This window comes from Rhea pennata, chromosome 21 (assembly GCF_028389875.1).
Source record: "Rhea pennata isolate bPtePen1 chromosome 21, bPtePen1.pri, whole genome shotgun sequence".
Lineage (NCBI taxonomy): Eukaryota > Metazoa > Chordata > Aves > Rheiformes > Rheidae > Rhea > Rhea pennata.
The window spans coordinates 1,125,163-1,195,956 of record NC_084683.1 but is presented as its reverse complement, the minus strand read 5'-3'; the positions used below and the strand labels follow the sequence as shown (position 1 = coordinate 1,195,956).

The following is a 70,794-nucleotide window of genomic DNA, read 5'->3' as shown; positions in this document are numbered from 1 at the left end:
GGGAGCTGCCTGAACCCCCTTCCTGCTGCCCTGGAAGGGCAAGGAAGGAAAAAAGCAAAAAGAAAGGAAAAGCAAAAGAGAAGTAAGGGAAAGAAGGAAAAGGAGGAAGGAAAGGAAGAAAGGAGGGTGAAAGGGAGAGATGAAGAAAGGCAAGGGGAGAGAGAGATGGCAGGGGGATTTCAGGCAGAGCTGCCATGGGAGTCTCCAAACAGTGCCCAAGTCTGAGAAACACCTCCAGGCGTCCTTGGGGGAATTCCTCCCTTTTCCGTCATTCCTGGAAGATTTTGGCACTGGGAAACACTTATGGGCATGCTGGCTTGGCCTCGCTGGGGGGATTATTTTCTAAAATGATTCACTGAAACCCACCTGGGCACTCTTGCAGTGGATTCCTGGGAGCCGCCTTCCCTCAAGCACCCTCCTTTTTCCACAGAAGATGCCAGCACATGGGTTCCCTGGGCCCTGGGAGGATAACCAGACTCCCTCCACCCCCACAGAGGTCTGGGGTCACTAGGGACCTCCAGGACCACCCCCCCTCCCACACACACATGCACTCTGGGTTCCCTGTTGCAGCAGAGAGCCCAGGGTGTCTGTGCAGGGAGGAAAAGGGCTGGTGTCTCCTGGCTCGGGAAGGAAGCCAGATGTACCAGCTTGGCCCCTCAGCACCTATCTGGCCGCAGCTGGAGACCCAGCAGCATCCCTGGTGGCATCGGTGCCCGTTCCCAGTTTTGGTGGGAGATAGGCAGTTAGAGGCTGCCTGGGAGTGTCCCTGTGAGGTTGTAGGAGTATTGAAGGTTTCTGGGGGTTCTTGAGGAATTTCCGTTGGTCCCTGGGCCTCTGTGGAGGTGCCTGGGCTTAGTCCTATACTCCTTGGGGCTCCCGGGGGTGTTTGGGGGCAGTTTGGGCTTCCTAGGCAGTCAACCAAGGCACCTCGAGGCAGGCTTTGGAGACTTTGGGATTGTCTGGGTGGCCCATGGATGTGTGGAGGGCCTTGGAGGGTGCTGCGGGAATGCCTGGCAGTTTTGCATGGTGCAGTGGGGAACCATGGGGAGCACTGAGCGCGTTCACAAAACCACACAGCTCCTCACCACAGAGGCCCCGCCCCCAGAGCTGGAAGTGACACCTCCGGCACCATGGCCCCTCCCATCCCACGCTCCTCCAATTGGCTCCTGTGGGGCATGGCCTCCTGAGGCAGGACACCAGGGAGGAGCGGGAGGGAGGCAGCAGTGCATGTGCGCTGTGCAGGGGCCGGGTGGGGAGGGGCGGGCAGGGGAGCCAAGGAGAAGGGCCCTGAGGGGAGAGGAGAGGCGTGGCAAAGAGGGAAGGGTGGGTTTGGGCAGGTCAGAGCATGCGCAGTGGCCCAGAGGAGGGCAGTGAGGGGCGGTGTGGGGGTGGGGCTGCCCGGGCCCTACAGGCGGGGAGGGGGCAAGAGGCGGTTGCTGCCCCGGGGCAGCGTCTCCCGGCCCAGGGCCGCCTGGAGCCTTTAGCTGCAGCACCGGGAGCTGCCGCGCTGGGGCCGAGGGCCACGGGCTGGGCAGAGCGAACGGCCATGCACGCGTGGGCAACTGGAGCTGCCGCGGCCCAGCTGTGTGGCAGCAGCGGCTGGGGAAGGCCCGGCGTGGGCTGGGCTGCTTCCAGCCCCACGGGAGCTCTCCACTTTTGCACCCCTTCCTCTGGCAGCCCTGCAGCTCGGTGCCAGCTGTGGAGGCCATTCCTCTGCTCAGTCCCAGCTGTGAGGAGAGGGTGCAGGTACAGTGGTGCTGGTGGTGGCTCCATATGCCCCACAGACGCCTCCTGGCAGCGGGGCAGTGTCAAGGGGCATCTGCCTGTTGGCAGGTGCTCGGGGCCATGGGGACAGATGCTGCTGGGGACAGCAAAGGTGCTGGTGCTGTGCATGGGCAGAGAGTGGGAGAGGGCACTTTCTGAGCTTTTTCACAGACCTGCTGGTCTCTCCGTTGGCCTCAGGGTCTCAGGCCCAAGGGTCCAGGAAGATCTGCAAGGAGAGCAATGGATTTGCTACGGGTGGGATGGATTTCCCTTGGCATCCCCAAGTCTGTATCATGTGCTTTATTTTATTTTATTTTATTTTTGCTTGCAATTAACAAAAATCTGTGTCTATTTTCAGCTAGTTCTCTAAGGAAAGAAGGTGGGAATCAGGGCATATGTGTTGTAACATTCAGTTGCAGAGTTCAGTGGAATAAGGGCAGCTTGTCGGAGTCATGTGAGTGCCAGGTGACTGATGAGAGAAATGGCAGGGTTGGGGAGATGAGGAGGAAGATTGTCTATACAGTGTCTGATGTCCAGGATGCTGTTTTTCATGCATGTCCAGACTTCATTAGGAGACTGTCTGGATCGATGTTAGCTGGGGAATGTTGACTTCACTTCTTCTGACAGCTGAAAAATAATAATCATAGAATAAAAACCCTTTTAGAAATACTTGTAGATTGTTGCCATCTCCATCTTTCATAAATGACAGAGACCTCTTCAATTAGCCATACAGGTCTTGAAGAAATTAAAAGGAAAGATGGCTCTGCCATCTCCACAGCAGTGACCTACTGAGCCCTGTATCTGTACTACCTGATACTTGGTGGGAATAATCTACTGTTGTAACTTTTTAGTGCCTAGAACAATACCGCTGTGTTAAGCGGCATACAAATACATAACTAACAAGGTCTTGGAAATCTGTGAGAAAGAACAGCGATTGGTCACATATAGATTCTTCCAGCCACAGAATAACCGTGAGAAGCAGCCAACATGAAGGTCAGAAGTTGAGGAGTAATGAAATAGTGACCCCCAAAGTCAAATGTGGCCCCCGAAATAAGTCTGCATGCGTGCGCAGTGTCATAGCCCGGTGATGCGACCGGGGCAGAGTTGGGCTAGACTCCCTGCACTTGTTGGCCCCATGTACCAGGACTCCCACCTACCGCAAATAAATACCAGAATTTTTCCAAAGGAGAGGGAGGCTGCTACACAACAGAGGACCACGTTGCCTCCTTGGGGACACCGGAAAGGATTATACCTGCCGACTCTCTCTCACACCATGCAGATGATTGGGACAAGCATTGGAGTGGTCCTTCTTGAGATTACCGTCGGATCGGTCTGTTTGTAAGTATCTGCTAATAAACTGCTTGCTTCTGAGGAGCGTTTGTGTGTGTGTGTGTGTGTGTGTGTGTGTGTGTGTGTGTGTGTGTGTGTGTGCTGGCTTACCAAACCGGATGTTTGGCCCCCGGGAATCTAACTACAACAAGCCCCCAGATGACACGAGCTGAGGTCACAGCGGAATGTGCTGCCGCACAGGGAGATCTCCCTGCTGCTGCGGTGATGCCCTCCGTGCCCACAGCTGCCCTGTGGAGGTGCTCCACAGCAAGCAGTGGGGACAGGAGGCAGCAGGGCCATGCTGGGGCCCCTTGCCAACATGCAGAGGAGCAGGAGCATGTCAGAGAACAGCTTTGGGCGATCAGACAGGAAGAGCATGCTTTTTCCACAGCTGGAGAGGCAAGCCAAGAGTAAAGGGGCAAGCGAGATGAAGGACTGCTGGAGCGGTACCATCAGGCTGAGCTGCAGTTCCTTGTTTCCAGCGCTCCTGCTGCTCTCCACCAAGGGTAAGGCCTTGGGGAGCTCCTTCCAGAAGTGTTGCATAGAGATGCAAAACCTGTTGTGGATCCCAGTCTGTGGGGGTGACTGGACAGGGCCGAGAGCCTTCTTGAGAGCCTTCTCTGGCTTGGGAGACAATGTAGCAACCAGGACTCGTGGGTCCTGGGACTGCCCGAAGCCCCAAGGCTCCTCAGTGGATGGGGGAAATCCAGGGCCAGGTTTCCCTGGGAGTGGGACATGCTTTGGGGTCTGGCTCTGGCAGGAGAGGGGTCCTGTATTCTAGAAGCTGGGGTCTTGCAGCTCCTGGGGGGTTCTCCAGACCTGCTGGAAATGCCTTTGCTGGAAATGGATCCTTCACTTTGAAGTCATCTTCAAAGTCATTTGAACTTTGAGTCATCTGTTTGTCATCGGTTTGTTTGGGAGAACCTTTGATCCTTTGCCCCAGATGCTCTTCTGCTTCTAGCTTGGCAGAGCATGTTTGGCAGAGCATGGATCTGAGGTGCCATCTTAAGATGGCCACCACCCCTGTCCTCCTGGAAATTGGGCTCAAACATCTACACCCAAAAGACAGCAAGTTTGGGAGAGCAGCCTGTAAACAGATAGAGTCCCATTCCCACTGCACCAGTCCTGGCTGTCCTCAAGGATTTTTCTCTGAGCTGTGGTGGGTGGTGCTGGGGTGAGTCCAGCAGAGCCATCTATCCCAGCCCCCCTCACAACCCTACATCACCTCCCCCCAGACACCGGCAGGCTGAGAGGGGTCTCCCTGTCACTGCTGCATACCCCGTGGGGCTTCTCAGCCCTCTGGAGCAATCGTCTAGGGCACAGCCAGTGGTCACACTTTATGTTTTTCGATCCAGCGTGACTTTGATCCTGTAAAAATGCCAAACCCCAAACCAACTCCAACATCTAGATCCTTCCACAGGTCTGCCCAGTGCAACAAGCTGCCAGTGCATGATCCCAGAGGTGACTTTTCCAGTGCCCCCTTTGAGGTATTTCACTGGTTTTGGTACTATCTGGAGATGTTTCTGAAGGATTCATCAGAAAATTATGGAAAATAATTGTGGTAAAGGGAGGCGACAGCTTCCAGGATGCGAGGAGAAATCTCTCTGCCTCCTCTCTGGTGGTGCTATCTCCATGGCAATGACATAGTGAGCCCCCAGATGACACAAGCTGAGGTCACAGGGGGATGTGCCCCATCACAGGGAGGTCTCCCTGGTGCTGTGGCAGCTGGCCCTCACTGTCCCGTGAGGCCCAGGCACTGCCGGCGCTGCTCACACGCTCTCCTCTGCTGCCCTTCGCAGTGGCTCCACAGCAAGGATGGGGGACTGGAGGCAGTGGAGCTGCACTAGGGCCCATCATAAGCAGGCAGAGGAGCAGGGGCACATTGGAAAGGAGTTTGGGGTGACGAGATGGGAAGAGCGTCCCCCGACTAGAGAGGTGAGCTGATGGCAATGAGGCAAGCAAGATGGAAGGCTGCTGGATGAACAGCACTAGCCCGGACAACAGCTCCTTCTTCCCAGTGTTCCTGTGGCCCTCCATGGAGCTATAAGAGCTTCGGGAGCTTCTTCCCGAGGTGCCACACAGAGACTGTTAACTGCAAAAACTGCTGTGGATCCTGGGCTCTGGGGGTGGCAGGGGGCTGTCGCAAGAACCCTGCCTAAGGGTCTCACATGGCTATAGGACAATGTGGCAGCCAGAACTGGGTCCTGGGCTAGGGTTGCCTGAAGCCCAAAGGCTTGTGTGGGGCTAGCTCCATCGCTGCCCCGAGGTCCCGCCGCGCCTGGCGCTGCCACCCACAAGATGGCGCCCTCCCACGGGGGAGGGGGTAGAGCTGTCTGCCAGGGCAGGAGGGTGCAGCATTGCCATGGCATTACTCCAGTGCAGCCCTCCTATTGGCTGTCATGAGGAGGAGCGAGCTGATAGATTGGACTGATAATGTGTCAGCCAATCAGAGTCCAAGATGTGAAAAGGAAAAGGAAGGGTACAAGAGGGGAAGGCGCAAAGGTGCGAGAAGCGAGTGGAGAGAACGGGCGTGAGTGGGACAGGTGGGGGCTGCAGGTGCGTTCAAATGCCGGCGGATGCCCTCTCGCTGCAGCAGGGGCAGCGGTGCTGGCGAGGGGGCTGCTTCCCTGCAGGGGCTCCCAAAGGGGCTGTTGGGGCTGTGACCAGGGGACGCAGCGCCCTGTCACCGAGGGGAACTGACCTGCAAGCCAGGTGTGCCGGCCTGCCCCGAGCATCTAGGCCTGGGCGGCTTGGTGGGGTTTGGGTGCAGAAAGCTTTGCCCATATTGTGGGTCTGAGATGCATTTTCAAGCCCCCAGGTGCTGCTCAGAGCTGTGTTTGGGATCTGCTGGGCAAAGTGAGAGCAGGTTGCTGCTGTCCTCGTGAGGTGTCGTGCCCAAGTCATTGTGCTTGCTCCATATGTCCTGGTTTGCTCCAGGACCTGTGACCCTGGGAGCAGCCTGAAGGGTGTTTGCAGAAGAGCTCTGTTAAGTGTGAGGTGTTCTGCTTTTCAGGGGCCTTGGAAGTTGACGAATGTCCATTTTCACACTCGCCGTTGTTATTCCCATAATCCTAGATGAGGAGGAAGAGTTGCTGAATTCTGTCTCTGCTGGTTTCAGCAATTGATATGTCCTGGACGGAGTCCGTTGCCATGTCTCAAATTGTCAGTGCGTAAAATAGGAGAGCGCTTGTTGTGCTTGATGTGTAGAGGATTTGCTGTTCTTGTTCAGCACTGGGGAAGGAAGGAGACTTCTGAGCTGTGGGAAGGCTTCTCCCTCTGACTGGGACATGAGGCCCTGCTCTCTTGCTACATACAGAGACTGCCTAGGCTAAAGCTAATGTATTTTCTGGGGGGGTGCAACTGCTACGTAATGGGTGCTTTGCTGCACTGTGAGCATTGTGAAGCCAGGAAGTGAATCAGGGAGGCCATTTGGGAGGTGGCTCAGCCATGGGAAAGGGCAGGGGGAGCTGCAGGCAGCAACAGGGTGGGCAGTGAGGTCCCTAGTGTTTAAAAGGGCTGTATCAGAAAATGCCCTGTGTCCAATCAAGTGTTTGTAGGTAGCTGGTAGGGCTGGAGGACGCCCACGGCTCAGCTGTTGATGGTGAGGTCAGTTCTGCCCGAGTCCCTGATAGACTGTCTGGAGAGAGAAGGCGTGGCTGTTGCTTGTGATGTCACTTCCAGCAGAGCAGTGGATAGGGCAGCAGCAGGTCTGCACTAGGATGTGTTTTTGGGATCGTTTCTGCCTGAGCAGCGGATCAGCCAGGATTTGTCTGCTGGCTGAGGAAGCTATAGTGAGGTAATTCCTGCCTTAGGGGCTTCTTGGCCAGTGACAGAGACCTGGTTGTGTTAGAGAAATACTGTGAGAAAAAACCTTGCAAATAGTTAACAGGACTCAAGGACAAGGGGGAGAGAAAAACAGTACTGCAAAGGATAACCAGCTCCGGCTAAATAACCTTGATGAAACCACAGCGCTTTGAAGATTGCGAGGGGTAGGTAAGACAAAAACAGCAGAATAACCCAGAAGTGACCTTAGGTTCATTAAGGCTTGTTGACATATTAAACTTCACACCCCTAAATGAATAATGAGAGGGAAATGACATGATAATGATGTTACCGCCTCTTCTTCACTTCCTATGCTAATTAACAAGAATGTGAAAGCGCAAGCGCAGAGCGATTACCTGAGATAATGAAACTGTAACCAATAGAAAGATTTGTATAAAATACTCCCTGAAAAGTGTGTATAAATCAAGAATGAGAGGGGGAGGTGTGCTAGCTTTGTGGATTTGCCACCTAGCACCCATCTCTGCGCAGAAATGAAATAAATATCTCGACCCTGTGTGTCTATTGGTTGCTTGCACACCGGGTAACAGAACCCAGATTTTGGGACAACAATTATGCAGGTGACTCTGAGGTCCCATCTTTCTGAGTCCCAGATAGACCAGCAGCAGGCAGTTAGGCATGGGCGTTGAGTGTGAGGTCTCTTTTTTCCGAGTCCCTGCTCGGGCAGCAGTGGCTTGTGGCTGGGGAAGTTATTTTGAGGCAACTGGTGTCTCTGAAGCCCGTAAGCCATCAGCAGGCATGTGTTGGGGGTTTGCACTTGTGAGCAGCTGACAGGTCAGGAGAAGCCACATGGCCTGGATGGTGGTTGTGAGGTGACTCCTGGGTTTGTTGAGTGTGCCCAGAGGAGGGATTGACCGCTGCAGAGCTCTACAGCAGTAGGGAAAAGCAAGTAATTAATCAAGCAGAAGTAGATGTCTCCCATCAACTGGCCAAATTCTAGTCTTCTCTGTCATCCTGCGTTAGTACTGCTACGTTTAAAACGTGGATGATGTTCTCTGGTCAATATGGACATGGAGTTTGACTTTGCATTTGCTAAGTTGCTAAGTAGAAGCTTGCAGACTACTCCTGGTCATCATGGGAGTCCAACTAGACTTTTTAAGCTACTGAATAAATCTAGTGCTGCTGTACGCAGTGGTGCTAGTAATCTCTTCTTCCCAGAGTGTGTGTTAGGCAGGGGCATTGAGCGTGAGGTCTCTTTTGTCCGAGTACCTGCTCGAGCAGCAGTGGTTAATGGCTGGGGAAGTTATTTTGAGGAAACGTGTATCTCTGAAGCCCATAGTAGCTGTAGGCATGTGTTGGGGGTTTGTACTTGTGAGGTCACCTCTCTGAGTAGGTGTTAGATCAGGAGAAGAGACATGGCCTGGATGGTGGTGGTGAGGTGACTCCTGGGTTTGTTGCGTGTGCCCAGAGGAGGGAGTGACCACAGCAGAGGTCGACAGCAATATGTAAATGTACCTACTCAGTCGAGCAGATGTTCCACATCGTCTGACACAAATTCTGTTCTGATCCATCATCCTGAGTCAGTACTACTACATGAAAACTGTGGGTGTTGTTCTCTGGTGAATATGGACATGGAGTTTGACTTTGCACTTGTTGCTAAGTAGAAGCTTGCAGGCTGCTCCCGGTCAGCTAGGGATGTCCAGATAGAGTTTTGAGGCTGCTAAATCAATCTGATGCTGGTGTAAGCAGTGGTGTTAGTAATCTCTTCTTCCCATTCTCTGTCTGTGCTTTAGAAATCCCCCCCTGTGGAAACAGGAGGGAGTTTGTGAGATGTTCCTGTAAGGTCTAAATGCTGTGCCTGTCTTTCAGGTGTCCACGTGCTTTTATGACACATTTGGATCTGCAGCACCTTAGAAGTTGATGATTTTTTGTCTCAGTATGCAGCCAGTGGAGAATGGGTGCAGTCTTTTGGAGGAGACAGAAGGAATGTCACCGCCAAACAGGTAGCGGCCACATTTTGAAAGAGATTTCTTGTTCAGGGAAGTTGAGGCACAAACGAATGTCAAGAGGTGGCCTTGTGAGAGCACTGCTCTGCTTCCTGGAGAAGGGAAGTAACCATGTATAGGACTGTGAGTGGATGCTGAGAGGCAGTGCATGTTGCAAAGCCTTGGAGGACTAGAAGGGAAGTGAAGAGTTGGAGAGCTGGGCTTTCTGTGTTGTGGGGCACTTGGGGTGCCCTGTGCATTGCCGATGCAGAGGTGCACATTTGCTGCAACCCTCTGTGAGGCGAGCAGTGGTGTGTGCAGGATGTTGCACTGCAGGGGTGCCCTGTGGGGGAGCCAGGTGGTGGTCCCAGTGTTTTGTTGTTCAGCATGGGAGGAGATAGCTGGAGAGGGCGGTGCTGTGTGTGGGCAGTGCTGCCAGAGTGGGGAGCTGGGGAGCACTGCAAGGTGAGGGTGTGAATATGCTGGCTGGGCCTAGGCTTCCCTGGTGTCATGGGCCAGAGTTGCTGGCAGCCTGCTGCCTTTGATGCACTGAGGTTCAGGCCTCGGGGTTGCCAAGTGCTTGCCAGCATCTGCTGCAGCATGGTTTTTTCCTGAAGGCCAGGGAGTGTTTCTCCTTGCTCTGTGATGTGAACCAAGCCCGTGTTATTTCCTTTGGTTCATAAGAGCTTTGGTCTGCAGCAGTGTTTGCTGAGAGGGAAAGACATTGTGGGAGATGCACTTTGCCAGCTGGGCCTTAGCCCGCTGGAATCCCTTTGAAGGAGTGAAGGCCTTGTGGTGTGGTGGTCTTTGGAGAAAGGCAGGTGAGTTCTTGGGAGCTGACTGTCAAGGGGCTGAGTCCTTCCTGTAGGGGATCTGTTTGGAGGAGTGCATTTGAATGGGAGCAGCAAGGCAAAAGTGCCCTGCAAGGGATGCGCAGCCCAGGTCTCTCTTCCTTCCAGGTGCAGTCTCTGCACATTACCCCACCAGCGTGCTGTAGTGTGACCTTTCTGTGCAGCAGTGGGGAAGTAAGAAAGCAGCCACGTGTAGACATCAGTGTGCTAGGTGTGGTGTGGTTAGGTGCTGACCCTGCTGACCCTGGCAAGGGACTGGATTTTGCCTGTGCTTTGGGTGGTGGTGAGGAGCCCCACTTAGCTCTAGCTGCATTGCTCAGAGTAGCTGGAGTCAAGGCAGTGCTATTTAGCACATACATCCCACCGCTGGCCTCCCAGCTGTTTAGAGTGCATTATGTCCCCTCTGTTCTTGAAGCCTTTTCCTGCTGGCTCCATTGTGGGAAGGCCTAAGTTCAGGAGCTGTGTCATGGTGGGTACTGCTCAGGGATGGCTCAGCACCACGTTTTTTCCTCTGGCATCACTCCCTGGATTATCTGAGGATGATCGATGGCAAATGGCAGGTCATCAAGGCCAGGGCCCAGGTCTGTGTGCTCCCTGACTAAGTTTCAGTGCCAGCCTCAGCTGTCGAGTGTTGTGGAGTAGCTTGTGAATTGGACAGTCAAGTCATTCTGTTCCTGTCATTCAAGGTGGGTCCTAAGAGTCCTTGGAGTTTTGTGGTGAGAAGGAGGGACTTCTGGTGGGAAAAGCGCCCTGTGAGTAAGAAGAGGCTCAGAGGAGAGCGGAGCAGGTGCTGGCATGGCAGGCCTGGGCTTGCAGCAGCTGGAGGAGGTGCTGAAGGCCAGCTCGGGGAGAGGGTGTCAGGCTGTCTTTGGCAGGAGACTGTTGCCAAGTGCTGAGCTGATGGTGAGTCAGCTTGGCAAGCTGGTGAGGAGAGACTTGTAGCAGGAGCAACCTAGAGGAGACGGTGACTGCAAGGAGAGTGAGGAAGTGATGGCCTGGGATGGCAAGCAAAGGTGCCAGGTGGTGTAGGGAAAGGCAAAGCCATTAAGAGAGCAGCAGGAATGGAGGGAGCTGTGGCGTGGGCTGCACAACGAGCCACTGGAGAGGGCTGAGGATTAGCAGGCAGAGCCAGGGGTGGCCTTGGAGTGGCTGTGTGCTCTGGAGTGCCTGGAGTAGGGCAGCCTGTGCAAGGGGCATGGAGTGCAGGGGTGGAGAGAGGAACCTTGGTGGTGCTGCCCAGCTCTCAGCTGCCAGGCAGGCTCCAAAGCTGAAAGCAGAGGCTTGGAGGCAAGGCCATGGGGATGGGTGTGCCCATGGGGACTGCCAAGGCTTTGTGCTGAGGGTGCCCCCAGCAATCCCTGGGGCTTGGTGAGGGGTGTTGCCACGGTGAGCAGCAGGACTTTGTGATGGTGGTGGCATGGTGCCTCCAAGGCAAAACACTAACAGCAGCCACGTGCCTGCCACTGCCCACTAAGACATGCAGGCACAACGCACCTCAGCACAAAACCTGCTTACACCTCTGGCCTCTCAGCCACTGTGCCACAAGCGAGCAAAGAACCAGCCACAGCACCAACGGCCAGAGCACTGCCAAGGAGGGCCCCACACCAAAGTCGCCTCACAAGCCCAAAGAGCAGCTGCGGGCCTAGCATGGCCCTAGCACGCACTGCTGCACAAGTCACCTGACAACAACTGACAACAGCACCTGACAAGCACTGCCCACAAAGGCAATGCACCACAAGCCAGCTCTCAAGCACTAGCAGCACCCAGGGCCTGACACCCAAGTGTCAGCCCAAGTGGCTACAGCTTAGTGGCACAGACAGGGAAGCTAAGGTTGCTCTTTAGACCCTCCAGCAGACATTCAGCTGTTCCAGGGACCCCAAGCTCCAGCACTGCTCCCTCTGTGGGCAGGTGCAGCTGCTCCTGCTGCCTGCAGCGACATCCTTGACCCTAGGGGGACCTTGTCTTCAACTGCCCTTCTAGCACATAGCTGGAGAAGGCTTCCCACTCCCAGCAGAGCAATGATGCTCCAAGCAGAGCTTTGTCTCACCTTGTGCTAGGTTTAATCTAACACTCACCAACTCTGCAAGAGCTGAAATGGCAAAATGAGCTTCAGCATCTTTCTTCCCCCAATCCCCTCCTGGTTCACAGAGCGTGATTTATTACAACCATGTCAGCTGCCTGCATTGGAGGTGATTTGCTGACAGATCACTTCTTAATTTGGAGCTGAGTGAGCAGACAGCAAGGGACTGTGAAATTTAACATCAGAGAGCGCTGAATGCAGATTTCCAGATAGCAAGGCCTGCTCCAGCTGGTGCTGCACAGGGGGATCTTTCCATTGCGGGCACCCAAATACCCTGCTTGGCTCTGGGGGCAGACTGCTGCCAGCACAGAGCCACCTTCCCAGTGCTGTCCTGCATGGAAGCCTACTTGTTACCCTCTAAGATGCCTCCTGCTCCCCAGGCAGAGGAGGAGGTTGTGCAGGATGAGTGGATGTCCCTATCCTGCTGTGCCCACGTGTCCTGCTGTCTCACAGCAGTGCTGTGCCATGCTGTGGCATGTCAGTGGTCACTGCAGTGTGAGTGACTCTCTCTTCTTACCTCCTGCAGCAGTAATTGTGATCTGGACTACAATCTCTACAGGGATGACTTCTCATACCAGTGAGTGTGGCCTCCCAGGCCTGGGATGTGCTGATTGCGTGTGGGTTGGCAAATGATCGCAGCTCTGTTGACTGATAGCAGTGAGCTTGGTGTCCCAGGCTGGCAGCCCCAGGCATCTGTTCCCCACTTCTAGGAGAAGTTTAGCAGCACTGCCCTCTTCAAGGAACACCTGTACCCAGACTCCCAGGGCTGCATACCTTGAGGGTGGAGCAGCTGGGACAGGGACAGCATGTTGGCCTGCTCCAGCAAGGGGCAAGGCCAGGGTAGGCACTGTGACCTCCTGTAATGCAGGCGTACCTTTGCCTGGCACAATCCCTCACCCCTCAGTTTTGCCTGAAGGAACAGAGCCAGAGATGTTAACCTGTCCTGCTGCCATGCCTTCTAGGCCCTGCTCACACTGCTGTGGTTTTGTGCTCTTGTAGGGTATATGAGTACCAGAAGATCCCGCCCCTCATTAACCGCATCCCTGTCAAGGCCAGACGAACTCATGTTGGGGCAGGAGGCAAAAGTAGTCTAAGCCCCCAGCCTGGGACGAGGAGCAGCACCAGCTCCATGACAGGACGGACAAAGTGTAAGTGTTATGTGGCCTGCGTAGAAGGGAAGGAGCAAGGTGATAGTTCCATTAAGCCCTTGAGGATGCTGGAAGCATTTTGGACCAGCGGAGAGACCATCTCTCAGGTGAGGGGATGTTATACATGTCATACTTAATCATAATGGGGAGAATCCCAGCTGGCTCCAATATGCATGTGTCTGTACAGAGCTCGTACAAGGCCAGCCTGCAGGTACAAGGAAGCCTGGATGCCAATGTGTGAGCCTAACCCCAAGTAGGAGCTGCCAGGCAGTGCAAAGTTGAGGGGTGGGCACCATCTCTGCACGCAAGGGAGTGAGCTTGGCCTCCAGAGCCTGCTGGAAAATTCCCTGGGCCTCCCTCCTTCCTAGTAATGGGAAAGCTGACCACGGACTTTCGGCATCATGGAGTTTTACCCCCTGCCCTGCGAGGATAAGACTACTGTTCTGCTCAGGCACTCCAAGTTTTTGCAGTCTCTGTCCCTGCAGGATCAAAGGAGATCGAGAAGAAAAGGGTCGAAGTGGGTGCAGAGTTGCCATCCCCAGCAGGAGAGGTGCCACGGGAGCCCCAAGGGAAGGAGGGATCCAGAGCTGATGGGCACAGTGACCTGCGCAACATCGACAGTACAGAAGAGAGCACAGACACTGAGGAGACGGTAAGGCCAGGGCCAGCTTTTGTACTGGGAGGCAGGGTGCACCGTGGCCCTAGTTATCTCCTTTACCAAAACTTATCTCTACTTGAGCCCAAATATCTCTGCCCTGGGGTTTGTGAGGGTTTGGTGGGCTTGGAGGAGGATTCAGAGCTGACCTACTGCACAACTCTGCACGATGAGGTGTAGGAGCAAGTGCTGTGTTGTGCTGATGCGCAGCCATAACCAGCGCCTAGATGCTGGAGGAGCCCTGAGAAGGGACTTCCTGGTTGTGTCCCTGCCACTGCCTGTATGGGTTCTGCTGGGATATGCCCGGAGTAGAGGAGATGCCTAATCAGTATGGCTGTCCCTGCCCCGGGGTTCTAGGGCACCTGAACTGCCCTGACGTGCTGTCTGGGGCTACAACTTTTGTAGGTTTGGGAAAGGCCCAAGGAAGGTGGTGATTTTTGCCCGTGCAGTTTATGGCCCTTTACCAGGCCTGCGGCCAGCCCTCCCCATGCTGACTGCTGCCAGGACCACTCCTGCTCAGCCCAGACTGGCCCTTGCCAGCACGCCAGGTCCAGGGCACAGCTTTGGCTCCCAGGCCCTGTGCTCTGCAGCACTTGATCAAGTTGTGTTCCCAGGATATGTTTGTGCCCAGGGTCCTTAGGAACATGGAGACAGAGCTGGCCCCTTTCCGGAGCCCTGAACCAGCATGGCCACAGGAACTCCTGCCCCGCAGCAATAGGGATCAAGAGAACCAGGCAGGGCAAACGAGCAGACAGCCCCTGCCCCATACCTGTGCATCATGCAGCTCACAGCTGTGAGTGTCTTACTCCAGCAGTGCAGGGGTTAGCCCAAGGTGCAAAAACCATCAGCGTGCAAATATCCTTTATCAAAGCTGTTCAACACAACAAGCACCTGCAGCTGCTTCTCACATGTGCCTCCTCTGAGCTTTGAGTCAGAGGTAGCCATCTGCCAGGGGGGCTGCACTTTCCCATGTAATCACACAGCCCTGTGGGGCTGTGGGATCCCAGCTCCTGCAATGATGTGCAGTGTTGGCAGCATCTGCTCTGTGTCATTTGGACTCAGCACCTTCAGCTCTCTTTGCCCCAGCAGTGCAGGATCTTGGGGTGACCGACAGGCTGGTGACAATGGGAGTGGAGATAACCACTTGTGGCTCTCTCAGTACCTGCAAAGATACTGCAGCCAGAAGGAGGATGGGGAAGCAGGGACTGTGGCCAGGCTAGGGCTAGGGAGCCGCCCGCTCTGTTGGGACACTTCTCTGGTGGCTCCCTGTCACGAGGAGTGGAAGGGGTGTCCAGAGAAAACAGTGGTGGCCTGTGGCCAGCTGTGACAAGGAGGCTGGAATAAGTCAGTCCTAAAAATACCCCCTGCTCTCTGATCGCCTCATATAAGCCATGCCTGAGTGGGTAGACCTGCCTTTACCCACCTGAGGCAGAAATGGACTCATGAGTTGGAGGGTGCCACTGGTCCCTGGGCATGTGGTGGCACAGGCATCCATTTCCCCAGGGCAGGCTGCCTTGGAATGCCTCTGGGTGCCAGTGCAGGCTGCTGCGCCCCCCACCCTGCTACGCTGAGGGCACACAGCAGCAGGCACTGTTGCCTGGCCAGCTCACTGCAGAGCCCTATCTGGCTGCAGCTGTGATGCTGGCAAAGCCTAGCCTGACTTGTCAGCTGGGCACAGTGATGATCTGCAGCTCTTGTGCCCTGTGCAATACAGAGAGAACAGCTTGAGGGTGCTTTGGCACTGAGACTGTTAGGGGTGACTCCAGGCTCCCTCCCTTGTCTCTGAGGCTGAACAGGCACGTATGCACAGGCCATGGTGCTGCTGTGCACTGTGCTGGGCAGGGTGATGTGTCTGGTCCTGTCGACAGGGCCAGAGGGCTCCTCATGGAAAGGTCATGCTGTATGTTTTTTCTTGCAGATGAAAAATCACACATCAGACCTCGAGGGGAGTCAGTAAATGGACTGGGATACCGTGGCATTCCTGGTGGGCCGGCCAGCAGTTCCTGTCTTGTGTTCGTCTTTCTTGTGAGGCCTACACCTAGTGCCACATGTGATGCGAAGTACCCACTCTCAGCACTCATGCCTAGCATGGGCATCCCCTGCCACTGTTGCCAGCAGCCCCATTTCCCGCTCCTGCGAGGCTTTGGCCTGCTGTGGTAAGAGAAGCCTTTGTGTTTGCACTTTTTTTCCCCCTCCTTTCCGTTTTTAGACTAGGGATAAATAAATGTGTACGGAGGGAGGGAGGGTTAGAGGGTAGAAGCAGAAAGAATCATGTCCCAAAAGAACATCAGTGTTGAGCAGAAATCTAGGCCACGTTGTGAGCAAGGGTCCACCCTCTTCTTGCACTGTGCTGCCAAGGGAGCAAGGAGGCCCTGGAGCTTGGTGCAGCACACTGTATCACAAAGGACCCAGCACCATTAGCTCTCCCCATGCCAGGCACTGCACCAACGCCTGTGTGTGCTACACAGTTCACATGTCAGCCTCCTGTGCCCTGAAAGCATGTCCTCAAGCCTGCCCTTCCCACAGCCCTTGTCTGCACACTTTGAGCCCCACAGGGAACTTGTGCCAGCCATGCCACTGTGTGGCCTCTCAGAAAGTGTGGCCTCTCAGAAAGTTCAGTGGGTGCCAGTACAGCAGGCCAAGGCGCTCAGAGCTGCATGGCATCATGTCGTGACAACCCCTGTGCGGTCGTCCTTCTGCTGTACCATCAGAGGCTGTGCAGATGAGTACCGCCCTGAGGTGGCTCCAGGGGGGCCTTCACAGCAAGGGCTGAGTGTTTCCGGGTAGGGAGCTGGGTCTGCGTGCTGAGCTCAGCCTCAGCGCTGGCAGACGAATGCAGAAGGCTGGTGTAAGCTATAGTTTTCCACCCGTGTCACTGGCATCACAAAACAGGGCAAAGTTGCAGCTCTGTCTCTTCTGGGAGGTGATAGGTTGGAAATTCCCCTCATTGCTTATGGGAGGCCCAGTCATCAGGAACTGCACATGGAAGGGGCCTTTGCACCCTGTCCTGTTTGGTCTGGCAGCTCCCTGCAGTTTGACGCCAGCAGCCTAGTGTGGTGTAGTGCAAGCCCAATTGCTGCCAGTCACCCACACTCACAAATGTGTTGTCTTTGTTGGTCATTCCTTGACTGTTCTCTGCTGTGCTACCCGACAGCATTTGCAGTCACTAGGACTCCCACTGAGCAGCTTTGTCACCAATAATGGGAGGTGTTTGCTTTGCCATCAGGCACATTTCGGCTGTGTAGACAGTAGCAGGAGAGTGCTTTGGGACTTATCTTCAGCCAAGGGACTTGTAGTCCCTTTCATTCTCCATGTTCTGCAGAGTTGTATCTTATTTCAATGTCTCTCATTTCTAGGTCGTCCTTGCTGGTAGGAAATTGTTCTGTATTTCTAATTTGCCTTGGTAAAAGAGTGTATTGTGTTGGAAGGAAAACAAAATAAAAATTGTATTTCTTTTCTCTGGTTATTTGAGTCTGATGTATTTTTTAACAAGCTTAAATGCACCTGCTTTTCTGCATCCATGAGAGAATGACTTTGCCAAGCAGCTGCCACACACAGTCCTAGAATATACTGTGCAGTATATACTGGCTACTTCCTTGGAAAGGTGCTAGCTGCCTCTCCACAATGCCATGTGGCAGAACTGGCATTAAAGAGAGCAGGCCTCTGAGTCCTCCATGGATGCACATGTGCACTGGGGGCTGCTCGAGGAAGCAGAGGTTTCTTGAGCTGGATCCACGTGGTCTCAGGCAGGTGGAAGGTGTGAGAGGAGCCATTGCAGCTCCTGGGTGCATATGATTAAAGCTGAAATCTTAACACTTTCTACGGGTGTACAGTCAGTGACAGGCATGTGGCAGACTTGGATTGACCAGCCTAGCTGTGCAACTGGTGCTGGGCCTGGCCCAAGTGCAGGAGTGTCTGAACACTACACTTTGTGTGGTTTCTACCTCCAGCTCCCCAGTCCAGCCCAAGCCTCCCATGAACCTATGGGAAGGAAACACTGACAGCAAGAAGAGTCGTGTAGCTGCCCCGCAGCTCAGCATGGGCTCCTGTGACTTCACGGTTTTAGGAGGAAGAGGATTAAGGCACCCTCCTGGCCTACAACTGAGTGCTTTTCATGCTGCCTGATTAAAAGTAGCTGCATTTATCACTCCCAGGACCAAGCATGGTGTGAAGCTGCCTTGGGCTTTGGCTGTCCTGTAACCCTAGGCTGGTACCAGCCTGGTTTCTCTTAGGCTCTATGTTACTGCTATCCATCGCCCCCCACTCTGAGACTGTACTAGTTATCCCCAGTCCACAAGGTAATTTGCTCGGCTGTGGGATTGTAAGCAGCTGCTTTGTCCGTAGATGAGCATCCACTGCAGTGCTCCCCGCTCCGCTCCCATTCACCTGCCCAGAGCTCACCGCAGCGATGGTGCAGTGCAGGCGTAGGTGTGACAAGCCAGCCCTGCTGAATCACAAGACCAAGCACAGCTTGGCTTTTTTGCGTGAACATGAAGTTGGCGTTCTCAGTGGAAACACATCAGTCACCGTCTTTGCCCAGGATACTCCTTCTCAATGGGCTGAGGCAAGCCTCAGCGTCCTAAGGCTGGTGCAGCATGATGCAGCCGGCCTCACAGGACCAGCTCTGCTCCATCCCCAGTAACAACTCAAAGCTCAGAGTCTGGCAAGTCAGTGCCCATCTGCCTCTGCACCTCCCTGCTACCATTGCCTGCAAGATTCTGCCTTGCATCAGCCCAAGCATCTGACAGCACAATGCACAACGAAAGTTGTTCCTGGGCTGCGCACAGCCCTGCTTGGCCTCAGTGCTGCTCTCTCCTTGTGACAACCCAGGGCCAGGGCACCTCCTTGCTTCATGGGACAGCTCAGCACAACACAACCAGGAGGGAGTCAAGTGTGACTCCTGCTACTTGTTTTCCAAAAACAGTTTGGGGTTTGATGGGGAAAAAAAGGGCCACTTGAGTGAGCTGTGCTCCTGGCAGAGAAACAACCTCCCTGCAGCGCCTGGCCCAGGCCACTTCTGGGCTCAGTGGTAAGGGCAGCCCTGATCTCAGGTCTTGCCTGCATCAGGAACAGAGGTAGACTACACTGGGCAAAATTTGCTGCTGTAGTTGCCACTTCTAACACCAAGTTGCACATAACCAGGAGCCAACAGAGGAAAGTCCAAGTGTGTGCACAGAGCCCCCTCTTTGTGAAGGACTGAGCCTGCTGCTTGGCAGTCAGTTGGACAAGTAGCCATGGACTAGCGGTGCCAGGCAAATGAGCACATCCTTCACTGTCTCGCTGGCAGACCCAAGCAGGCCAAAGACTCATCAGAAAATATGGGTTTATTATATATATTAAAAAAACCAAAAAACAGCCAAAACATGTCTCTCCACCACCCCAAAGCACTGTCCAGGCAAGTCTCTGTAAAGTCCAAGTGACGCACAGGCTGTAGTGATAGATGGTTCCTGCCAGGGCTGCTCGAGTCCTGTTGTGTGGCTGGTTGTGGTGGGGTGTTGGTAATGGACAGGCTGGACATAGCAGTCTCATCCTTGGCACCAGGGCCACCTCCAAGCTTTGGGCCTTGGTGAGTCCAGGGGTGGCCTAGTAGACTCTGGTGGGCTCCAGCAGCACGGGTGGCTGACCTGGGGGCTCCAGCAGGTGCAAAGATACTATTGGGGGGATCCAGTGGTTAAAGCAGCTGATCTCAGCAGTGTGGCCAGTCCCTTGGGACAGAGGGGGGGTCCAGGAGCACTTCAGTGGTGTGGAGGGGAGGGGGGCACAGGCAGGCTCTGGCAGCTGAGGTGATATGGGGTCTACTACGCAGCAGCTCAGGCAATGTGTGTGTTGGGGGGCTGCTTTTGGGGGGCTTGGGTGGTGTGAAAGCTGCTCAAGGTGGGGAGGTGGGCTCTAGCAATATGGACAGGCTGCTCAGGCAGGAGCTGGGGTGCTCTGGGAGGTCTGCGGTGCTGCAAGGGGCTGCTCAGGAAGGCTCTGGGGGTCTCTGGCAGTGCAGGCGGCTGCTTGGCTGGGCTCCAGCGGGCTCGGGCAGTGGGGGGCTGCTCCAGAGAGGCCTCTGGCAGTGCAGAGGGACAAATCTGGGGGCTCTAGCAGTATGAGGCTGCTCTGCTGGCCTCTGGGGCCTGCGGCAGCGGAGGGAGCCCTTCAGGCCGGCTCAGGCAGTGGAGGGGGTGGCACGGCGCCGGGCAGAGCGCAGGAGGCTCTGCCGCAGCACGGGGTAGAGGCGGTGGCAGCTATCGAGGCCGAGGCGCAGGGCCTGGGCCCAGCTGTCGGGGGGCCGCCCTGGCCACAGCCCAGCAGCCCCGACACCTGGTTGAGGGAGGGCAGTAGGGCCACGGTGAGGAGGGTGGCAGCGCTCCTCGGCCTCACTAGGCTGCAGGAGCCAGTAGGCGGCGGTGGCATCGGGCGGCCGGGACAGGGCGCAGCCCACCGCCAGGTCGTACATCTCCACACTGGCATTGGCGAGTGCCAGTGCGGCGGCGCTGACGGCAGCGGCCAGGGTGGAGCCACCGTCCTGCAGCAGCAGCGCGCTGATGGCGAGGTGCGCGCGCGGGTAACGTGCCAGCCGCACCACTGGCTCCAGCACCTCACGCAGTGCCGCCGCCGCCGCCTCGTTCTCCGTCGATGCCTCGCGTGCTGCCGCCTGCCACCCACGCCCAGCGAAGGGCGTGCGCCGGAACTCACACACCAACCATCCCGCCGTGGCCAACGCCTGGCTCCGCCGCCGCAGCCACCTCGCACGGGCCCCAGGCAGCGCACAGCACCTTGGTGCCGCTCGTCAGCTCCACGTAGGCCGAGCCCTCGGCCTGGCTCAGCAGCCCCATGCGTGCGAACAACGGCCGCAAGGCGCACGGGTCCCGCACCTCCTCTCCTCCTCCTCCTCCTCCTCCTCTTACTCCTCAGCCGCTGCCCACATCTCGGCGGCTGCGACTCCTCCGGGCCCCGCAGGCAGCGGTGATCCACTGGCATTCTCCGGCCGGCCACCCCGCGAGGAAAGCAGGGAAAGAGGGAGGGAGGGAGAGGGGAGCCCGGCCCAGCCCGGTCCAGCCCCTCAAGCACAGCCAGCGGTGCACGTGGCAGGTGGCCTTTATTAGCCGAGTTGAACCCCCCTCTAGTGCCCCCATCCTCACCTCACTAAGATCTGCAATCTCCTTCTGCACATCCTTGTTGGGAGCTCTCTGCACTTTCACTTTGGCATCCAGGTCAGACAGCAATTTCTTGAGGCTGTCTACTTTCCTGAGGGCCTAGCAGAATAAAATTCAAGTTATGCTTTGCAGAGAGAGTTACCAAGTTGACCTCTGCCCAGAACCATATGCTGCAGTTCCAGACACGGAGACTCCTTGCCATTCCCACACTCAATGGAGAGCACAGTACCAAGCCCGAATAAATTCTGACACTTACGCCCCCAAGAGGACTTTAGATCTGCAGCCTATCCTGCAAATCAATGTGAGCTCGCCCTGCAGCCGCCTCTGGGATCCACCCTATGCCCTTCTGCCCCACTAACACGACAGCTAGAGCTTAGACTCCTCCAGCTCTCTCCTCCAGCTATGTCATACACAGAGACTTCCAGCACAACCTTCATTGACAGCAACATCCTTTTCTGTGACTGGGCTGCTGGAGTTCAAGCCAGGAGTCCTTTACGTACTCATAACGATACCCTGTGGCGCTGAGTTATCCCAGTAGAAATACTGGCCAAACTTGACTGAAAGGAACCTCGGTAGAGGGTTACCATGTGTGTGTGCATGCTCCAGTGATTTCCTGCAGTGCACAGATTTCACAGAAGATTATCTCCTGCCTCTCCCTTACCTTTCGAGCTTCAGCACTGGTGACTGCAACTATCCTCCAGATGCCTTTAGCAATTGCTTCTTCTGACACAATCACAAAGGGGCCAGTATAGCTGGAGTTCTGCAAGTGCCTTTGAAAGAACCCAGACACAAACTCACAGGAGAGGGTTAAAAATCTCAGCAGGTATCAGCATGGGAACAAATAAATAAATAAATAAATAAATAAAGGAGATGCAGCAAGAGTGGAGACAGGACTCAACTCAGCCATTAAAAGTCTAAGAGGGAAAAAAGGGTGGCAAAGACTATGCTCCCAGCACTGCCATAGACAGTATGTGTGGGCAGGGACATAGGTGTATAGGCAGTTTCCCTGTCTGCAAAGGCTGACAGGAAACACAGCTTTACTCAGGACAGTGCACTGGGAACGCTGAGGCTTATAATCATTACCTCAAGCTCTCACCCTTCTGTGCCCAGCACACATTACAGCAGACCTTCAGGAACTCAGGATCCACAGGGACTCCTCTTCACCCACCCCACTGCCTTCCACTGCCTCTCCAGATACTCACGTCCCTCCGCAGAACTCAACAGAAGTGGTCGAGCCTGCGGGGCCAGAGAGGTCAGCCAGCAGCTCTTCCACAGGGATGCCGATTGAGACCACACGGACAGGATCGGGGTAGGTCTCCTCAAAAACAGCCCGCAAGCCTTGGATAGCTTTGGCTGCTGCGAGAATGCAGTCCTTGGCATACACAGTCTGCAGAGGACAGGAAAGGAGTGCAGAGAAGAACTGGTCCTGCCAGCTGTTATCAAAGGCCTGCATTCCCACAGAATCCTGGCTTCCTCTGAAATATCCTAAAAGGAAAGTTATGTACCTCACAGGAGTGACAGTTTGTTGAGCTGCAGGGATCCCAAATTGTTTAACAGCTACTCCATCTTCAAGTTTCCTGATACCAGGGCCTGCTCAGACCCTGTGTGCTCCTCCACATTCAGTGATTTCTAACTACAAACTCCCAAGCAGCGTGGAGGGTTCCTTCCACGGTCTGCTCTGAGACAGGGCTTGTGCTGGGCAGAGCAACTCTCTCACATCATAGTGGGTCTGGCTCACATCACCAGCCAGGCCTGAGAAACTACTCTGTCAAGTTCTCCTTGGCTCTCATAGCTAATACGACACTAGAGCAGGCAAGCAATTACTCCATCCCTAGAGAGGCCTCAGAACCAGTGAACAGAGCAAGGTATCAAAATTTTCTTGAGGTCATTCACATCTGTGCACAATACTGCATCAGTAGCTCAGCAAACTCCTGCTGGGCCAAACTTCCAGCATCCCAGATCATACAAAAATTTGACCCAAGGCGTTTTTTCCTAACTACGTCCCTATGTCCCTATCCAGCTGAACATAAAGACTGAACACAGAGAGCCAGTCCATGTGAGAAGAGTCAATGGGAACTGGTGACCAAGGCAAAACTTATCTTTGACCTGGAACATTTTGGGGAATGGCAACAAACATAAACCCATGTTACACTGCACAGTTCAGTCACAGGGAGGAGAAAGCACAGAATGAATGGGGTTCACACCAGATTTCTTCTGAAAACTGGTGCCCCAGTCGTCCACTGAGGCTGGTACAGACACTGTGGCAAGCCTATGCCTGGGTCTGCCAGGAAAAGAACAGGATCCTTTCTACAGAATTTGGACAGTGAACTGACTGAGTACCATCCCAGCCCACAAGGTCCTTCTGAACCTGACAGCCATACTCACCTTCGCTTCGTCGATTATCTGGTTGACAATCCCTTCAACCTTCTTGATTTCCTGGGTAGACAAGGCTCCCTTAGCCATGAAGTCAAACCACAGCTTGTCTGGTGCCACCAATGACCCCCTCCGGTCAGCTTCCCCCAGCACTGAGCGCAGGGCAAAGTTGAGGATGTGGGTGGCCGTGTGGTTGCTCATGACTGACCTCCGCCTGGTCTAGGGCAGGAAGCCACTGTTAAATAGGGCCTTGCACTGCAGAGTCTCTAGCAAGGGAAGTGCATTTTATGGTGCAGTTTCAAGCGAAACCTGAACTAGCCTGAGGAGACCTCAGGCTCATCAAATCCACTGCCCTGGAGCCTTGGCTTAGGGAGTAGGGCATTTCCCATTCAGTTTGCACACAGCATTTCCCAGGATGTCCCCTCACTGGGCCTGTCTGGAAAGAGGCCAGGGACAGACCAGGTCACAGACACTGTCTCCCCTCTTCAATAGGTAAAAGCGCTGCAAGATGGTAGCCTTCCTTTTTGCTCCAGAAGAGCCCCTTCAGGGAAGGGAAATGCATTTTGCAGACTTGGGCTTAGCCCAGCGCTCACTCGGCAGGCTGAGCCTGCTACAGCAATGTCTGGACCAGGGCAGCCCACCCAGGCTCTCAGCTGTCATCCCCAAGCCAGTGGGGCAGCATACATGTCTCAGCTCCCAGTCATGCCCTGAACATGATTCTGCTACGGATCAGCAAAAGCCAGTGTCCGTAGCTCAGAGCCAGCAGGGTGTTATCTGCCTTGCAGAAGGAGGAAGCCAGATCTCAGGCAGGAGGGCCATTACTCCAGCTCAACTGGAAGAGCCATGCTACTTGCCTGCACCACATGCTGCAGGGAGAGCAGACTCTCATCCCAGAGCAGCACTAATGGAACGACATGGCTAAAACCTCCCAGAATTGAGAGGTGAAGCCATCTATTATACTGTGTCTTAACTCACCTCATCAATAGACAGATGGACTTGATCTCCTACTTTCAAGCTCCCATACAGAGTTCCTATGTGAAGCACATAGCCCCCTCGGACTTGCACATTCTTCACCATGAACTCTGTTTTCTGTACAAGGAGGGAAAGGCACTCAGTGAGCAGAGGGAGACAGACCAAGGGGGAGACAGACAGTCTAGCCAGAGGCCTTGACTGCAACTGGAAAAGACTCAGCTGAGGGAAAGCTGGACTGGTGCATGTGATTTGAGCAAGCTAAGCCCCTGCAGGCATAGTATGCAGGCTGCAAAGCAGAGAACTGAATGAAGGACAAGGTGGGGCACAGTTATGGGGCATGGCAGAGCTGAATCAGCTCCCCACTTCACGGCTCAGAAGCACCATGTCCCAGCACCACCACTGCAGGCACCTGCATCCTGGTGACAGCCTAACACTGCAGCATGAAGTTACGAAGTTTAGTGAAGCCTCCCAAGAAGCAGGGGAGCAAACCCCAGCACACCTGTGCTATGCTGCACCCCCAAGAAGGAAACCTGTGCAATGTCTGACGCCTGCTACGGACATGGAATTGCTAGAGCTTGTTTGACACCTTCTTCCTCTCTGAACACACCCGCCCAGGCCCCAGCTCAGACTATGACAGGCTCTCAAGCCCACTCACATCCTCCCTGCTGGCGTCGTCCTTGACCATGTAGCCCTCGTCATATGTGCCCATGTGCCCACCCTGCTCAGCACAGAAGCAAGTGTGGTCCAGTACTATCCCACACTCCTGGCCAGTGGACACTTCCTCCACAAACTTCTCCCTGCGGATGGCTTTCACTGTGGCCACAAGGCTCCCAAAATCTGTCACCGGGAGGACAGGCAGTGTCAGTAGAATAGGAAAACCTTGCAGATACCATGTAGAAGCAGAACTTCATAGCAAAGGCTCCCAGTTATTGCACAAGCTCATGGCAGTTATACACACAAACAGGTGTAAAGAGGAAGAACTAGGACAACATTTAGCTGAGGAAGAGGGAATTTGATTCAATACTTTTCAAGGCAGAGAATGACACTTTTTTCCACACTTTCACAATACAAGCCAGCAGCCTATGTGGCTGTATCAAAGAATTAGCAGCAAGAGCCAAAACCAGCAAGCAGGCCAAGGACACTAATAGATTGAGGAGCATCTGCAAAGTTGTGTGGCACTGGCAATGGGCACGTAGGAAATGCAGACACTGTAGCATGGAGACAAGAAGCTGCGGGGAAGAGTCCCCTTAGGTCTCTCTGATCAGGTGAGCAGCAACTGATGTGAACAGTCCCTAGAGCAGCCCTTGGACAGTCTGCAATTCTCTTTCTCTGCTCAAGTTATTACAAATGTGCTATTCATGTGCACGCATTTCACCCACTTTCATGCCCCAAGGAAGATAAACTCAGAGGGACCCTTGTTGAGGCAAATGCCAGGAAGACCTGACAAAGAAGCTCCTGCCTGTGAGATGTATGAGGAAAGGTTTGGCAGTAGAGGATGGTTCTGAGAAGGCTTTCTCATACCATAGGCACCACTTGGATCTGAAGTGTAGCTGCATTTCGGTGAGTTGTCAGTCACCTCCAGCCCTCGGGCCCTTAGCTCTTCGATGGCCTAAATGTCCAGCATTAGAAGGTCCCCCCCTCCAGCACCCTTGCCTTGGGATTTGAGCTGCAAGTGATAAGCACAGAAGTTTGAGAGAACCCACTTCAGCACTGGCTTGCACACACCAGCCTGGACACACAGCTCTCGCTCTCGCATTCCTAGGATCACCTGGCACAGAGCTTTGCTCTGGGCAAACACCCGCCACCTGGTAGAATGCTCCCACCTCTTCTGGCTTCAGGGCAGGCTGTTCCAGCACTGCCAGCAGGCACTCAAAGCAAGTCTGAACCCAGCAGAGGCAGGTCAAGTACGTGGCCTGCTCATCCATGCTACCCTATATTGCTGTACTGCATGTGTCAGGAGACACATCCAAGCTACAGGCCTGACTGGACGCTCTGCTTCTCAGACAGGGAGACCCAGGACTTCCATGGGAACAAGGGAAGGTGCTCCCAGGACTTCAGTAATTCTGTCTGAAGGCTGAGTTCGAGGCCACAGGCCTCACAACTTTAGTGTACAAACACAGTCTCAGCTACACAGGAAAGGCATGTCCCATAGGAAGTCTCAGGGTGTGCTCCGGACTCTCCCATAGGGCACAGACATTTGAGTGTACACATAAGAAAGGAGCAGTCTCATGACCAGAAGCTTAAAGATTGGGAATTCTCCTTGCATCCTCTCAGACCAGTGCCCCCTCGAGATGTTGTCTACCTGTGCGTTTTTCCGCTCTTCTTCAAAGCCCTCCATATCCACAACAAGGCCTTTCTCCTCTGCAATCAGCCCAGTGAGATCCACAGGAAAACCATAGGTGTCATACAGAAGCCAGGCAGTGTCACCTGCAGAGTAAAAACAGCAGTCAGCACTCCTGTTCCTTGAGCCAATATCCCTTTTCCAGCTCTCAACTGGTTGTCCCACCCAATTGGCTCTGTGCTATGGCAGTCAGTAATTGGCAGGGTAGAAAACAAGCCTCTGGTGAACATGACCACCTGATAAGCTCTTCACTGGCATGCTCAGGGCAGAGAGATCACACTAGCATGTTGTGTCTGGGCTGCTGCAGATCTAAGGAAGCGAACACAGACAAAAGAAAAATGGGGTGGCCCTACGCTGAGCAACAGGCTTTTGACTCCAGCTCGCAGCTCCCAGCCCAGCCAAGCCCTGACTCAGTCCCAAATGATAAACATCTTTTGGTTCATCTGGAAAGAAGTCACAGCCTTACCGGGGATGCTTTTACTGTCTCCCAGGCTCTGGATCTTCCCGTCCAGGATGCGACGTCCTCTGGTGAGCGTTTTCAGGAACTGATCCTCTTCTTTGTTGATGATGTCCTTCACCATATCTGGGTCCTTCTTCAGCTCAGGGAAGGCATCCCCCTACACAGCCCAGAGGATTAGCCCCTCAGCATGGTGATCTGCACAGGCTAGCACATATAGCAGAGTGAAAAGAGAACTTACCAATGACTGTACCACAACATCAACCAGTGTAGCAAAGAAGCCCTTGGGGGCATTGAGCTTCTCATGGGAGTAGCGCACAGCCCGTCAGAGAATCCGCCTCAGCACATACCTAGGAGATAGCACAAGCCCTCATGCTAACATTACATCTCCGATTCATGCTCATAAGATCCCTCTGTATCCACCTACCAGCATCCCCTTCCAGGACCAAGAATGCCGGCTTGTTCACCCTCTCTCCATATTTTCTCTCAACTAACTGTTCTCTCCAGCAGCAAGCCAGAGGTGAAGTGCCTGGCCTCAGCCCTGTTCCTCAGACTCACTAGGTGCCCAGAACCAGTCCTATGAGTGGTACCCACTGCACAGTGCCCCAGCCCAAATTTCATTACATTTTTGACAGCAGCATTACTGCAAGTGTAGTTCTGTGTCCACCTGTCCATAATGATCCTTTCTGGGGGTTGATACAGTGGGACTGGTACTCACTAGAGCTTTCAGACTGATGTGTCTTCATCTTTTGGGGGACTGTGCTGCAGGGCTTTTTGAAGTATCAAATATACTGTGGCAAACACTCCTCTATCTACTGCTCTAGTGATGCCTTCAAAGACATTTCACAGACTCACAAGACTCCACTCCCCTCAGGAAAGCTGTACTGAACAAAACAGAAGCAGCAGCAGCATGGCAGTTCCCTTCTTACCCTCTGCCAGTGTTGTCAGGTCTGCCCCCATCAGAAAGGGCCAGCGTGATGGTTCGTGCGTGGTCAGCCAGCATACAGTAGGCCATATCTATGCTATCTGCATCATCAGCACCAACCTGTCCCATGTACGGCCTGGCACCAGTGCCCTGTGCAGAGAGAAGGCAATTGGCACAGTGTAGGGGGGGGGAGGATCAGCATTGTGGCAGAACTGCAGGGGAAGCACCTAACAAGTTAGCCTCATCTCCCCTCCCTTCCCAGGGCTCAGAGACGGCACACTCCTCTTACAAGAAGCTGAGCTGATGTATCCAGGGAAGACAGAGAGCTGCTGGGCTCCACATGGTGCCACAGCCTGCATTTGCAGGGCCAAAGGATGCCCAGGGCCAGAGGAAGGGAGAGTAAAATTACCACAGCATAAAAAACCCAAGGGAGCAGAGGTAGGGAGAGGGACAGAGTCAACGGTGATCCAAAAAAGAAAACATCTGTTTTGTGCACTGGCTCATAGATTCCAGCCTGGTATTAACCTGCCCAGGAAAAAGCCTTTCCAATTCTGTCATGTGGGTCCCAGCTTCCCTTTTTTAGGGATGTCTCTATCTCTACCCATGAGAAAGGCACTGCTGTAATAATGGAGTGGCTGCACATGGTGCAAATCTTGCACCATGGGCCAAGGTCCTCACAGTCAGGCTTCCAGCAAATCCACACACAGCAGGAAAACAAGAACACACTTGCTTTGCCTAGTCGATGGCTTTAACATATGGAAAGGTGGCCCTGTAGCTCTAACTCTGAAGTTCTGCCCCACATCCTTCTGAGGATCAGGAAGTATCTGAGCTTTCCGTGTTTTCTCCAGTACAATCTGCAGCTGGAGAGCTCTGACACTTCCATAGGAATAAATGTGTATTACACAGAGGGCTCATGACAGTTAGTTCCTGGCACTGGTAACAGCCCTCCCCACCCAGGAAGACAGAGTAATTGCACACTGGTTCTGCAAGTGACCATTCATGGTTTAGGGCAGAGATCTCCTCTCTGCAGGGGATTTCTGCAGATTAGCACAACATGAGGTTCTGGGTAGAAGTCTGAAGGACAAATTCTGTCTCTGAGTCTAGTACTCAGTGGCAACATGTGCTATCTATCATTGGCAAAAGGATGGCTCTTGGCCAGAGCATCTCCCACTGTCAGAGATAACCAAGGAGTACACGATTAGGACAGCTCACAGGAAATAGATGGGAAAGCCGCACTGCTCATGTCCCTCATTCTGCCCTGGAAATATACCCCAAGGTAGCAATCAGTTGGGCCAGCCTGAGTTTCTACCCTCCTCAGCAAAGGACAAATCTGCAGAGCTCACCCTAGCTGGGAAAGCAGAGATCTGCAGACACTATCCCTGCCCAATCACCTCCCTACATCTCCCTGAGGGTCCAGGAAATAGGGAAACAGACAAAGCTGGGTCAGTCTTCAAGCCCAGACTACCCTGTTCATACCTTCTGTATGGCTTCAAAATAAGGAATGAAAAGGTCACTGTCGTAGTTGGACATCTTGTTCTGCAGCACAGAAACCAGCCTCTCCAGACCCATCCCAGTGTCAATACTCTTCTTGGGAAGAGGTTTCAGACTCCCATCAGCTTCCCTTTCCAAACCCAAAAGGAAAGACAAGCCATTATGGAGAGAGACACTGCAGAGACATGCCCATCTCTCCTCTCCATGAGATTTTGTTGCATAAGATTTAAGAGACAGGCCCATACACAAATCACACACAGGGGAACTGTGATAAAATATAATTAACAAGAACCTCAACAACAACCTAGACCCAGATCAGGATGGCATCTCTTTCCCACTTAACCCTACTAGTGAGCTGAGGAATCATTCCTAATTTGCCCTCAAAACCAGGTATAACCAACCTCTTCTGTTCAAGCTGGCTGGGGGACAGAACATTGCAAAGTGCACAGCTTCTTGAAAAAAAAGGAATGGTCAGCAGTCCCAAACCTGTTGACCTCAAGAGCCTGATGGGAGACAGGGAGACACTGAAGGGTGACCCTGCAGGACTGAATGAAGAGCAAGGCTCATATGGATTCTCCCTCGGTCAATGGTAGCGTGCCCAGCCTCCAAGCACCACGACTTCTCTAACTTCTCAGTGGTGCAATACCAAAGTTCAAAAGCTTTCTACAAGGCTTAAACTGCTGAAGGTGTTTGTAGGTACAGGAATGAGGCTGTAGCAAACAGCAAAGCAGTAAAGACATCTGAGTCAGAGGGCCGAGAAAGTGGCCAAACTGCTAAGTTGGGGTTAAGGCTGACAGGAGAGATGGCTTGTGGTTAATGGGACTCTACATGTCTAATGAGGAACAGCATGGATAAATGCAAGTCCCAGGACTCATAGTTCAGCTGTGCTCTCCATTCAGCAGCTCAGAAGAAAAATGGGCAGAACGGTCAAAAATGTGGTCTTGTGCTAGGAGCCATCACTAACTACACAGCCTGAGTAAACTCCCATGCAAAACCGGAGCCACCTGGAAATGCAGGTCTCACCCACCAGCTGAACTGTATGAACACCAGGTTCCAGATTTCCAGGACACTGGGGTCATCCTGATTGACCAGGTGCGAGGCATCTCTGTCCCCAATCCGGTCATAGTGGATCTCGCTGCAAGGGCTTCAGAGGCCTGTGTTTCCCATTTCCCAGAAGTTCTCCTTCATATTGCCAGGCAGAATCCTACTCTCAGCCAACCGGTAATAAGAAACTCCTGTTGAACAACAGAGACTCATGGCAAGGCAGGAATCCCCTGAATTGAAGACTGTATCAAAGAAATTTCAGTTCAGCAATTCCCTGAATGGGCAGAAGAGTGGTCAGGGTCCTGTGACAGACCAAGCCAAGAGCTTAATTCTCACGATCCTACCACCCAGATTCCTTGCTGAGTAGGCAGAGGCCTACAGAACTTCTCAATGAAGCCTCAGTCAGGAACAAAAGTGGCTATCTCACTTTAATGCATGCTAGGCAGGTTTTGCCCCACAGTCTAGATCTGTGTCATGGGGTTCATAACAGGTTTCACAGGGGGCAACAGCCACAATACCAAAGGCATTTCATTGCTACATCAAATTTTGGCATACTCACAGCTTGACTGCTAAGTGCAGTTCAGGTTTCCACATCTCAGGGAGGGTGAGGCAGAGGCAGAGAAAGAACAGAAGAGGGCAGCTAAAACTACCTAGGGGTAGAACTTCTGCTTTACAAAGAGAAGCTGGAAATAGTAAGAGTCTTCAGTTTGGAGGGGAGGAGGTTGAGGGTGGACTATGACTGAGAGTTACAAAAATCCAACAGGCTCAAAGTAGGATCAGATATACTTTAGAGGTGCAGGTCCCTACAACATAAACAGAATAGAAGGGTATCCCTCTGTAGTGAGAGCACCCGCAGAAGATCTGTTGAAGAGTCAGTGACTGGCAGAGTACATGATAGCAGGCCCAGCGTGTGAAACTACACATTGACCAAATTCCCATCATGCCCAGGCATGCACATTCCATTTTGTCAACAATGTCTAGCTGCTTCCCAGCCAGCAGCTACTCAGGCTTAGCAAAGCAGAGACAAGGGAACAGTTCTAGTAGATTAAGAAGCCCTTAGGATCCAAGTGGAGCTTTGTCTGGGCGTCCCACTCGTGTGTCTGACCCATGCCTCCGGCAGCCTCCCATCAGTGACTCCTCTGTGCGATTCCCAGGGCTTCCCGTGCAGTTTGGAGCATTACGTCCTTTATTAAATCTATCCTGTTTAACCCCTCATGAACTCTGAGTGTCACCAGTAGCCAACCCTTCCTTGCCTGCCTTGAGGTCACACGCTCTATTGTCCTTAATCCAACAACTGCAGATGCTGGAAATGGATGAGGGAAAGAGTGCAGACCACAGCCAGGCCTGCCTGTTCTTTTTGAATAGCATCTCCTCCTCCTGCTGTCAGAGACAACACACTGAACTGAAAAGATTGTTGGTCTGACCTAGCAGGGCACTTATGTTCTTAAGTTTATACAAGAAATTTTGAATTGGAAGAGCTAGGGTACAGGTCTTGGCCTCTTCCATCTAACACTAGTGCTTCCCTTTGGCTTTGCAGTTCTACCACCCTGCAAACATTATTTGTGATATGCCAGATACGCCTGTTACTCTGCCACATAAGGCATGCCACCTTTCTCTGAACAAAGGCAGACAGTTGCCTAAATTGTGAAAAATTAAAGATTTCCTGATGCAAAGGAGCGCCTGTCAACACAAAGCTGTACTTTTGAGTGCTGGAGACAGGTCCCAGATGCCTTCCTTGGTTTAGACTTCCTCTCAGTTCAAACCCACCTTCCTCAACAGTATTGACCTCTTGCATCTGCTGGCTAAACTGGGTAGAACTACCAAAAGTCAGAAGTGCACTCACACTTGGGCAAGCAGGACCAGAGACATCTGTCCCCCTCAAGCCACAAAAGAAGCCTCCAACGCTGCCTAGCTGATACCTTCCCTATTGCTTATCAAAACATGCAGCTTCCTTGATTGTAGGACCTTACCCCAAATCCAGCCAGATCTGCTTGCACTCCAGGTCTGGTTGCAATCCTGCAGTTTCATTTCCACCAAAGTAAGTAACATAGAGTCTTTCAATAGGGATGCCAAACTCCTTGGTGAGAAGGTCCAGAGCCAGTTTGCAAGCAAGTTCCTGTAGAAGGAAAGATGAAGTAAGCAAGTAAAAGGAAGCTTCTCTTCAACATGCAACACCTGCCCATGCAGAATATCAGCTGCTGTACTCACTAGCTGACTACAGTCTACCCAGGGAGTCTCTCAAACATGCAGAAACCTTCTGTGCCTGACTTAGGGTCATTCGGAAGATCAGGAAACTAGTCTCCACACAACATTTCAGCCAAGTCTCTCCAGACGTCTCCTTGTGCTATTAGGTCTACCAGACAGAAGCTGGACCAGAACAGCTCTCCACAGAGGAAACAGTCAAGAATTTACAGACTTTTGTTATAAGAAATATGCAAACTAATATATGTAACACACAAGGTACACGGAACATCTCATATGGCTTTCCAAATGCAGTCAAATTAGCCCCTAGAAGGTTCTCTGCCTAAAAAAAACCCTTTGAAATCTGCTGTTATACTGTATTCTTAACATCCCTTTTGTGAAGTCGAACCCTCCTCTAGCAAGAAGCTTGGGCAAGGATATCATTATGTTATGATCACTCCTCTTTGAGGTCATAGTCAGAGCATACGCACCTTTCCATGGCTACAGCCAATAAAACCTCTACCTGAAGACATCAAACCAGCAGTGAGAATATAAGCACCTTTGTAAACACCAAGTGACTAATCTCAAAACATCCTGAAGTGTGGGGTTTTTACTCCATGTTCATCTATTCCAAAGGAGCACAACATGCCTTGGGGACCTTTGGAACTACTCTTGAGTAGAGGTCTTTTCTTTCCTCTTGGTACATTTGTAGACAAACACTTTGCTGAAATCATGGAGATGGGCAACTTTGCGTTAAAGATTCAGAGCTGCCAGTTTTACCTTGAAATACTCCCCAAAGGACCAGGACCCCAACATCTTGAAGAATGTGTGGTGGTAGACGTCCTTTCCCACATCATCCAGGTCACTGTGCTTGCCTCCAGCTCAGATGCACTTCTGAGTGTTGGTAGCTCTGTTCAGTTTAGCGAGTGGGTGTGAGGGGTCAGTAGTATTCAGGAAGATGGGTTTGAACTGAGAGGAAAAGGAAGAAAGAAATCTAAATGAAGGGAAAATATCATAAGCTCACTTTCAAATGTTGCTAGCAAAAGCAAGGCAATGAGTTTTATCTACCTCGTGATATGCCACCAGCCTGGACACACCTAAAGTAGCATTCAGAACCATCAAGGCTGCTGTCTCCTACATGGAAGGAGGAGTAAAACTGGCTGTAACTCAGCACATGTACATGTTCCTGGAGCACATCAAGCCCCAGGACTTCCAAAGGGACTGAAAGCAACCAGATTACCAGCTGGCAATATAGTTAGCAAAAACTGTATGCTGATCTTCTGCAGAGCACTTTCAGTAGCCCAGCCCCAACCACTCATTAAAATAGTTATTAGTCATTTGTGCCAGGATTCTTCATGCATCTATTTGCAGCACCAGCTGTGGTCCAAAGGGTCAAGGAAGGAATACTGGCAGTGCTCCCACGGCTGCACAGTCAACCCAGCAGACTCAGGAAGTTCTCCTAGTGTTTCTACCAACTCTGCAATAGAACAGGGGACCCCAGGAAATGCACCAGGTACCTCTTTATAACAAAGTGATGAAAGGGGATCATGAAAACAGCAAAGACTTTCCAACAATCCATGGAAGAGATTGTAGTTTGTTTGAAAACCCTGTCTTCAGGATATAAAGGGACAAATCTTAATCTCACTAAAATGAAATCAGAGGAATGTGACCAAGCTCAGCCCAGAGACCAGCCACTAAAATGTGAAGAGAAAACTGAATTCCCTGCAAATTGAAGTGTTTACAGAGCTAGTCACACCTGGAGCAGGCGTTTATCCGAGAGGAGAAAGGCAAATGCATTGCCATCTAAGAGGCTACAAGCGGCTTTAGACTGCACCTAGAGCTTGACAAACTACTGGTAAGTTCAGGAATCCAGGAGGAGCTTATTAAAAAGGGGCAGGCATTCCAAAAGCTCTGCAGACAGCTTCATAGATTTCAACTGCTACAGGCAATGTCCATAAGAACCACAGTACCAGAGAGGGAATCCTACCTGATTCATGCCAGCATTGGCAAAAAGCAGTGTGGGATCAGCCAGGGGTATTGTAGAAGAAGAGTGCACATAAGTGTGCTTGTTTTCCTTGAAGAAGTCAATAAATCGTTGCCTGATCTGGCTAGCTGTTAGTGTAACTTCCATCTTAAAACTGCAAGCCACAGCTGTCAAAAGCAAGTGCAAGGGAAAGCAGACAGGCCTTGGTGCAATCTGAGGGGACAGCAAAGAACAAGGCTCTTACATCAAGACATCACGTTGTCAACTCAAGCACTAACATCAGGATCACTGCATTTATCCCTTAAAAGGGGTTCCTCACATTAACAATTACTTTCACCAACTCCCCAGATTAATCATCAATCCGTCCCAAATGGTGCTGATCCAAAACCTACCCCCTCCAACCTCCCAGATGTCTGCAGTTCTAGCTCTAGTTACCTGTTTTTTGAAACCATGTATTTGAAGATACCAAGTTCACCTGGATACTGAACTGTTAGAGACTGTGTCTGCCTTGCCCTATCCCTGGGGAGAACTCCTAAGTCCTACAACCATTCAAGGTGAATAAAGCATAGGATCGTAGAATGGCTGCAGTTGGAAAGGTCCTCTGGAGATCTCCTGCTCCAACCCACCTGCTCCAAGCTGGGTCAGCTGTAAGGATGCCTGGAAATCACCCCTGCAAGCAGTCACATTACCTTACTCACACCAGTGACAGAAGACCAGCTCCTGTGTATTGTACCTGGTACTTAGCACTGTCCTCGGCCTCCGAGAGAGGCGGGAAGAAAAGCCTCTCCCAGCAGCTCCAGTACCAGCGGTGCCGTTGCCTCCACCCTCTCACCACCGCCCCCCTCGTGGGGAACCTTCCCCCAGCCCACACCGTTCTGGGAGGCAAAGAGAGGTCGCGGGGGCAAACCCAATGCCGACGGCCCCCCAAGCCGCCCAGAGCCCCAGCAGAGGTCCTGCAGGCCGTCGCAGTCGCTCTGGCCCTCGCATCCACCATGGCCGCTGACAGAGGCAGGCTCCCGGCACACTTTGCAGCAGGCTCACACCCGGCAGTGCTGCGCCTTGCCGCCAGCACCCAGTCTGGCGCGGCACCCCCCAACCCCCTACCTGCACGGCCGCTGCCGCAGCCCCTCGCTCTGCACCACCAGCCCCGCGGCAAGAGCCACCCCGCCCCTGCCGAGGGCACCGGACGCCCCTCTCCGATTGGCTGTCGTTGTGGTCACGCTCAGGATAAGCCCCGCCCCTTTTGCCAGGCCGAGGGGCGGGGTGGCGGCTGGCTGATGCAATGGCGGGACATGAGGCCACGTGACACGGCTGGGCGGAAGCTGGGCAGGGCGCCGCCATTTGAGGTGCCGCAGCCCCTCTGTAGAGCGCTGCTGGTGGCGCCAGGCAGGCAGTGCCACGCATGCTCTCTGCTGTGATCCTGCCTTACGACAAGGCCTCGGGGAGCTCAGCACGGGTTCGCTTTGGTGCACAGGCCTGAGGTGCTGGCGTCTGAGGGGCAACAGGCTGCTAGAAAGGCCAGGGCCAGGAGGGGAATAAGGGGGAGAAAGAGCCAGTGCAGGAAGGGTGGATCCACTGGGTGGCTGCCAGCAGTGATCAAGGCCCTCCTTGCCTGCCTCTCGGTCAATATGGCGGGGCCCCCTGCGTGGGATGTAGCAGTTGCAAAGCGGGTCTGAGGGGACCAGTTCACAAACAAGATGTACTGCAGTTGTTCAATATGCAGCAATTGTGCTCACTTCATGCAGTCAGGGAGCTGCAGGTAACGGAGGTGCACAGTGAAAGGGGCAGTGTAAGAGTGAAAGGGGCAGTGTTTATAAGGTAGAAATGGAGAAGGTTGCCCTAGAGAAAAAAAAAGTTCACTGTGAGGATAGTCAGACATTGAAAGATGGGCCCAGAGAGGCTGTGGGATCTCTTTTCGAGGGAGTTTTAAGACCTGGCTTGATGGAGCCCCGGGCAACCTAGTGTGAAGTCTGTGTTGAGCTACCTCTGAAGGGGATTTGGATTTGAGTCCTGCCGATGTCCTCCCCATTCTTAAGAGTCACAGGGTGCTTTGACAGCATGGAGATCTTGGTTATATTTGTCTCATCTCTTTCCCACAGCAACCCTTGGGAAACCTGCCCTCAAGTAGTGTTTCCTGAGCCATGACCTGTGCCCTGGCACGTCTGTGCTGCTGTCTGGTTGGCCAAAATGGCAAAGATGGCCGAAATGTTGGCCATTACCTTGGCTAACAGTTGGATGTTTCCAAAGGTTGCTTGCTGCTTGGCTTCCTCAGCTTTGTGCTTGGCTGGCCAGCAGCTGTCCTCATCAGATCTGGTCCTTCAGCTGCCTTTTTCTCATGTCTATTTTCTCCTTTCCCAGGAGCCTAGAAAGAAAAAGAAGAAACTCTAGTCATGTTGGTTTCTAATGGGAAGTCTGCTCTAGGTGCTGTCTTGTAGAGAGGAGCAGGAACAGGCAAGACTGCATAGTGCAATTGCTTGCATGGGTGATTATGCCCATAATAAAAGCCTTCTACAGTGGATCAGTCTAATGCCAGCCATTCTCCGAAATGTACACCCTGCATGGAGGCCTTAGTCTACCCACTGGACTAGAGATGGAAGGAAACATTGCTTCTTCTTCCCATGCACTGTGTCAGCTGAAAACAGGTTTTTCAAATTTCCTGCCCCTCCACCATTTAGCAGCTGCTGGCAGAAGCCAGAATATTTCTCTGGTGAGTGCCAGGTCTGAAACTACTTGGATCTTCAAGGAATAGCCAGCCAGTCACTTTCCTCCGAGAGGCTGAGCAGGGCTGAGCAGCAGAGATGCTCTTAGACATGTCCAGATGTAACAGACCCATCCCCACTACTTTGCTCTTATTTCCTCCCCGATCTTAAGCTCAGGTTGCCCCAAATATTGGGCCAAACACAGCCTGTGAGACTTCTGTTGAGACTTTTTGTGTGGCAGTCCCTTGTTTCTTTCAGCATGTTACTCACTTCTTCCTTCCCCAAATCCATGCCTCTGGGCTGGTTTTGGCTGCAGGAGCCTTGGCTTAGCAGAGATGTGTTGGTCTGATAAGCCTCCCTGCATTGTCCTCCAGCAGGGAGAAAGGTGATGGCTGTAGGCTTAGTGCCCTGACAGCTGTAGACAGCTGCCTGCTGAGAGCTGGGGCCTCCTCTGCTGGCTCCTGGGTGCTCTGAGGGAGATCGTTTATACAAGTTGAGCTTGCCAGCTTGTATAATAAATGCCAGATTTCAGACCTAATTAGGTCTCTTCTGCTTTGTGGTTGCGTTTCAGGCATCCTTCCAAGCACTGAATGGAAGTGATCCTTATTCCATGATTACAGGGACTGCAGCTGGGGCTACAGGGAAGGAATCAGATCTTGGGAAACTGGGTGATGCTGCCAGACGGGGGACGTCTGGCCCCTTGTTCACCATGCTGGGGAGCTTCTGGCCCAACCTTGGCCCCTAGCCTGGCAAACCTGAGCCTGGGCAAGCTGCTGCCAGCACTGTCACCATCCCCACAGGAGCCCGGAGCCATGCCATGGCCTGTTCCCCATCTCCTGTTCCTGCAGAACAGCCAGAAATTCTGCCAGGTGCAGCCTGTTTGTCACCACCCAGTGCATAGAAAGTGGCTGTGCTGGCTCAAAGTGTCCTGGTGGGAGGGTCCAATCCAGACATTGGGCTGGAGCTGGTGAGGTAGCTTGCCGCAAGCCCCTAGGCCCCCTAGCACACCTTTGCCACCTGCTGCGAACCTGATGGGAGGTCAGTGCAGGAGTAAGGCACAGGGATGGCCACAAGCTGGGTGAGCGAAGGGGAATTTGCAGACCCCATGGCCCTGCCAGGTCTCTGCAGGGTCTGGCTCCCAGCTTGAAGCAGGTTGACTGAGTCACTCCCATGTGACATTCTCACCATGTCTCTGGGGAACTGCCAGCCCCCTGGCCAGCAACTGGGGCCCAGGCCAGCCTCATGGTTATGGCTGTGCTCGACCCAGCTACATGTGAGGAGACTGGAGGGGCACCCAAGCTGTGCCCACAGGGTGCCCACATCCTGGCCTTGCCAATGGAAACCCCTTCCCTGTCCCGCTGATCATTACCTCACTGTGACTGGGGAAGAGAAGAGAGCCTGAATCCAGCAGGACCCCTTCTCCTGCCAGCCTCTTGGTTGGACAACAAAATTCCCTACATCCTTGGCAATGCCATCCGGGAGAACACTGTGCTGCCCTGTCTGCTGGGAATGCACTAAAATCACAGAATCACAGAATGGGTAAGGTTGGAAGAAAACTCTGGAGATGATCTAGTGCAACCTCCATGCTCAAACAGGGTCACCTAGAACATGTTAGACAGGGTTGCATCCAGGCAGGTTTTGAATATTTCCAGAGAAAGAGACTCCACAACCTCTCTGGGCAACTTGTTCCACTACTCTATCACAGTAAAGAAATTCCTCCTCACCTTCAGGCGGAACTTCTTGTGGTTCAGTTTCTGCCTATTGCCTCTTGTCCTTTTGCATGGGCCAACTGAAAAGAGTTTGTCCCCATCCCCTTGACACCCTCCCTTCAGGTACTTATACACAGATTAGATCCCCCTTCAGTCTTCTCTTCTGCAGGCTAAACAGGCCCAGCTCTCGCAGCCGTTCCTCAGAGGGCAGATGCTTCAGCCCTCTGATCATCCTCATAGCCCTATGCTGGACTCTCTCCAGTAGTTCCATGTCTCTCTTGTACTGGGGAGCCCAGAACTGGACACAGTACTCGAGATGTGGCCTCCCCAGGGCTGAGTAGAGGGGCAGGATCACCTCGCTTGACCTGCTGGCAACACTCTGCCTAATGCACCCCAGGAGACCATTGGCCTTCCTGGCCACCATTGCTGGCTCATGGTCAACCCGTCATCCACGAGCACTCCCAGGTCTTTCTCTGCAGAGCTGCTCTCCAGCAGGTCAGCCCCCAGCTTGTACTGATGCCTAGGGTTATTTTTCCCTAGGTGCAGGACTCTGCACTTGCCCTTGTTGAACCTCAGGAGGTTTCTCTCTGCCCAGCTCTCCAGCCTGTCCAGGTCTCTCTGAATGGCAGCACAGCCCTCAGGTGTATCGGCCACAAAATCCTTCCGTAGCCTGTGCAAAGCCATCTTGGACAGGCTCTGGCTGGGGCTGACCTGAGGGCTGGGCTGGCACAGATGAGTGGTCCTGCATCTGGGATTCATAGCCATGCTGTTGGTCACCAGTGACATCTATCCCCTGCTCCATCACTTCACTTCCAGGCCCTGAGAGAATTACCTGCCCAGCACTCCAACGTGAAACTGGTCCAGCTAGGTATGGAGCAATCTTTCTCCCTGCACTGGGTATTGTCTGTAGCCCTCTGTTTTCCTCGGGGCCAGAGGACAGCTTTGTTAGATACCCTGCCTTAATGCTGGCAGCCAGACAGCTCCAGCCCCGCCAGGCAGGGAGGAAATTCATGAATGTCTTGGCCCACTCCCTCCTGCCAAGCAGCACTGTCCTCTGTCAAACCAGCAGTCAAACTAGCTTCAGAGGCAGGCGGAGGTGGGTCTGGACAGCTTGACCAAGCAAGTTTTATGGAAAGGTACCACACCAGTTCCCAAAAGTGCTGAATGCAGTACTTGAGTTTGCCTGGCTTTTTGGACTGTGACACATAGATTCACAAACCAAAGTAAGGCAGGACACAACATTCAAACTTACTGGACAGTTCCTGAGCAGAAGGATTGGTTTGATGCCTGTTTGGAGGTGATTCTGGTCATCCTTTCCTTTGCTGCTGGCAAAGAGAGGGAGAAGAAATAGGCTAAAAGGATGCACATGGGAAATCTGTCTCTCTGTTGGTGTTGATATTACAGGTTGATGCTCAGGCCCAGAGACACAGTCTGGTTTGGGATGTTTGCAGCCTGGACTGGGGAGTTTTCCTATCCTTTTCAAAGGTGACCAAATTTGTTGACCTTTGTCAGCAGCACTGGGGAGCAGCAGGAGAAGGTAGCAAGCAGATCTGGACAGCATAAGGGCTTGTAGTGGAACAGGGAGAGAAGACAGGACAGCACTTCATGTGTCTAAAGATAGGGTATTTGTGCGAACTTGCCTACCAGGGTGGTGGGTAAGGATGTAAGGTGCCCGGAGAAGGTTGGAGTTGGGGTGAAGTGTTAAATATGCAGAAAGTGCTGGAGTATGTTTTCCTGCAGGTGTGTCTTGGGGAGGCAGACAGTAGTGTCTTAAGAGAGTGAGGGCTGCTCAGAGTGTGGGTTTTTTAAAAGAGTTGGTAATAAATCAATAAAAACATGCAGCTAAGGGAACATTTGCAATAAAATTTTCACCACTGTAATAACAGAAATAAGAAGTAGCCAGAGCTCATTCCCAAAGTACTTCCGTAGTGTGAATAATAAGGAAACTGAATCAAGGAAATGCAGATACTGTATCAATTTCTACCTACCTGTTTATTTGTTAAAAATTCATCTAAAAAGTTCAAGTAAATGTTCATCATTTCTTAGCCAAAAAGACACTTCTGAAGTCAATCTTTACTAAAAATAGGCAGTGAATTTTTCTCTCGTAATACTAAAAGTAGAACGCCTTCTTTGTAATAAGTGATAGCATCTTTAAAATTACCTGAGATCCCCAACTGGTAATATGTGATGCAAAGAGCACACTCACTCTCCTCACCAAAGCTTGGCCAGCATAAAAGGGACATCTCAAGGGTCTGGTCACTCAATATAAAGTCTTTACTAAAATGTGTACAATCCAGAAGAGAGTCAAGTCTCCAAGTAAGCTAAAAACTGATGAAAAATCCTATTAGAACAACAAAATAGATTCAAAAAGAGAAGCTACTCCAAATGTTCTTTCTCCATATTAAGAAAAGGTAATTTCCAACCAGTAACAGGAATACACTTTTCAGAATTGGATGTTAGAAATCAATTCTAAAATGTGTAAGACCTGTCTCTTCATTCCATTTCCTTCCTTCCCTTTCTTATCCTTTTATTTCTTTGACTGTGGCAAAGTTGAGACTCTCAGCTGTTCACTTTGCTTTTAGGAACCAATTCAGCCATTGCATAGGGGAAGGTGATTTGGTTGGCGTAGCAAAAGAAATAAGCTCATCCCACACACCTGGCTCTGATCCTGCATGCACCTTGCACACTGGGCTGCTGGCATGTGGGAAGGCAAGTGTGCACTCTACTATGCAAGTGCTTTGGGTCTCAAAGGGCTACCGATAAGCATGCCATGACTCTTCCTTGTTGCAATGACTCAGGTAGTCCAAAGAAATTAATCATTCACCAGAATGGTGAAAGATCCCTCATGGTGAGTGACAGCACCTGGAAATTGGTTAATTTTATCCCCTCAAAAGGTCACTGAAGAGTATGCTGTGAAATGTCCTGTACCCAGCCACAAGTGCCCTCTTGAATCCTGAGGAGAAGCTACACGCACACACCAAAGATGCTGATACTGTGCATGGAGTGTGAGGATGAGTCAGCTGGGGAAAGGATTTGGACTTCCAGCAATATCAGTCCCAAATTGAGCAGCACCTGAATGTGTCCAAGCTCTGTGCTGGGTCCAAAAACCTCAGCACAAAGGAAAGCCTAACTCAATATTCAAAATCACAAACAATTTAAAATTTGAGCCTAATGTTGAGAAACAGCCATTGATTTTATAAGGCAACAGCAGTAATAATCTTATAAAGACCTGTGCTGCCCCTAAGGGTATTTAATTCACATAGGGCAAGCCCAAAACAAATTTGCTCATCAAATTCTCCCAGTTTGTTTTCATCACACCTTTATGAAGTCCTGAAACAGCTGCAAAACTATGGGAAATTGTGTTGTGGAAGATCAATTTAAGCACAGATTGCTAAAAAGGAGAAAAGATGTCAACCAGATCTCTGGTTGAGAGATCTGTATCTTCATGTAATTCAAAGATAAAATTAATCTATCCACCAGATTTTAGCAGCCCCTATAGCTGCTGTGCAGTGTGGATGGACTCTAGAGCATAGTTTTATTGTTTCCCCAAAGATGATGTCTCTCATTGAAACACGTACATCCAACTGGGGTTGGTTCCTAATGGCAATGACATGTAAAATAAATGTGAGAGCCTCAGTATGTAAGGACCAAGAATCTATTATAAAATAAGGCCTGTGCAGTCATAAATTCCTTGAATATATGAAGCAAATGTAGTTAAACTCCTCTTAAGAGTGGTCTCCTATATCATTAAAAAAGAGCTGGATAGCAGTTTGAAACATTGGATGAACCTTCATAAAAACTGCTTTACTTTACTTTAAACCAATCATCCTGCTTGAAGTGAAAATATGTCTTGTTAAAGCATCCAAGCAGTAAGGCTATATCCATAAACTCAGCTAGGCATCCTCCCAAGGGATGCGTTACATATATTCACAGCTAAGTCTGTGAAGCCCAGGCTTCTGGGCAAAACCAATAAGCAAGGACAAGCTGCTGCTCATTTTGATGTGTTTAGCACTCTGATCTACTCAGACCAATCCTTCCTTTTTGGATAATACTTGTTTAAAAAGAGTTACTCCAACCACAGCAATATTTCTGAGGGCACACAAGGAAGGCATGGGGTATTCAGGGTTATTTTGGTGCTGTAAATTGGAGGTGGGAAGAAGTGAGCTATGTTAGAGAGCTGATGAGCGGTGTAGCACCATTAGGGAGGCAAGGACCCTATCCCACAACAGGGCAGGATGCCAGGCAGTACCCAACTCCCGCAGCTGTGGAAACTGTCAGAGCTCTCCTCCATGGCCTTTTTTACGCTGGCAGACACACTGAGTTTGCAGAGCATCGCAGGGGCAGGCTATGAAGACCCATCTGAAAGGCTAGGGCCTGAACCTGCTCATCAGCAACGCAGGCATCGGCTCACATGCCACGTAACTGTGACAGATGGGTAGTTGCAGAACACGTCATTTGTGATGCATCTCAGGAGAAGAGCTTCACGATGAGGAAAGACTTCTTTACTGTGAGGATGACAGAACACTGGAACAGGTTGCCCAGAGAGGTTGTGGAGTCTCCTTCTCTGGAGATATTCAAAATCTGCCTGTCCGTGATCCTGTGCAGCATGACCCTTCTTGAGCAGGGGAGTTGGACTAGATAATCTCCAGGTGCTCCTTCCAATCTCAACCATTCTGTGATAGCCTGGGGATGTGCCAGGAGGATTGGTGTGCTGGCCTAAGGGACAAGATTCATGCTGATGAAACACTAGGATAGATGTGCTATCGCAAGAGGTGTGCAGCCCCCAGCAGAGCCTTCTATGAGACATGGGGTACTGCAGCAGATGTGCTGTTGTGATGGATACGTCACCACTGTAGAAACTCCAATGACAGAGGTGCCATGCTGTATCTGCTATTGCAGTGTACATGCTACCTTGATTGAAGTGTTTCAGGACGGACTAGCTACTATGAGAGATGTGCTGCCCTTGGCAGAAGAGTCGCAGGTGTTATTACAGGGCCATAGCTGTGCCACGGCAGCAGATGTGGCAGAGTATCCTGAAAGAGAGGATATTGTGTGATGCCACCTGATGCTAGGACAATATGGTGGGCCAGAGCTGGCAGCAAGCAGGCAGTAAGCTGTGGTAGGCCAGGTACATGGATAGCCAAACTCTCTGGTCAGACCCTCCTGCTTTCCGTGCAAGTCTTGGTCCACAGCAGTGATGTTGACCCTTGTCCCCTTCTGCAGGCCCCTCTGATGGTGGAGCACAGTGTATGGGGCATCCTAACCATGCTGGCCAGCCTCTAGCAGGACACTACAAGTACCTTCTTCAGCCAGGAAGGAAACAGCGTGTCCTGGTGATAGACTGCTGGCCAGGAGCTGGAGCTGTACTGGAGCCCCATGTCCGCTGTCCCTGCCAGCCTTCCCCTCACCTGTCCGCTGTAGCGCCCACGGTCTGCTGCTCATCTTTTGCTGGACTCAGGCTGCCAGGGAGACAGGAAGGACATGAGAGTCAGCTTCTCGCTCCCTTCTTTCTTACCCCATGCATGGAGTCTTGCAGTGCCCCTGTCCCCCTGCCTCTGTAAATGGCAGGAGCTGACACCTCTCTCCTCTGGCTCTGCATGCACAGCCTTTTGCCAGTATGGGGCTTGTGCCAGGTGGCCTGTGCCTGTGATGACCCAGCTCCCTGCTCCTGTCCCCCACAGCAGCTGCCTGTGAGTGGGCAGCCCTCACCAGTGTGCTCCTGGTCCCCCATCCTGGTTACTGTTTGTGAGTGGCAGGTGTCTATCCCCGCCACGAGACCTGCTACTGTGCCCTCCCAGACATGGGGCAGGGCATCCCCCTGTCACCACTGGCATGAGGCTGTGTCCCTGCAGCAATGCCTGTGAAGGGGTTTCTACCCAGCCAGCGCTTCCCTTGCCCATGCACCCATGCTAGCTTGCTGCCCGCAGCCTTTTGCAGCCCACCCTTCGGGCAGATGCACGGGCCCTCAGCCCTTCCTGGCCCAGCCGGGACCTGGTGCCTCTTGCTGCCCTCCCAGTGGAGGCCAAGGGCCACAAGCAGAAGCTGGAAGTGTCTCTCTGCTCAGGCATCTCTGAGGAACAATGGAGCCTGCAGGCAGGAGAGGGGCCAGGCCCCAGCAGCCCCAGGCTGTCATCATGAGGTCTGACTGTTGCCAGGCTCTGTCAACCCCATATGTCACCATGGAGTCAGATCCGGTTGGCCCCAGGCTGTCACCGTGGGGCCAAGTCTCACTGGCCCTGGGCTGTCACTGTAGAGCTGGCCCCAGGGGAAGAGTGAGGACCCAGTTGAGCTGTCATGTCCCCACATATCCACAGCCCAAACTGCTGGCGACCCCCAGGGACGTGCTGGGAGCCCTTCTCCACCCTCGACATGCATGCTGCCAGCAATACCTGGGGCATGTGCTCAGTCCCTCTCTGAAGCGGGTGGCCTCAAGCGCACTGAGCCTCCCTCCTGCCCTCCCAGGGGCTGGGGGTCACTGTCCTCAGGCTAGAGCTCCCCTGTTCCCTGCAGGAACCTTGTCCAGCTGGGCATGCCCTGGGCACCATTCCCTAGCCCTCGCCTCAGCTAGCAGCCTCCACGTCCTGGGTGAGCTGCATCCGCAGAGCATCCAGACAGGGACAGGACATGCCATCCTGAGCTCCCTGATGGGTTGGTAGCTTCTGGCTGAGCCTGAAGGCCAGCTCTCCTTGCTCTGCCCCCTGACCGTGCGAATGCCTTGCGTCCCATCTTGCATCACTAAGACCAGGAGTTCCCGGTGGGCTCTGGACCCATGGGAGAGGATGCAGGAGGCAGGACACAGTTTGCTGTAGAGCAACCCTTTTGCAGCCCCACCTGGGGAGAGGGCGCATGAGTTCCCATGACTCCCCAGTCCCACTGAGCTATCCCAGGCTGGAGTGGTGTCCACGTGGCACGCGAGCACAGCCAGCTGGGGGAAAGGGAGCCTGACGGCTGCTCGGGATCTTTGCCAGCCCTGTGCTGCCTTCCCTCAGTACCCATGTGGGCCCCACAGCTCCTGGGGTGACGCAGCTCCTCAGAGACGGGCACCAGCCTGGGACACCTGCCCCGGGATAATTTGCTTCCTGGAGACCATGTTTCCAGAGCATGGTTACCTTCCCACAGAACCCACAGGCCATCACTCATGGGGATCCCCATGCACAGCCATGAGTCAGGAGAGCTAGCCTGGTGGCACTGCTACACAAAACGCTAAGGAGTCCTACCTAGGAAGAAGGCTGCCCTCGGCAAGTTCATACCCCCCACACACATCCGGCTGCAGTCACAGATGGACACGGTAGCACTGCTGCTCATGGACATGGGTTTATTGAGGATGTGGGCACAGTGCAGCAGCAAAGGGACCTGCTGCCAGGATCTGGGCATGACGCTGGGCTGGTGTCTCACCAGGGCAGTGCTTTCCCTTCCCAGTCCAGGAAAGTCCCCATGTCCTTCTCGGAGAGGGAGCAGAGCACATTCAGCATTCCTTGTACGCTCATGTCCACCGTCAGTGGGGGCTGCAGGGACAGAGCAGAAACACAACTTTGTACTCAAGGCCTTCTAAGGGTCTGAGCAGGCTCCTGCTTCGGCCAACGCCTCCCTGAGCCCGTGGCTTGAAGCTCACTGGGGTGAGTGAAGCGAGGAGACACTAGCACTTTGCAGGAAGGCTCCCTGCCTGCCTTCTCCTTCCCTCCTGTGCCACAAGCTCCGAGCATTGTCCACACAGCTCCACTGGATCCCGGCAGCTCTCAGGATGTTCGGTACACAGGACGCTCTGGGTTCCTGAACAATGAGGTTCTTCTGGACCTGCCCCAGAAAACATCCTCCCTTGTGTCCTGCTGAGTTCCCTACGTCCGTTTGCACCCAGCCAGGGTGGAGAGCAGCGCAGAGGATGCCGTGCTGCCGGTACCCCAAGGACTGGCACTTGGTGAGCATGTTCAGAGCAGCCTGCAAGGAGGCACCACTGTGGGGAGGAAAACAGTGCCCTCCCCCAGGGAACATGTGCAGACCCCAAGGCAGGGGCAGAGGAGGGCAGGCAAGCAGAGCTCCCTGCGACACACAGTGCTGCCACAGTCTCCAGGCACAGGCACTCAGCACAGCTGAGAATGACACTGGGAAGTGGCATACAGCATCTCCTGGCATGGACAGGAAGGAAGCGAGTGCCGTGGGAGGGAGAAAGGGACTCCCGAGAACCGTTGCAAGTGGAAAGAGATGGCAGGAGGGAGGGAGGGGAGTCACAAGAGGGATTGAGGGGATTTGGGAGATAAAAAGCTTGGGGGCTCATGCTGTGCCAGCACAGCGTGGCAGTACCTTGTTGCAGCGGTATGAGATATATTGCACATTATCCCAGAAACATATTTTCTCAATGGAGCCAACAATGCTGGACATGTTGATGATGGCTGCCTTGCTGCAGCTCAGCTCAGAGCTCGAGCTTCCCTGGGCAGCCTTCTTCAGCAAGGGCAGGAATGCCTGCAACGAGAGGAAAGAAGGGCCTGTGCAGATGCACTTCAGGAGATTCAAACTGCTCCTTCCACACTGCATCATGTCAGCACCAAATCAGTGAGCAGATTCCTGCTCTCGCAACCTCAGACCACCAGGTTCCTGCTCCTTGGCACTGACCCATGGCTCCTTGCACTCCCCATCTGAGCTGGAGAGTACAAGGCTGTTGTCAGGACGAGAGCCCACTGGGCTCTGGAGCAGAGAGCAGGCCCTTCCCTTCAGCCCTTCCCACCTGCCTCGGATCTCCCAGCTCCAGGAGCTGGAACCAAGGGGAAGCAATGTTCCCTGGAGCAGAGCTGCAAAGCCACAGGTGGAGGTTCTCACCTGGCTCACCAGCAGGGGCCCAGTTGTGTTGGTGGCATACACCTGGGACATGTTCTCCACAGTCTCAGTTTCCAAAGAGCTTGGTTTTGCAATCCCAGCATTGTTGATGAGGAGGTTCAGCCCAGAGCCCTTCAGGTGCTCCCTGACTCTGGCTGCAGCTGCCTGGATGCTGGGGGGTCAATGACTTCTACAGAGCCAACACAGAGCGAGGTAAGTGCCTGCTTCCCTTTGTGCCTCCCTGGCATGATGGCCTGATGCGAGGGCAGAGGAGCCCCATGTGCCCTCAGGGATGTGCTGGGGCAGGAATCAGGGCACGTGGGAGAAAGGGGGCCCCATAGGAGAGAGGAGCCCAGGGCCTCTCCCTGCCAGGCAGGAAGGCAGGAGTCTCTGGCATGGCTGGAGACAGGCTGTGGGCAGGAGTGACAGCAGTGAGCCTGCTTCCCCCACTACATGCTGGGACTGTTGGCACCGCTCCCACCTCTCACTGGGTTGCTGCAGTGCACACAGCATGCCAGGTGAGTGGGTGGGCTGTGGGAGCAGACAGTGCTGGTTAATGAGGGGAGCCTGGGCAAGGGGCCCTCACCCTTGGGGCACAGCCAGGAGCACCTACCAAGCAGAATGATGACCAGGTTGGGGTGCTTGGAGGCCAAATGCTGTAACTCCTGCAAGAGAGGGCACAACAGAGAGGCAGGGACACCTGGGCAGACGTCAGCTCTCAGCCTGTGCCAGGCACAGCCACTGTCGCTCCTGCTCTGTCCCTGCACTGCCCCATGCCCAGCAGCCTACCCTGGGTGCCCTGCTCCAGCCGGACACGGCTCCATGCCTCCTGCACACATCACATGCCACTACCTCTGCCCTCCTGTTGCAGACACAAGCCTTTCCCTCTAGCCCTTGAGGAGATGAGTGCCAGGCTGTGCCAGGAGCTCCCTGCCTGTCCTCCAGGAGCCCTAGCCTCTCTGCACACCCCATGCACAGCTTGCTGGGCTGCCCTGTGCCCTGGCAACTGCAGTGCAGGGTTGCAGCTTCCCATCTGAGCCCTTACAAATCTTCTCCTGGCCCAAACATGCCCCCCAGGCAGCATGTGATGACCTGTGCTTCCACCCCCCAGCAAAGTCAGCCCCACTGAGCCTCACCTGTGCTCGCTCTCCCTTGGGGTCCTGGCAGGCTGCAAAGACCCACTCGGGTTTGGCATCTGCAGGAGCTGCTTGACAATTCCCAGGCCAATTCCTCGATTGGCCCCAGTGACCAGAGTGGAGCGGACACAAAGCCCTGCCATGGTGCTGCTCCTCCTGCCTCTGCTCTAGCTTGACTAGCTCACTCAGATCCTTAATGCTACTTATAGCTTGTTCGACTGCCACCCCACCCATTCAGGCTTGCACAAAGACTTCGCTCTAGGTACAGTCTCTCCACCTCTCTAGGACCCAGTTCCTGCCTGGGCACCAGTCCTCATCGCTCCAAAGGCCAAAAGTCACTTAACTTTCCCAAACACACAGAACTGACCTCTAGGACCTTCGCCCTGTGAAGCAGGAGCCCAGGAGCAGGTATGCTGAGGGAGGAGGAAGGGAGCAGCCAATGGAAGGGATGCAGGGTGCCCCATGGCTCAGGTGGGCCTGACAGCTTCACAGCATTTCTGTGTCTTTCCCATGTAACACCAGTTGGAGGTTGAACGTATTCCCCTTCTGCTGGTTTCCAGAGCCCTTCAGATGCAGCTGGAGGAGGAATCGTGAGGAACTTCAGCTAAGGCTTTTATTCCTTCTGGATTAATTATTCACTGTCCCTCCTTCAGAATGACTCCTCAGTACTTCACCTCTGTACAGCACAGCTGGAGCTTAGATGGAGGTGCACAATGCCCTTTAGTTGCTAGTGCAGTGCATAAATATATAGTATCCGTTAAACAATCATCAGAATTTTGCTTGTTATCAATAAATCATCTGCATATTGTATTAAAATCGAACCACCAGGAAACTCAATATCTTTCAAATCTTTTTTTTTTTCAATATTTGAGCGAATTTGGTAGAGACCCAGTAACCCTTGCAGAAGTCACGTCTGTGTTAACGGCCGTCCTTTCCAAGTAAGGCAAATTAGGGCCAGCTCTTTTCATCTATTGGAATGCTAAAAAAAAAATTGCAGCAGTTAAGTGATCACAGTAAAATATCCAGCCCAACACAGTGTTTGCAGAAGGATCAGGTACCACTGGAGGAGGAGTCACCATATGTTGATTGATAGTCCACAAGTCTTGCACAAAGGCTATGCTGGATCTCCAGCTCTATCTAGTTTATTCTTTTATTATTATTATTCTATAGAGCATATGGAAGTATCATATGGTAAAACACATACTCTCAGAATCCCCAGCTATATCTCAGTCTATTTATTTTTGTATGCTTTTCCTGGCTTCTTGGGGAACTGGATACTGTTTTACTGCTAGTGGGGTTCCTCCCTTTGTTTTCAAGATCCCAGGTTGGGCTGAAGCTGGTAAGTCAACATCCGTACTGCTTTTACTCCAGTTAACACTTTGGGTACTTTCACCCTGGGGATCGAACCTTAGGTTTAATCACATTCATCCCCGTAAATATTGAACCCGTTTCATTGGGTGATAAACACAGTTCGACATCCAGGGTTTGCAAAAGATCTCTTCCCAGCAAACGTGCTGGAGATGCTTCAGCTAATGCAAATCTCCCCCATACACTTTTGTTTCCTATTGTTACTAATTGGAGTTCACTTAATCTTTTTCTCTCTTTTGTTTTCTTCTCCAGTGATTCCATGTCTTAATACCCTATCTTTGGTTTCGAATCCTTTTAGGGTAAAATTTAAAGGAGATAACACGGCTCCCATATTCACTAAAAATTCAACTTCTTGTCCCTCCGATTTTCCTATTATATGTCCCTTCTGATCCAAGCGAATGCCTCACAAACTAAAAATCCCTAGATCTTATCTCCCCCAACAGCTGTCAGAATCTCCTGCCTATAGTCATTGTGAATGATTTCTTTCACGCACTAACTCTGCGTTGGTAATTTCCTTCCCTAGTCAGGCTTCACGGCCGAAGGGGGCATTCCCACTGCAAGTGTTTTAAATTCCCACGATAGCAACACTCTCTTCTTTCGCTCTGTTCTCAACTTCTTCCCTTGTTTCCTGGTCTCAACCAGAACCCCAGGCTTGGCTTTTCTCTTCCTCAACCCCTTTCTTTCACTTACAAAGTCCCTACTAGAGCCACTACTTATAATCTCTTGTAAAGTTTCCCTTTGCCAGCCTGGCGTATGTTCTTTAAAATACTTTCATATATCGGGGGCTGCTTGATCTACAAAAACACTAGTTGCAAGTGCATCATTGAAATTTCATGGGGTCATTCCCCCATATCTTAGCAGGGCTTGCCAGAGCCTCCCCAGGAGTCGCTAGGATATTTGTCTAGTTGCTGTCTACATTCCCATACTTTAGCCCATTTTACTCTTACCTTGCCGTATACCCTCATTGGCTCTGTTAAATTTTGGAGTCCTGTTTGGCATATGGTTCCATCTCCTGCATTATTATAATCCCAATTTGGACCATCTGCCGGTCAGGGATTTCTTTTCCCTCTGGCCTGCTGAGCTAGTTCTGCATCCTTATTAACTATTTTATCTAGCTCATCTAGTTAGAATAATTACCCCAAAGAATCTGAGTATCTCCCCAGCTTGGACTGAATCCTGTGCATATGTTAGAAAACAGCTGAGCACACCGCTCAGTGTCCTTCCTTCACCTCAGCATTTTCCTTCCCCACAAAGCTAGGGGAGCCCAGACAGGACTCCAGGGCTGGTTAGTAACCACATGCAGCACAGCAGCAAGCCCCTTCCCTCTAGCCCTTGAGGAGATGAGTGCCAGGCTGTGCCAGGAGCTCCCTGCCTGTCTTCCAGGAGCCCTGGACCCTCTGCACACCCCATGCACAGCTCGTCGTACGGCTGTGCCAGCTGGGCTGCCTTGTTCCCAGGCAGCCATGCTGTAAAGATGCAGGTCACCATTTGAGCCCTTAAAAATTCCCTCCCAGCCCTGACATGCTGCCCTGCATTTCCATTCTCCAACACAGCCAACTCCATCACAGCCTGGTCCAACCTCAACTGTGCTCACTCTCCCTTGGGGTCCCGGCAGGCTGCAAAGACCCACTCGGGTGGGTTTGGCATCTACAGGAGCTGCTTGACAGTTCCCAGGTCGATTCCTCGATTGGCCCCAGTGACCAGAGCGGAGTGGACACTAAGCCCTGACATGCTGCTCCTGCTGCCTCTGTGCTGGTATCACACTGACTGTGCAGGTGCCTTCTGCGACTCAGAGTATCTTGTATTTTCCTGTGAGGGCTTGCACCAGCCCTTGGTTCTAGGAAATTCTCTCCAGTCTCTTGGCTATAATTCATGCCCTGAAGCCAAGGGCAGGCAAGCTTCAGCAAATGAAGCTGAGTGTCCTCCCCAAGCAGGTATTCCCTGGGATGGAAGCTTGCCTGCGTGGTGCCCGCTACGAAGCCCGGGCACAGGCCCGTCTGACCAAGCTGTCCTCTGCCAGCTTGTCAGTGGGAAAGCAGCCTGGGTTCCTGGAGGTGCAGCAGGGCACAGACCAATCCCATGACACTGCAGGCACTGCGCTGGTGCCACCCTGCTACCGCCATCCCTTCATGCCTTCGCCTTCTCCAGTCCACCAAAACTGAAGCACTTATTTTGGGGGGCTAGAACTACCTCTGCTCCTTCACGGAGATACCCTTTCCCACCTCCACCCTCCTACTTGTCCCTCTCCTTTCCTGAGGCCAAACAGGTGATGACGGCCTCTCTGACCCCATGCAGCACAGGCTGCTGCCCTTAACTTATGCAATGCCAAGGCCACAGGGCAGGACAGACCAAGTGGGACAAGAAAACTGCCCGCAGCAACGATAACAGGCTGGAAAACCCAGAAACCCCTAGAACCACCCCTCCCTTCTGGAGACGGCGCAATGGCGGCAGCGGCAGCTGAGCCTGTGCCCCGGACCCGCTTCTGCTTCCGGGTGGTGCAGCCAGTGGTTCCCTTGGCTGTTCCGGGTTAGGGCTATGGCAGTGCTGGGAGTGGAGGAGCAGGCAATCTGGAGTGGCTGGGTGCTGTGGCGGTGGCCCGTCAGGCTTCAGAGCCTAGGTGGGACAGGCTGAGAAGGAGGAGGAGGAGGGATGCCAGGAAGGGGCAGAGTGGTGGCGGAAGGCCGCTGCGGGCCTGCAGCGAGGGCGGTACCCTTTGCTGGGTTGAAAGTTACCAACAAGGCCTGGGCAGGGGAGGAGGATGGAGGATGGAGGAGGACGGAGGATAAGAAAGTGTATGGAAGGGGAGAAAAAAAAATCTTCTGAGCTAGGTGGGAGACTGGCAAAAGGTTGCATACAGCTAGCGCAAAGCTCCTGCTGCTGAGGTCCTGTGGCTCATTTGCTGCCAGTCAGGATGTTCCTTTTTTTGTGTCGTGTGGATACCATAGCGTCTGGGTGTCTCTACTGTTGCACCTCCCTCGTCAGGGCTTCCTCCTGGTGCCACTCATCTGAGAGTTAGTGGGTCAGACGCAGCTTAGGATGCCATCGCTGAGAAGTGGGTGCATTTTGCTGTCAGTGGGTACTTGAGTCTTCTGCTGGGATCGTGTTGCTTGGTGTGTGAAGCCATTGCTTGGACTCTGGAGATCTTTTTACATTTTTACAATCTGCTGTTCAGATCTGGTGCCTCATCTCTTCTTTTGCAGGTTTGTGTACGAAAACAAGAACATGTCTTCTTGTAAAGTCTATGTCTTGCAGCCTTGGATTGCAAATCTCTTGGTGAATTATGAGCAGCTGGGTATCAATGAGAATCTCCTGGCAGGGCAGGTCCTGCGGGTAGTTACCGAGGGAACTGTCAATAGCACAGCTATTGGCAAGTGCCAATAGCACTTGAAATCTGAATTCCTGAAAATACTCAACAATTCCCAATTCAGTGGTTCTGGATGGTGATTCCTCCTCTAAGCTTTTTTGTTTGATTGTTTTTTGGTTTTTTTTTTGTTGTTGTTGTTTTCTGAAGGTGGAGTAATTGTGCTGTGCCCAGCTGTTGTGGCTTTAGCTAGCTTTTGTGCCTCTAGTATGTGTGATAGACTCTCGTGCAGAGTCTTTCCTCCAAGCCTCTCACCTGAAATCTGCCTTTCTCTTCTCTGTGTCCTATTTTTTTTTTTTTTGCCACATTATTTGGGATGAATGGGCCTGATAGTTGGCAGCCTAACAGGCTGAAGTGGGACTTGCTGAGAAAGAGGATGTTCTGAAGGTATCACAGAATCTCAGAATGGTTGAGGTTGGAAGGGTCCCTTAGAGATCAACTAATTCAACCCTCTGCTCAAGCAGGATCACCTATAGCATGTTGCCCAGGATCATGTCCAGGTGCCTTTTGAGTATCCCCAAGGATGGAGATTCCACAACCAATCTGGGCAATTTGTTCTAGTCTCTGTTATCATCACAGTAAAGAAGTTTTTTCTTATATTCAGATGGAATTTCTGGTATTTTAGTTTGTGCCCATTTGCCTCTCATCCCGTCACTGGGCACTACTGAAAGGAGCCTGGCCCCATCCTCTTGACTTCCTCCCTTCAGATATTTATACACTTTGATAAGATCCCCCCTCAGTCTTTCTTTTCTTCTCTAGGCTAAAGAGGCCTTGTACTGTGCCTCGAAGATGTGTGAGGATGCTGTGTGGCTGGGTAGAAAAAGGCAAAGATAGTTCCTGGATGCAGAGGAAATGCTGAGTTTTATGTGTTTCCCTGGGTTTCAGTGCATGTGACAGTCGTGCACTGGAGAGTAAAAGCATCTGCACATGGGGCTGCTTAGGGCACGTGCCTGAATTAAGGCATCTGTTCCATGCATCTGGCCTTAAAGGCCACTCTCCCTGGCAGCACAGCCACATGGGGTGACTCTGATCTTGAGCTGCCCTAAGGGAGAGAGACAGCTGAGCAGCAGCCCCTTAAATGTGCAGCTGAGCAAAAAGGGAAAAAGTCATGTCACCCACTTCAGCTTGTTGAAGACATCAGTGACCATCTGGTCCAGGACAGAACCGAGGTTGAGGTGGTCCTGGAGATAGATGCGCTCTGACATGGTCCCTGACTCCCCTCTTCTGTACCATGGCCGGGCACAGGTTGTGCACTGTGTCCAATACGGCTTGCATGATCGCCTGCAGCAAATCCAGAATTTAGGGGTGGGAAAAAGGAATTTTATGCATCTTTTCTATCAGAATTCAGATGTTTTCCTATTTGTCTCCGGAGATGTTGTGTACAGAGGGGACCTGAGTGATGGTAGGTACACAGTAGGTGCTCTGCTGGAGCACACTGTGTGTCAGGCTCAGAGCAGCTGTCATCCCTTTGGCAGGACAGTCCCTGCCTCTGGGGCTTTGTCACGTCTTGGGCTGAGGCTGACAAGCATCCCATGCCACTGGTGGCTCCCTGCTTGCTGCAGTGGCTCCTAGCAGGCACCCACCTGGATTTCCTGGCCGCAGGCCTGTGACGATGCTTCCTCTGTGAGACATTCCATCTTATGCTGCAGCTTGCCGTTCTGGTACGGGGTGTTTCCTGCTTCATACAACAGAGGCAAAATCTGCAAGGGGTGGAGAGAAAGTGTGGATGAGCCTATAGCAAATTATCTTTCCTCTGCTTGGCCATGTATGGTAGGCTCAGTCCTGGTCCACGGCTGCCTTGTAGCAAAGCTCTCCTTGCATTAGGTGGGGACACCCAGGGATCTACCAGCCACACCGGGCTGAAGTTAGGCCCCCCCAGCCTCTCTGCATTCTTCTCCCTCTCAGTCATTCCCTGACCACTGCCCCCAGAGTCCATTAGCTCTCCTGTCGTTGTGCCCAGACAATCTGCTCTCACACTGCTTATCTTTTCCTATCCCTTCCAGTATCTCTGCAGCATCAGCACTCTCTTCTTTAGTTAAATCTCTCTAGAGGTCTTCCCTAACCCAGGAAGCTGATGAGTAACCTCTTTCTCACCCTGTTGCAGGAATACGTACTCACCATGCACAACCATTTGTCCCCAACATTTGGAGAACAGCGCCAGGTCCCTGCAGAGCATCTTCACCATGGTATAGCCTCCAGGTGCTACCAGGAGACTTGGCAGTAAGTGGCGAAAGCCCCTCCTCTCCTTGTCTGCAGTAGCATCCCCCACCCTGTTAGGTCTCACTGTAGGTTGTAAAGTCAGTGCCAGCCCCTTGCAAGCAAGCAGTTGTGATGGTCTGTATTTGAAGCAATTCTGTCCCCAAAACACCTGATGCAAATCCTTTCTAGTGCAGCCTCAAGGAAATTCTGGCCCCCAGGAGTCCTCTGCATCTCCAGTCTCTAACAAACTGCTCATAGATTTGTGCAAATTTTCACTCCTGCTGGGATGGAGAGACGCAGTGTATCTCTTGGAAAAGCCCAGTGGAGCTGGGGAGGCACCATGGCTCTTGGCCTCGCCAGCTCATGTAGAGACAATTGCTACACAGGGATGAGGACATAGTGACAGGCTTGGGATAGGGGCACAGGCTCAGGTGTGTGGAGAGAACGACACCTCTCCCCTGCAACAGCAGCTGATGAGATAGTGAGTGATAACACTGAGGAAGAAGATGACCACTAGCTGGATTAAACAGTAACTAGGGGGTGGCCAAGAGACTTGAGGGGAAAAAAAAGAAAAAAAAAAAAAAAAGTGGCAGCTTGAAAGGAAGTATAGAAGAAGAAAGAAAATGTGTAATCAGGAGAGAGAAGTGGGAACAGCAGCAGTCTAACAGAGTCTAACACTGCCAGGAGTGGCCTCCACCAGTATCATGGCCTGGTGGAACATTCTCCTCACCACGTTGTGGGAGGCTGCATCCAGCCAATGCAGCTAAGAGTATGGGGATCCCCAAGGAGGGACCCTCTGGAGGAACATGGGGAGTTTTATCACCAGCGTCGGCATCAGCAGATTGTAAGAAGCAGAATGGGTGAGCCCAAAGCCAGAGCATTCGCAGCTCCCAAAGAGGGGTGGTGCAAGCAGGGGAATCTCCTCTTTTGAAGAGGGGATTTGCTTATAGCCCACGGTTCCTGGGGAAGGTATGCACACAACTGTGTGTATCTATGTATGTGGATTAGACCATCTTGGGATTTGAAGGGGGCTCAGAAATTTGAAGCTGTTTTTTAATATTTTACGAGTGTTTAGTAATGTGATGTATATCTGTTGCATTTATGATACTGATCTTGAAAATTCACTGTTTGCTAGTTAAATGTCATTAATAAATCAATAAACTGCTTGGTCTTGGATTTAAACCCCATGAATTGAACGTTTCTTTCCCACAACAGGAAGGCAAAGCAGAGGGAAGGTGACCGCAGTTTCCTGGAAGTGTGGCAGACTTACACTGACGGACAGGTTGGCGTTCCTGATGGCTTCCTCTGCAAAGAGGACGTCATCTTCCACTTCCCTGCCCAGGCAGGAGCTCAGGATGTCAACATGCTTCTGCACGCTGAGGCAGATTTCGTTCACCATCTGGAGCATAGAGGAGATGCTATCATGCACCAACGCCTGAGCAGCACTGTAAGTCTCTGTCCTTTCTGTGATTTCCCAGGAGAAGGACACATGGGTGCTGCTTGACTGAGCACTAGGAGCACATGCAGGTAATGCTCCACAAGGTCTTCCCTGACTAGTGACCAGGAATGCTGTACAGCAGGGAATTTCTTGCAAGCATGTGTTGAGCACATGAAGACGGCAGCATACTGGGGGGGGGGGGGGGGGATGAGCAGTCCCTAAATTCCTCAGCACCAAATTTGTGCGAAGCACAAGGATGAAGGCTGCTTGAGTACCTCAGCCTCTTTCCCTCCTGCCCAGTCCTGCTCTCTTCTCCACGGCCTGCTCTGTCCTGGGCTCAGAAAGTGTGAAAAGTGGTCTGTGCTGCTTGCAAGGATCAGCGTGAAGTAGGCAGAGGTCTGCTTTGATGTCCTGCACTAGCCAAGATTACTCATGCTGGAGCAGAACAGCTGGCTGTACAGCCAAACATGGTGGTTTCATGTACTTGCCTGTTCAGAAGAGGTGGTCAGGATGCCCTGCTGCAGCCAGAAGGTTTGTGTGGGCAGCATGTGTCGCATTTGGTTCCTTGTCAGGCAGGACTGGATCTGCAGCATGTAAATAACCCCGTGAGGAGGCATCTTTGGCACCCCAGCCCATCTCCCCCAGACCCCAGCCCCACCTCGTGCACTGCCTCCTCTGTTTTCTCAGGGTTGCTCCAATACGCCTGCACCACATCATTCATTGGCAGGGGCATAGACTTGAGGGTGTAATTCCTGTGAGGCACTGGCACAGGTGAGCATCAGGACAATGGCACTACCAGCCCCTTTGCTGCAAGCAAGCATCTACATGGCATCTCCTGCCTTGCAGTGGCAGAGACCCTGGCACATCAGCCTCATGGTTTGATCTCCACCACAAAACACCTGCATGGGGAAAGCATTTTCATGATGACAGGGCTTGTGGGGATGGCTAAACTCGAGCAGATGAGTAAACTCCCCAGGGTCACAGTGGCTGCCTGTCTGTACTCTCTGGCCACTCAGACTGAGGCCCTCTCAACTCAAACCACTGGAGCCCCTATAGTGTTTTGCCTCCCTGTGCATCTGCATGGCCGTGTGTGAGACCCCACCGTGGTCTCAGTAAATGAACAATTTTTTCCATCTTTTGTGGGTAGGAGGAAGCAGAGTGCCAGATCCCCACAAAAACAGCCTATGCCTGAGCAGATCACACTGTGCTCACCGTACGCTGACTTTGGTATGGTTCAGAGTGACAAAACTCAGTGCAAAACTCTCTGCACTGTGGAGAGCCATGGAATAGAAGAAGGGGCAATTTTCTATGTCCAGGGCAGCAGGACATTGTGTTCTTGGACATATCCTGTGCATGGCATCTCTGGGGGACTGTTCCTTCTCCTCATCCCGTGCACCCAAGTATGCTATGCCCAGCCAGGCTTTGCAACATCATTTTGGAGACATTTTATTTGCCGCCAGTGGTGAAGCTGATTCTGGGCAGAGTGTGCCATTCTCTGAAATGCCTCATCAAGGGGACATGGCCCCCAGCCCACCCATGCCATCCCCTCTGGGAGATTCTTTGATGTCAGCCTGGCCCCGCTAAGCCATAAATGCTGTGGATAGTCAGTCTGACTGGCCTCCCCACTGGGACCTGAAGGGGGCAGGGGGAATATTGTCTCGGGGCTGTACCTTTAGCAGTGAGTGATGTCCTGGCCAGGTTGAGGCTCTGCAGGCCCTTGGGCCTCTTCTCAAAGTGGCGGCTGAAGGCAATTATCCCTGATGGAAGAGTAGAAAGCCCTGAGCAGCCATGACAGCGCAAATGGGGCCTGGGTGCCTCCGCCACCCTTAAGTATTATCCCCACAGTGCAGGCCAACAAGGACAGCTCTCTGAGTTGCTTGCTGCAGGCACGGCAACAGTGATGAGTGGCTTGGGCTGCCTTGCAAGTGCAGAAGGAGGCCATGGGTTGCTCCACATGCTCTTCGTCAGGCTACACAGGGAATTAGGGGTTGAGAATGGAGCCAGCCCCTTCCTGTTGCTTTCCCCATAGGCACTTCCAGGCAGGGAGCTGCCTTTGCCCAGCTGCCAATGGGATACAGAGTTGGGGAAAGAGATGAAGGGAAGGCCCAGGACAGGAGAAAAATAACAGTTTGCATGAGCTTAAACACATCTGCTACTGTGGGGTGTGGGGTACCTCTGTCTTCCAGCTGGTTGCCAGCAAGATTGATGGTGTGCAGCACAGAGTCAGGATGTCTGCTGAGTGCCTGGGCCATCCTCTGAGCGAAGTCACTGCAGAAAGAAGGGCTATGTGTCTGACAAAGGTACAGGCACCATTGAGAGGCATGGCTGCCCACCTTGCAGCCATGTGGGGATGCAGCACTGGCTCCTACGAGGATGACAGGCTCCATCCAAAAGCAAAGCCTCACCAAGGCTGCAGCCAGGTCTGCTGGCCTCCAGGCTGTGGGAAGGCTGCTGTTGAGTGGGCTCTCACCCTGTCCAAGCTATGTGGCATCAGCACCCCAGTTGCAGGGACATCCAGCTCTGGCATGTGAGTGAGCTGGCCTACGCTGCACTATGCATGCAATGTGAGCTGGGCAGGGCTGCTAAGATCCTGCTCAGCACCATGCCAGGGCTCTGCATCCTCCTGACAACACTGGCAGTCCAGCTCTGCTGTCTTCTACCCATGCAGGGCAGGCTGCAGGGCCTGTGTGTACTTTAATATTTCAGTGACCTTATAAAGGAGCCCCACCAGTCCTAAACTGGGAATCCCTCTGACATCCTTAGATCCCTCAGCCACTTTAATGAAGGTGCAAGCCCTGCCTCCAGCACAGATCAGTGCTTCAGCACCTGTGAGGGACAAGCATTCCCCCTCCTCCAGCCTCCAGTTTACAAGGCAGGAGTTTGTCCTGTTAGATGCAGGTTGACATGGCTCAAATGCTTTACCTATGGATTCAAGTGTGACCAAAACTGTTATTGTTTTAACACTTTGAGGACATAATCAGCCAAATAGCTGGAGGAAAGATAGAGGAAGCTCTCTGTGCTGACCAGAAGAAATTATCTAGTGCTGTCCCGGATACATCAATATTACAGAATACCCTCAGAAAAGCAGTGTATTTCCTTACGATTTTAGCCCCCTGTTTTCCAGCACCAACTCCTCCAGTGTCACTGATTTGCTGAGCATATACAGGAGTTGCTCTGAAATCTCCAGGTTCTGCAGATAAAGAAAGCCTTTCTGAAAGCCCATCCATCTCCAGGAGACACAGCTCCACCAGGACCTGTGCCACATGATGGGCACTCACCAGTCTGAAGTCCTTGCAGTAGAGCTTTGTGAACCACAGATTGAAGGACAAGGCAGCAACACTCAGCACCATGTCTCTGCAGGGTGACAAGGACAAGGCAGTCAGGGGCCAGACTGAGGGTGGCTGCCTGACAAAGCAGCCAGTTGGGCCCCACACATATGCACCCTTCTATGGAGTACAAGTACAACCGCCGCAGGGTGCACAGCCACAACCACACAAGCATGCACAAACACAATCTCCCCAGGGCACATGCATACAACTGCTTCCTGGTGCACTGCCACAACCACCCTGGGGCACACAGGCACAGCCACCACAGGGTGAAAAAACAGTCACCCTGGAGCATGCAAGCACAACTGCCTCCTGGTGCGCAGCCACAACAGCTTTGGTATACCCAGCCACAGCTGCCCCAGGGTATACCTCCACAAATGGGCCCAGGGTGCACAAACACAGTGTTCACCAGAGCAGGACTGAGCAGTCAGACTAAGGCATTTTTGGAGAAGGCCTGTGAGTTTAAAGCACCTCAAAAATAGAGCTCAGTTTTACCAGATTGTTCCCGTGAAAAGAAAATCAATCAAAAATTTGGATGTCCCCATCAGAATGTCCATTTTTGTTTAAAACTCATCTTCATTTAAGGAACAGTGCATGTTATGCTTGACTGAACAGAAAGTTTCTTTCTGACTTTCTGGTCCAAAGAAATATCCAAAAAATGTCCCCATTCAGGTGGACCAAACACCTAAATTTTCCCCAAAATGAAAAGCCCAAACCTTCTTACTATTTCCCAGTTGGTAGATGAGAGCCTGGCCAACTGCCTTCTCCTACAGATAAGCCTTCACTCCTTCTTTCTAAGGTCACATCTCTGGATATGTCTATATCTATCTAAATATGTCTAAATACATAAGTATAGAGGGATTGGAGGCCCCTGCTGACTGGAAGAGCTGCTAGGGCAACCTGAATGTAAGGCTCAGGGCACAACCTGAAATCATAGCCTCATTACAAGGCTCAAACTCTGTAACAGCAATCTGGGGTACTAGCAGGGCTGCAATCTGGAGGGGAGACAGAGAATTGCAAATTTTTGCAGCTCTTTTAGCAGAGCTGGCTGCTTTGCATAAGGAAACACCTGACAGACACAAGCTGTGAAAGGCCGACACAGCCTTCAGTTTTCACCTCCTTAGCTGGTTCTTAGGGTTATATAGATGTTAAAAACAGATAGGGAAGTCTCTCTGGCCTCTTGAGACAGCCACCCGGAGGGACAGAGGTGGCTCTCAGAGGGAATTCTCCTTCTAATTTGGAGATTTCTCTGGGGAAACATCTGCCTGCAGCCAGCAGGACATAAACCTACCATCCTTGGAACACATGAAGAGATAAAAACCTCCAACAAGAGAATAGAAAAGCTCCTGCCATGCACAGCAAGGAAGGAGACAAATGGTGGTGGGTACAGGGCAGCATGGCCAAGGTGCTTGAGAAAGGGTGTGCTCCAGGATGCACCTGGTGGGGCTGAATGACTCACCGGCTCTCCAAGTGGCTGAAATCCAGTAGGTTGAACTCCCTGCAGTCTTGGCTATGGTAGATGTTGTCCACATCCTGCCAGACAGACAGATACTCAGACAGGGCTCAGTGCCAGGTCTGGGGAAGGGCTTCGACATCTGCTAGCATGCCTGGCAAGCTGTGCTGTCAACGGAAGGAGCTATATTTTGCCCAGAGGCTGATTCATCGGGGACCCTCACCCAGAACCCATTTCCCAGAGTTCTCAAGAGCCTAAACAGATGCTGGGAGCCTCATGCCTAAATCCAGAGCCGGAAACCTTCCTAGGAACAGAGGCAGCAAGAGCACGTGTCCCATACGGGTGCAACCCTATGTTGTAGTGGCTTCCTGACTGCTTTCACAAGGATTGGCCAGAAGAAGCCAATGAACCCCTTCTATGGTGGGGATGAGGGCCTGGAAAGATGTGAATTACAGTCACCTGGTGTCCCACAGGAGGAGGGGGACAGCCTGTGCTGCTGTGTCTGTGTCCCAACGTGGCCAGTTATGCTGTCACCAGCTCTTCTCTTTGGAGATATCCATCAGGACTATGGGTTTCCAAGGGCTTTTCTTATACATCAGCCTGGGAAGCTTCCTAATCCAAGGTAACTCATCCCTCTCTACATTTCATTCCACCACATCAAAAGAGAAGGGAGCACTCAAGCAGCGTAAAACTGTAGTTTCCATCCCTGGGATGCTCCCAGCCCTCTGGGATGTTCCTTGACCTTGGCATACTCCCAGCCCTGGGAGGTAGCTGGTGCCCAAGATACTCCCAGCTCTCAGGATGCCTCTGCTGCTTGGAATGGCTGTGTGGCTGCAGAGTGGGGTGGAGGCACCAGCAAGCATCCCTCTGCCATGCCCTCCGAACAACCTGCTGTGATTGTCTCCTTTCTGCAGCATGGGTCAGCTTACCCACCGGATCTCCTCACGAAAGGTAAAGCCATTGTCATCACATAAAGCAGCATAAGTCTCTGAAAACTCAGATGCAAAGAGAAGGCAGTATTTAGGGCACTGTGAGCAGACCTCCCCAAGGGAACACTGAGGAGACATTTAGGGTAGGCAGAAAGCAAAAAGTGGGAGGCAGAGGCTCTCCCTGCCCTCCCCAAAGGGGCTGCAGAGTCCTGCTCAGTCTACTGCCATCCTGAAAGGGAATGCACAACTCAGGGAGCTGAGGCAATAACTCTGCTCCCTTCACCTGATCCATGTAGGAAATCCTAGGTCCTTATTGCCTGTATTCTCTCGGCATCCTTTTACTAAGAGGTTTTGTTTTCCTTATAAACACAGTGGTTATGACCATGGACTGTAAAACTCGGCACTGGGATGGCAGAGGTGGAGCTTGGCCTGCTCTGGAAACCATACCCAGGCCACATCAGTCTGCCTGGACATGGCATCTGGACTATATGCTGCTTTTCCCACATGTCTCCTGTATGCCTGGCCCCAACATACTGCATCTGCAAACATCACAGCTCCAACGTCAGGCAGAAGCCCCCCCCCAGCACATCACTGTGGCCTCCTCATTACGATTCCTTGTGCTCTTCCTAGTTTGTGGTGCTGGGGCACAGTCTGCTTTTCCAATGTGCCCACAGACATCTCAGCTCCAAACCTGTGCCACAACCCCACGATCCTAGAGATTGACCTAGGATCCAATTTCCATGCTGTAACAACCCCCCTTGCCCCTCAGAAATGTCAGGCAAATTGTGTTGCTATGGTGGCAGCAGAGGTATGACAGGGTTATGTTCATGTAGTTGGTTTTCTTTAGCAACCATCTTGCTTCCCAGTTTATGTTGGTCTAACTCTTCTCCCACTAAAACCCTTGGAGCTTTTAAAGTTCCTACTCCAAATAGCTAGAACCCAGGCTTGGTGCTGCAGCAGTATCACATTAGGTAGATAAAACCCACTCACACCCTCATGGGTAGACGCATCCGTGACTGTGCATCCTCACCATACAGCTATCCTGCTCCTTTCTGGGAAGCTGCAATCTCCCCAGCCTGCCAGATCGGCTCCTTACTCACACACCCTGCACCTCATTCCTACTCTGTGAGATGGGGTACGCCGGTGGAGAGTGCAGCCTGCTCGCAGGGCTCCTACAGACATAAGCCAGTGCAGGAGTGCCTTGCCACCAGACGTGGGGAAGCCACAAATAGCCACTGACAATGACTGTGTGGATACTGGCTTGATCTCTGAGGTACTCCAACCCTCCTGCCCCTGTCTGGTATGTGTACAGGGAGAATAGCACTTACCACAGGGCCCTTGGTTGCTCTGCAACATTTCCTCCAGGGAGTCTGTGATCCTCCGCATCCTCTTGTACAGGTTGGGGGGCGAGTTCTTGAGCAGTGCTCTGGGGGAAGGACCAGGGAGCAGGCTGGGAGAAAATCATCCCCACCGCAATATATGCCTTACTATAACCCATTTGCCAGGCCCAGAGAGTGACCAAAAATATTCTTCCCGATGTGATCAGGGAACGAGGAACATTTGGCCTCCATTAGCAAGGTTTCCTCCTATTAAAAGGCCCTGTTGGACATTCAAGCTGCTTTTTGGCTCTGTCTGAGCAAAGAATGTTTCCTCCAAGGTGACATGATCCCTCCAGTTCCTACATGTTAGTCCCTGAGGACTAGGGAACCCTTACCCAGGGGACGAATCTGGGAAGACCTTCTTAAGTGACATGGTGACATGGATGACAACTTGCTCCAAATCATCAAATGACATAAGCCGGATGACATAAGAAGACGTATCTGTTTCTAGGACAACCTGCAGAGGCCAAAGGATGGGAAACATCTGAGAAAACTGGCAATGTGAGGCACCCCAAACCTGCAGACATGACGCTGACAGCAATTGGCCAGGCACTGCAAGGGCTGCACTCGTAATGCAAGCATCCAGTCTCTGTAGTTATAATTCTAGCCAGAGCACTGTAAGTGGAGGTAAGGCTGAGAACAACAGGAATTTAGGATGAAATGGAGTAAACATATTGTCATGTGCCAGACCAAGGCATTAACACCTGCTTACCCTTCCCTTGGCCCAAGTGATTAGCTTTCAGAGACACAGTAGCTTTGCTAGTGGTCTGCCCTTTTCTTACTAAGAGCTTTAGGGATTGAAATGACCAAGACAGACCCCATTTGGCATTGATTTCAGTGCCTGAACTTGCTCATCCTCAACAAAATCTCCTTCCACCCTCAGAACTGCCTCCAGATCAGCTCTGCCTCTCGCTATCCTGGCAGAGAAAAAAAGATCTCTTTGCCTGCACTGCTACAGCGAGGCCCTGCAAAATTGAGATGGCAGGGCCAGCAGAGCAGAAATGCCTGGGTCTGTGTACCCAACTGTCTGCCCAGGGTCCCATCTCTAGTGTAAGTGGTGAACAGCAATGTTGCATAGAAGCAGCTGGCTTGCTGCATCTGCCCATTCCCAGCTAAGGCACAGCCAGTTTGCTGTGTTAAACAGCCCCTGATGGAGATTTCCCCCCTGAAATTGTCTCACCTGGTTTTGATGCTTTTTTAGCTTTTGTCTCCTACAAAAATCCCATGGCAACACATTCTCCAATTTAATTACGCACTGAAATGTAGGAGGGAGATGACAATTATCTGCTTGGGCAGCATAAAGATGGAGCTTCTTTTCAGAGCAGGGCTCTATGTGTGGCAGCAGGGCCAGTCTCTGCCTACCCCAGCCAGGTGCTCAGACTGGCAGGTGAGTAACCACTGGAACTGTCATACAGCCTCAGGTCTGTGGTCCCAATCAAATGGTCTCAGAGATAAGCCAATGATCTGAAGTTAGCTGTTCTTCCACTTCCTTGTAAGTGCCAGGTGATGCCATCCTGTCCCCAAATCACTTGTCTCTGCTCGCATCCTTGGAGCATACCTCGGCAGAATGTGCCTCTCCTCCTGACTCCCCCTCCCAGGATACGTGAGGCTCTAGCTCTTCCCCTAACTTTCCCACCTGTACTTCCCAGTCTGTGGAAGCTGTCAGCTGACACCAGGCATTTCCAGCCTCCTGATGCTATGCTGTCTGAAGGCTCATGGCTTCCTTTCTGCTCTCTCTGCCTATCTCCTCTTTAGCTCTGTGCTCCTGCTAAAGATCTCTAAGCAAAGCACAGCTCAAATATGCATCCTGCTCCTAAGAGGATTGTCTCTCTAATGTCAAGCAGCAAAAGCCCCATTTGCAAGTCAGGGCTATCACTGCTGACGGTGCTTTAATGAGCGAAAGAGATTAACAGGAACTGCAGCCTTGGTTTCAGCTGACATGTCCAATTTGGGACAGTCCATTCCTCTCCTTCATGGTTTGCACCTGCTACATCTACCATGCATGCATGCTTTGTTGTTAAGAGGATTAACAGGGCTTAAAACACCTTCCTACTAAATTTGGCTTTGCCTGTGTAAGCCAGTTGCAATATATCACCCTGTCCCTGCTGAGTGGGAGGTGTCACCCAAATGCCAAGGAAGGCAGGAGCTGCCTACAGCTCTCAGTAGTGATTTTGCAGCATGCATGTCCAGGTCTGCTGCAGGAGAGTGGGTGCAGACACCTGTATTCCCCTCTTAGCACCCCTGAGCGCCTCCCCTTACCTCTGGCTAAAGAGGATGCTAACATGGGCGAAGCTGTAAGAGGATTTCTTTAGAGGTGGCCAAGGGATAAATATGGTGGGAAGCTCCCAAAGCTCTGCAATGGTGACCCCAAATGTAAAACAGTGGGCAACGACTTCCCCCAGACCCTGCAGCAGGCTCCAGGCCAGGGTTTCCAAAGGGGGGAGATGAGCAGAATGTGCCTTGGCAATCCGGGTGCCAACATGCCCCACATGGGAATTGTCCAGGGAGGCTTTCCCAGTGAGTGCCACTCACCAGGCCGGGCTCTCGCATTGTGATCTCTTGCACCTCCAGAAAGCTGAAACTGCTGTGCACCTAGTGGGAGAGAAGGGCTGGATCAGCCTCAGTGCTGACAGAGATGCATCAGCACCCTGGACTCCAAGCTCTTTCCCATGACCCAGGGCAGTGCCTGACCACAGCTTCTCCCTGCACTTGGCCAGAGCCCCCCAGCCCCCAAATCTCAGCCTGGCTGCCAGTGTCCTGATCTGAGCTCCTTCTCCCATTTTGCTATCTGACCCACCCTACCTCATGTGCCATAATGCAGCCCCTGATGCTGCTGCATGCTGGGGGCAAGCCCCACAGACTAATACTGCTCCCTGGGGCTTTCCAGACCTCCTGACCCAGGGTACCTGTGGTCACCATGCGGGACACCTGGTCCCGCACTGGGGCTGGTGTCCCAAGGCAGTGAGTGGGGTCCTGCTGGGAGCAGCAGGGGTCTAACATGGAGTAGAGGGACCCCAACACTTACCCTCACTGGTAGTGTCACCAGTAGCACATAGGCTCGCCAGGGGGTCAGCACCTAGGCAGGAGAAAGTAGGGTGACAGGGGACTGGGGTAACACAGGAGCTTGCATCCTGTTCAGACTATCCCCCCTTCCCCCCCCCACCCCCACCCCAGGCAATAGCCTTTCTGAAGCCCTGAAGCCCAACAGCCCACTGAAGCACTTTAGTTGCTGCCTGGGGAAACCGGGGAGAGCATAAGCTGGGAAAACTTACTGGATAATTCACACAATGAACTCTGTAACCTGCAGTAGGGTCCATTCTGTTTTTGCCCTACAAGGTGCTGGGAGAAGGGGCAGATGTGTGCCTGGCCCTGCAAGTCCTGCACAGGCAGGGAAGATCCAGACAGACATAAATGTCTTCCATACCTCTGATGATACCATTTGCCCAGTTGGTTGGGTTTAACCACCCCCTTCAGTCCCTACTGTGTGTCTGGTTACCGCCCTATTGCACAGCCCAGCGAGGTAGATGCTGCTCCCTCTGTGCGCTGTGGGTTCAGGACCCCAATCAAGCTTAGGCTAACAGCCAAGGGATGGAGTGCTGGACCCTGAACGTACCAAGATGTAGTCATCATACTTGGGTTTCACCTGCAGCTAGACGCTCTTGACCAGGAGGATCGTCTTCATCCCCAGGCAGGCAGTGATGCCCTCTGAAAAGACCAATGTCAAGTGTAACTGATCTGGCTGAATCTAGGAGACATGCTTAGTCCTTTACCATGTACCTGTGATCTGGTGCCCTGGAGGGTGCATGGCACAGCATGCCCAAGATGATCCCTGTGACCCCAAACACAGCCTGAGCTCCCCAGTCCCACACCAAGAATGAGGGCTCAGGTTAAGAGGAGAGGGATGGGATCAGGATGTGCATATCCCTCTGAGGAGAAGGTCCGTGCATGGCTCTAGCTCCCCTAAACCACAGTGGTGGTTTTAGCATCACAACATCACAATCCTCCTCCTTGGCAAGGGTGGGCATCCCCAGGCAGCATGGATCTGCCATCAAGTTGTCACAGACTGAAGGCACAAAGCACTCTTCCAGGCTACTTCGAGCAGGACACAGAGATGTGGTCCTTACCATGTCTGAGCCAAGAATGGATTTGTCCTCGTGATGTGCCAGTGCCAGGCACTTCCATATAGTACTAGCTACATGCCCTGACACCCTCCCCCCCCAGTTCCATCCTATGTTCATAGTGGAAACCCCTTGTGCGAGGCCGTTTGAAAACTCCTGTCACCAGGCACAGGTCCTTTTCTTCAATCTGGCCATTCACCCCTTTCGGTGGAGAGGCTCTTTACTTTGTGGCCTTGCAGAAAGGAAGCAGTTGGTTTTGGTATTACACTCTCCCTCACAAACATGAACTGATTTAGCCCCACATCCCATGCACCTCCAGGAATTAGTTCTTCTCTAGCCACATCTGAAGGTAGACACTGATGGTACCATTTGCTCTCCATGACTTTGCAGCAGTGCTGAATGCTGCATCAGACTGAGTTGTCGGTGCCTAACGGCTTTTCAGGAAAGCTGTGCACTTCCTCACAAACCTGGTTTGTATCTTGTCTGGTGCTCAGGTGATAGACACATCCACCTGCTCATTGGCATGTGGAGCCTTGGCTACAGTTGGGACCAAGCACAGTGCTTGGGTGCCACCAGTTTGCCCTCCACGGACACACTGCTTGGCTTTCTTGTGTGGGATCCTTCAGGACTTCTCCCAGGGCTCACTCAGGGTTTTCTTAGGTTGTCTGGCCTTTGACTTCAACATAATGTGTGTTTGCCTACCCACGCTAGGATTACAGTGCACGTGCTTTGGAATAGCCTTGTTCATTGGAATCTGGTACTGTGCTCCACCTGGGTCCCTGTTTCTCTTCCTTTCTTCCTGCTCGTAGTCATAGGGTCAGTGGGGAGCTCTACAGGTACCCTTTCGCCACAAGCTCCTCAGTGCCTCAGCTGAGTCCTGCCCTCTCCATGGTGCATCCAGGGAGGTATTCTGCCTTTCCATTATTTTGGAAATTGCCTTGGCCATGATGTGCACCAGTAGTCATGTGTGCCAGCCTTCCCACATTTGCAATCCTATTGCTCCTATGGTTGTTATAGACAAGCCTAAACCCCTCTCCTGTTTACTGTCTCTCATCTTGAGCTTTGTTTCACCTCTCTGCCTAGCTGCTTCTCTCCTTCTCATGATTCAGACCTTTTGCTCAGAACAGGCTGTTGTGACTAGAACTGCAACTGCCTGTTCCTTGCAAAGCAGACTAAGTTTTCACAACGACACTGCTCCCTCTGGCCCTCACTGAAGCTGCAGGTAGTCCTGTTAGCTCCTCTGCTGGCAGTGGGGACTGGTTAGCAATCCATGCCTTCCCATCACACTACAAGCAGCAATGGTGGTGGTGAAGCTAGGGCCCCTTGCCCTCCTGTGGTCATTTGTTTTTTCAGTCAGGTCTGGGAACTTCCCCTGAAGGCCTGGTAGTGGCTAGTCACAGTATTTCACACATCCCTTCTGATGCCTGAGAGCCCCGGCAAGGCTGTAGGCCATGCCTCCCTGCCAAGAATGGTGCCAGTCAGGCTGTCCCACGGAACAGTTGGAGATCCTCTGGCTGGTGTGGGGATCCCAAGCCTGCAGGTGTGCGTGGCACCATCCTGCACCTGAAAACCCTGCTGGTCAGTGGAAGTCTCGGCAAACCACATCCCTGATGACCCAGCCTGTTATTAGGGGAAGCTTTTGGTCTAAGCAGCACCATCAAGTGAACAGGTGTTGCAGCCCCATGTCCGAGGCTCTGCTCAGACCCCCTTGAGCTGGGGTTGATAATAAACCCATGAGCAGCCCCGACAGCCCCAGTACAGACATGAGAGCAACAGAGCAGGCCCCAGATCAGCAAGTTCCGTGTGGCAGCCAAGAAGCATTGAGGTGGATAACGCTTACCTTGCAGCTCAGCAGTGTCTCCCTCTGGGAGACACAACCATTGCTGGGACCACAGCAACCACTCAGGGAAGGGCACAGAGGTATCAGGGAAGCATCCTTCAGCACAGCTCCTGCTTGGAGCAAAAGGCACCCTGCTTGGAGGAAGCACTGAGGTTACCAACCAGCAGTGTCACTGCCTCGGCACCTCCTCCCCTTTCCAGTGCTCAGTGCCTCTTCCTGCCCTGTCAGGCAAGATTTACTGAGTGAGCAAGAGAAGTGAAATGAAAGCGACAGAGCTAGCAGCCCACGCAGGCCCGCTAAATCCTGCACCCAAGCTGCCAGGCCCCCAGCTAGCTTCCTCAGCCAGGCCCAGCCATGAGCAAGGCCATAAGCCTACCTGGGAGGAGGGCTGCACTTCTGAGCATCTCCTTCAGCCTTTCTTCTCCCACATGGGATAAAGCTATCATTTCTCATGGGCAAGGAGCATGCATGCTGCCGGCTCTTCCTTACTGGGAGCAGCATCCTCTCCAGCCTTTAAGCTTTGAGG

General features: G+C 52.5%; 3 pseudogenes; all 3 read right to left on the bottom strand.

Moving 5' to 3' along the window:
• Positions 1-19,733: 19,733 nt before the first annotated feature.
• LOC134149777 (exosome complex component MTR3-like) lies at positions 19,734-20,561 on the bottom strand (annotated as a pseudogene).
• Positions 20,562-20,731: 170 nt separating this feature from the next.
• Positions 20,732-34,654, bottom strand: LOC134149670 (alanine--tRNA ligase, cytoplasmic-like; annotated as a pseudogene).
• Positions 34,655-46,304: 11,650 nt separating this feature from the next.
• LOC134149756 (C-signal-like) lies at positions 46,305-49,000 on the bottom strand (annotated as a pseudogene).
• Positions 49,001-70,794: the final 21,794 nt, after the last annotated feature.